Raw genomic sequence first — 64,609 nt, 5'->3', positions numbered from 1 at the left:
TCCAAAAATAAGAAGAAATTGTGAGAGGGTGCACAGTCACTACAAGAATTTGTATCTTTAACGACAACCTAATTACGACGGGTCAAAAATCCTGTCACAAAAGCCCTTTTGCGACGGGCTAACAATCAAACAAAGACGGGAACAACCGTCGCAGATGTCTTTTACGACGGGTTAACGACGGGATTTTCCATTAACGACGGCCCCCTTTTATGACGGGTTCGCGACAGGAAATCCCGTCATTAATCAATGATTGTTGGCCTTTAGCGACGGGATATCCCGTCGTTAATGGTACAATTTTTTGTAGTGAGTACACCCGGGTGTATATAATATGCTCTACACGGTAAGCCTCGTGTTAGAATATACCTTGAATCGGTCAAGTCTTTCACTGTAACGCACCAGTATTATATAAACTATTCAGGTCATAACCAAGTTATATTATGTAATATGTGTATCTCAAGATCAATACTCCGTAAAACTTTCATCTTCTTTGTCTGTGGACGTAAGCATTGTTAATGAACCATGTTAAAGTTATGTGTTATCTATTTACGTTATTTATAATCTTTCTTGCTTCCGTTATAACACCTCATGCTTCAACCCCTATAAATTGTGAACATGTCATATCATTAGTTACACTGAATAGAGTATCTGGAAAAGATTTCATTTTGAATGATTAGCAGACCTTTATATGTGGGCTAGCAATAGATTGATTATTGATACTTGTACTCGTAGCATCCACGAAAAGTAGTTACGTTCACTCGCAAAATGCACCCGAACATAGCCAGTTGTGTGCCACTGCAAAAAAACATTTACTTTGTCAATATATACTCAGCTCATCTCCATGAGTCCAAGATCATATATAGCGTACTTATGTATGCCCCCTTAACCATCTCACATGATACATGAGGCATATGTCAGAATACTAGGGGACATCTAACGATACCATTTCGATATAAAGGGTAATCCACTAACATATCCAACTCAATTCATCACCCTTTTTCACACTTTAATATGTTCGATACATATTTGAAATCAATTATGCAGCAGATTATGTTGTAATATTAGGTCATCTGGAGTAAAACTTATTAGGGTGTTCATCCTTTTTTAAATAGTAAATTTTCTTATTTTCTTTCTTTTAATAAGTTAGAATGTAGTATTTAAAAAAGATTATTCTATTTTTTGTATTTTTCCTACTAAAAGAAGAAAAACTAACATATGCAGCTTATCTGACTGGTTGTTGAATTCTAATGACAATGCTAAATTTAGTTCTTACATTTAAAAAAAAAAAAAAGATCTTACCAACTAACACCTCATAGGTTTGTTCACTCGACTTTATAGGTTAAAATCGTTACAAGTAAGGGGTAATATTGAGAGAATCCTCATTCCCAGAGAGATTCGGAGGAGCTTAATCACCGACCTAGTGACCTTGTTGTCATGCAGCCAAGCTTTTACCACCTTTTTCAGATCTTATAATTACTAATTTTTTGACAAGTACTCCCTCTGTACATAAAATATTTGTCCCATTTGACTTTTCACGTTCTGCAAGACATAACTTTAAATGTACTTCGTAAATATCTTCAAATTTTATACCCACGTAAAAGTTATAAAAAGTTGATATTTTCAAATTAAATCTTACATAATTATATTATTTCTTATAGGTTAGTGATAATTCATTGTCAAACTTTTTCATAGAGAGTAAGATGAAGAGTCCTACTGAGTTGGACCCCTCTCAAATCAACCCGACTCTAATTAGCGGGTTAGACTTTTGTACTAGCTTTTCTTACACATACTCATGTATGTGTAGCCAACATATGTATTCTTACCAATTCTTCTTTTTTTGAAGGTAAGTTGACGTGCCCTACCGGGCGGGAACTCTGCAACGGGGTATAACCCGATCCGGATTAGCAGGCTTGACATTTTGAAAGTAGGGGGATGATAAGGAGAACCCTCCTCAAAGTGTCCCTAGTAGAGATTGAACCCCCAACCTTTTGATTGGAAGGTAAAAGCTTTTCCACTAGGTCATGACATTGCTGGTGTATGTATCCTTACATACTATAGGAAAATTAATTTTTTTTTCAAAAAAAAAAAAAAAACATGTCCGTAAAGGTAAAAACTAATTGGTCGTCAGATCAAAATATTTGGTCAATCCGTCAAACAGAACAAAATCTTTCTTCAATGCCAATAAGTCGATCACAAATTCAGTCCATTAAATTTATCGACAAAATCTATCAATGATCTTACCTCAAAATCCATGGTCCACCACACATGGTATCTAATGTAGTACTCCCTCCGTCCCGAAATACTCGACCCGGTTTGACTGGCACAGAGTTTAAGGGACTTGAATTGACTTATTTAATTTAATAGGTAGTAGTTGATAGTGGGGTATTATTTTAATGTAGTTAGTGGGAAATGTGTAAAGGGGTGGGGTTGGGGGAGAGTAGGGGTTGAATTATTAATTATTTTTTGTATAGAGTAGGGGGTAGGTGGGTTAATAGGGGTGGAGTGAGAAACAATATAATATTGTTAGAATATTTCCATTTTTAGAAACAGGTCAAGTATTAAGGGACGACCCGATAAGGAAAACAGATCAAGTATTCCGGGACAGAGGGAGTAATGTTTAGAAGAAGAGAAATTGAATGCGGTTTAAACAATGTAGTACTCCCTCCGTCCCGGAATACTTGACCTGTTTTCCTTATTGGGCCGTCCCTTAATACTTGACCTGTTTCTAAAAATGAAAATATTCTAACAATATTATATTATTTCTCACTCCACCCCTATTAACCCACCTACCTTATACTCCATACAAAAAATAATTAAAAATTCAACCCCTACTCTCCCCCAACCCCACCTCTTAACCCACCTCCTATTACTACCTATTAAATTAAATAAGTCAATTCAAGTTCCTTAAACTCTGTGTCGGTCAAACCGGGTCGAGTATTCCGGGACGGAGGGAGTAATGTTTAGAAGTATTAGAAAGCTCTTTTTCAAGGAAGATTGGAAGTTATCCAAACTACGGAGTAGTCATTATACATACCAGTATACCACCCAAGTAGCTCTTCGATAGAAATAAGTCAATCACAATTTCAGTCCACATAAATTTATATTGACAACATAAAAAACAACGGACAATTTATTGACAAAATAAAACATCGAGAAACAATGAGAACAAATATGGAGAAATAGAATTTATTAGTAAAATGTCAAGCTCTTTTGATAATATTGTAGTTTTCATGTTAATAGGGTAGGAAATACAATAATTCATCTTGTTGCGAGATGAGATGTATGAAAATTTTCTCCCAAAGTATTAGTACTCTGGGTGGATCGATCTTGATTTTGTAACAATATTTCTGCCGAAAGTTTTACTTGAAAGAAAAATCATTCGAAAATGATAAAGGTTGCAACATGCGACCTTTAAGACGTGTCACAATGATGACATGGCATGTTTACGTGTCATGATTTAAATTGGAAACTGAAATATTTAACTTATATGTAACATATTATATATGTACAGAAAAAGTGAGAAAATCTTAATATGCTAATTTGTTTCCTTTTTTATATCGACTACCTTATTTACATATTTTCATAGTAAAAATATTGCATTGGTAGTAAAAATATTCGGATGACACATAGCCTACGTGACGCCTATATGTACCAATTAAACTGTGACACATAAGATTGCGACAACTAAATGTTGTCGCAACTTGCGACCTTTATCATCACCCAAAATCATTAAACATTTTTTTGTACGAATAGTATTGTAAAAAACGATTAAGAACTGATGTAATATTTTAATACCGACCACATATGTTCTAACTTGAACAATGCAAATAGTACTATAGAATAGGGAATTAAACAAAGTGGAAGAAATATAAACTCAAAATCTCTAGAAGCTCAAAGATCCTTTGTCCTTGATTGGTACTAGTTGCTAAAACTTTTTAGTCATCTATCTATTATTGTCCACTTTGTTAAAACCTTGAATGTGAAGCTAATTTCAAATTAATTAGGTCACTTGAAAGTTGGAAGTGTGAATCACCATTAATTTGATATGCAACTTGTTGACAGTACAACACTATGTATGCTGACATTTGACCATGTCTTTTGCGTTAACTCTTTAAGCCCTAATAAGGAGTACCTTATAATATTATGGCTAGGATTACAACTCATCCTCGATTTTCTTTCAATGCAAGTTAGGTAACACAATTATATGCCAATTGTGCCACATGATATTATTATATTGATCGAAGTGGGGCCGAATTTGCTAGAATTAGCCCAAGTGGCCTAAGGTTTCGCCAACTGTGATTGTACATGTTGCATTGAAAATTACAAGTCGAATTGATCGTGAAAAGGGCCGAATTTGGTAGAATAGTTAGCCCGTGTTAACTTGTTACATCAAATGATCCAAGCCGATCCTGGACCAAACCCTATGCTTAGTTCAACACACACCACTAGTTCATCTGGTATTATTTGTTAAATATTATTATATACGATGTATCTTAACTTAAATCCAACTCGATGTCACTTGTTAGTTATGACAAGGCCTAATAACTAACTATTAATTGACAATTGTAAGCTTGAATGACAGCCAAAGAAAAATACGGCTGCCCATGCAAGCCATGATACGTTACATGAAGAATTTGAAAGGTTTGGTTTTGAGATATTTAAGTTGTGTGAAATAGAAGGTGGGGATAATTCCGACCAAATAAGCTTGTGATGAGAACAACACAACACAAAACAACATATATTCCCTAAGAATTTTTGGCTACACCTTAAATTAAAAATAAAATAAAATATATAGTTTGACTTTCTCAAAGAAGAAGTCAAGGGAGAGAGAAAGAAGGCCATTAAAGGATCCTTGTTGCCTTGTTGGGCTTGTGAGTCCCATTTAAGGCAAGGCTGCAAGGGTAGAGAGTACTAAATTATTATGTGGGCCCACCCTTTGTATAAAATATAAAATTATAAATCATGGTTGGCCATTTTTAAATTTTCCCACTTGTGATTTTCATCATAGATTTTGTGCAAAAGAATCCCACATGAGTTATGAGTTATGACGACTCAAATCTTTTAATTAGTACCTGCGCCAAATTTATGTTATGATGGGGATTTAGGGGGAGGAGATGCGTAAGTTAAAGACAGGGTAAACTTTAAGATTTTAAGATCTCTTTCACCCTACTTAAAATCTAATTCTCCTTGTAAGTTTACCGCATAAAATCTTTTATAATAATGTCAAGTGATAGGGAAAAAAAACGATATCAAACTCGTATATTTAGGACTTTATATTAGGTTTAAATTACACTTTATGAACCTTGATAAAGGCGGGAGTTTATGTTGGCCAAAGTATACTGTGACCTCCCTTAGACTTTGTTCTTTTCACCTTATATTTTTATTTTTTGTTACTTGTTTTTCTTAAAATTGGAAAAGATAGGAAAAATTTAGACCATATCATACACGAAAAAAAAAACACTCACATAAAACATTCAGATCAGACCGGTGACCAAGAAGCAGAATTAGACAATAAACTAGAAAATCGGATCAAATCGGATGAAGAGAAAGAGCCTAAGCCCCTAATATCCCTATAAATGAATGAAATAAAGGTTGTCAAGCTAGGATTAAGTAGATTTATTCTAAAATATCCCCCCCCCCCCCCCCCCCCCCCCTCGACCCCTTTAATAGTCAAGTTTGGCTTCGCCTCTGAACCTTAATACTCCGTAATTGATTGTTTTATATTTTAAAGGCTCCCACTTAATTTGGTAATTAGATAAGATTAAACAATAATGACGAATCACAAATCTAGATACCAATGATACATTTACTTATTTAGCTAGGTGGAAAAGCATGAATCTCACATATTGTTTGAATGATTGAATATACGATGATACTTGAACTTTTAGTCAGATCACATGGTAAAAAAATAATGGGACTAGGAGTAGGCTCCATAGACCCATAATCATATGAGCCTACCTTCATTCAAGCTTGAACCCCACTTTAGAGACTCCCATGCCGATTGTTCCCTTTTGCATGTACGTAGTACTTCGTATGAATCGTATCTGTAGTACTTTTAAGTTTTAAGCTAAGTACTCATGTACATAAGAGTTTCAATTATATTTGCATTCCTCGTCATATGGCTATTCGATCTCGTAACCAAGCGCGAAATGCCTCCGTATAAATTTAGTTGTCATGTTACTAAATTGAAAAGAGATCGAGTGTTTAAATTTATTTATGAATTCAATACTAATGATTGTTTTGGTGGTTATATGTACATTTGTGAAAAGTGATAAATCCAAGGAAAATTTTACTTCTTTCAAGGAAATCTACATTTTTTTTAAAGTTGATTTCCTTAGAAGTTAGAAGAAGTGAAATTCTTTCTTGGATTTATCAATTGCCTACATTTGTACGTTGTATTTATGGAAAAAAAATATATATTAGTTATGAATGAGTAAAATGGAACCTTCCATCCATTTGGTTAAGCGAAATCAACATATACCACCATTTTTTACTCGATATTGAAAATGACGTAATATGTACGGAGTAAATAATTTAGCTCTATACTGGTCTACATTATCTATTTTCCAACTCCATTTAAGAGTTGTAAGGAGATGCGATTTTTCACGTCAACGATTGAATGTCCAATCCGTGGACTATGAACCGTGGTGCACATAGAGCATGGTGCGCCAAAAGAACATATGTGCATAAGGAAAGAACATGACACTACGGCAAAAGAACATGCGATATAATATTTCACTTTTTTTTATAAAAATAATATAGTATTTTACTATTTATTAAAAACCTAAATAAAAAAAAACACTCATGTTCTTTTCTCGTAACCAAATGTTCTTTCAATTATATACTAGTGTTCTTAAGATGCACCATGCTCTATGTGTACCATGGTCCACCTTCTAAATTACGTTGAATGTCTCATATGATCGATACTGTATTTATCTTTTAACGATTTTATTCCAATGTGAAATTAAAATTGCAAATACAAGTATCACTCAATTTCCCCCTTCACTAAGTTAGGCTTATGCGTTTGTTTCAAAAAAAGAAAAGAGTTAGGCGTATGCGTTAAAAAGAATATGACATTGTAACACAAATTATCTTTCGGCATAATTTATTTATATAGTATGTAAAATAAAATAGGAAAAATTACTTTAAATAATCCAACCTTACGGCGATTTTCCGTTAATAATCCAACCTTTGGATTATTATTTAATAATCCAATCTTTATGCCCCATTAACTTTTATTGCACCCAATCGGTCACCAACCTGATACAACAGGTAACCTATACACGTGTCATGCACCTATTCGTTAAATATTTTTTTTAAAAATAATTTCTTTTTCTTTTTCTTTTTCTTTTTTCTTTTCATTCCTTCCTTATGGTTTTATTTGTTTTACGATTGTCTTGGTTTTATTTATTTTATTTCAATTCCTCCTTCCTTCTTCATTATCTTGTAATTTTGAACATCATCTTGTTCATCCTCACCAGCCCTTTTCTATCTCCCCTTTCCCTGTCTCCTTCTTCATCGTCAATTTCAATTCAATTGCTTCCATCTTTCTTCTCTCCATTAATGACGGTAAGAAGAAATCAGCAGTTGGAGATGGAAGATAACAAGATCTTCAACAACAAGATTTCTCGATCTCCTTCTTTTTCTCCTTTGTTATTGTAATTGCCTAATTTTGAAGTTTAATTTCGAAATTTGTGGCGGTTGATTTCAGCAAATTATTTTTGTTTTATTTATTTTGTTTTTGCGGTGCACCAATGGTTCCAATGACGATGTTTCAAGGATTAGGATTTTCCTGGGCATGTGGGTTTCCTTGATTTTCTTTAATTTGTGCTAATTTGAAAAGGTGGTAAAATTTAATTGGGATTTTGTAGTCTCAAATGCAGTAGTAATCATTCGTACCCACTTCAAGCACATCAATAAATTTGTTGTTTTTTAGGAGTATAATTTTGCAAAGAAAAGGTGTTAACTATCGTTAATTGATTCTTAGTGTAAGAGAAAATGTTGGTTGAAGTTTCTTAAACTTGTAGAAAAGGGGAGAACTTATGGAGGAAGAAGAAAGCTTCGAATAAGCTAGATTTGAAGGAAGAGAGAGAAATAAAGGAGAGGTTATAAATTGAACATTAAAAAATAATAATAAAAGATAAATAAAAAAAATTGACCTTCTTGACCGGTTGCCGGTCAGATGGGTGCAATAAAAATTAATGGGGTATAAAATTTTTCCAATAAAATATTCATTTTACATAAACTTTAAAATCACATAATATCTCAAATAATTGAATGATCTTCCTCCGTGTCACATTAATTAGCACAATGCCGTATATGGAAGGACATTTGAAGCAAATGCAAGTGAATTTACCTCAAAAAAAAATGTTAATCACTCGAAAAAATTGAAGGAAAATTTAATTAACAAGTTGGAATTGATTTGAGCAAAAACAAGTATGTGAATTGTGGTCCAAAGGGATATATGATCCACAAGCTAATGATAGGAATTCCCAAATCCCTGAAATGTACATACACATGGTGCATATGCCCACATACATACGCTTCAATTTAGGACCATTATTCCCAATTTGATTGCCTTGAGTTTTTATTTTATTATATTTTTTTAGTTAGAAAAGTGGTCCTTTTTCTCATTGATTTATCATTAACGGTTTGATGGCCCACCTTTTCCTCTTGGGACCAATCATCTTCCTACCCTCAAAAAATTAAAATTTTCAAAAAAATAATTATATAAATATAAATATTGTCGACTATATTTAATTGAGTGGTACGTCAACTGAGTAGAAGGTAGGTGACATAAATAGTAACAAATCGAGTTATTTTACAAGAACTTGTAAACAGTTCTTTACAAGATTTTGTATTAAATTAAAAGAAATTAAAATTATAGGAGAAACAAGTGGGTGAGTTACATGGGAATAATTACGTGCGAGATAAACATTAAAATGAGGCAAACAAATGTTAATTATATTGGTTAGTTGTAATTATATTACAAGAATAAATTATTTTTTCCTCAAAAAAAGTATTGTATTAAATTACTAGAATTGTAAAGATAACATATACTTAAAATGTATATCGCATGCCACTCAAAAGATAAGAACATAAATTATCTTATAAATAGTACTCCGTAATTAAAAAAAAAATTGCATACTATTGAGTACTTATTTTTATTACGATTTAACAGATTATTTTTCCTCGAGAATAAAATTTTATTTTTTTGAGGAAAAGAAACCATTATTTTTAAAAAATATAATCTTACCTCCGTTTCATAAAGATCTTTGCGGTTACTATTTTCTCAAATGTTAATTAGACAAAAATGGAATAGTTGGTTGAATATTCATAGTAATAAAATGTTGATAAAGTAGAGAAATGTGTAAAAAGGTGAATGGATGTAATAAAAAACAAATAAGATAAAGTGGTGAAAATTTACAAAAATATTGTAGATTAAGAAGGGTAAATTAGTAAATTTTCATTATCCAAAATAAATTAAAGTTATGTGTAGATAACATTATGAAACACTAAAATGAAAATCATTATCAAACAGAGTAGTATGCCGTGTAATATTTAAAGAAAATGGAAGATATACTCCGCGTTAGCTAGAAGTTGACTAGAAGAAGTCAACATCAATATTTAGATGATTATTTGTTCAAAGAAATTATTAAATAATCAACAAAATCCAAACTAATGATTGATGCTTGTTCTTATTATTATTACTCAAGGAGTATTATCAAGGAATGTCTGTCACAAAATGATGATCTATGATTAGAGAGAGAAGACAACAAGTGCCAATTTCTTTAACTAGGTAAGAGAAGCAACTATACCTATTTATATTTTATACTTCGAGTACTAATTTACACATCACACTATAGCGTTAGATGTTAGTTTTCTAAATCAACATTTCTTATATGTGAGTAGGAACTTAGTATATATGTAGTATGACGTAATTTGTATCTTTTGTTATAAGTTGGAAGCATTGTCACAACATATTTTTGTTTTATTCATTTTCAAACAGAAAATGTACCATTATTATTAAATTATTTTAAAAGTACCTATGAAAAACCGACACCTGTGAGGACAAAACAAACAACAACTACCTCTGTTGTTCATTAATATTCTTGGTTGTGCTATAAAATAATAGAATTATTATGAAAAGTGTAAAGAACGGCCTGTAAAAGTGTAAAGAACAGAAAGAACGGTATGCAGAAAGAGCGGAAAAAAAAGGATAGGAGGTAGTAAATTTGTTAAATACGGGCCTGGGCCGCACCCGTCATCGAGAGAGAGAGTCCACTTAACAAGTCCAAAGGAGGTTCCACCTTAAAACCATATGGCAATAAGGGGAGTTGCCCCTTGGTTTTATTAAGGGATTAACTCTCTCATCTCTTCTCAATGTGGGACACTCACATGTGTTATTTGGGAAGGCTTTCTTCAATAAAATTCAATCTTAAAAACGGGATATTTTATAAGGGAATTTGAGTAGGGAAAGTATATTTATTGAGAGTCAACTAATGTTGTAACCTCATGGTACACAAGAGGGGTATGATTTTCACAAGAGGTTAAAGTTTCCCCAAGCTCATGGGTAGAAAGTCTAGACTCCTCGAGTTGGGGCAAAATGCTTTATTGCTTACGCATGTTTATGCAATGAGAATGACAACTCAATCATCTTCATCATCATTCTTCGATCATTTATTTTACTTCATCAACTCATTCTACCCCTTACTCTTTTGGGACCGCCATTTATATTTGATTGTTAGATCCTTTTCTTCTTCCTCAATTAACCCATTGCTTTTTTCTTTTTACATTCAAAGATACCCTTCAATTCCCTCTCTTATTGGTTTTTCTTTCTTATTGGCATGATACATATCCTTTCAACAACATGTTTTCAGTCGGGTTTAGTTGTCACACTATCTTATGATGTGTTTTTTCGACTTATCAAATTTGAACTTATATGATCTGATTAGAATTTATTAAACATGGTTATAAGGGAGTAAACTTAAAAGAGTCAATTTGAGAGGGTAAATTTATTGGACATAATTTATTAGATATAACTAGACCTGATCGCAAGAGAGTACATTTAGAAAGTAAACTTATTGGAGTTAAGTGAAACTTATTAGACCTGACTGAAAATTACATATTGAGCCTGATTGAAACTTACTAGACCTTATAAACCTTGTTGACCTAATTAAATACTTGATCTCCCGACTATTATAAATTTCGAACAGAGGTAATTTTGTTGGGAAAAAGTAAGCATAAAAAGATGAATCATGTATCCATCACACATGGGTTCCAACCACTAACTGAAAAACAAACCACTGGAAACAACTAATGACCTGAATTGCATGAACAAGATAATGAAATAAAACGTTAATTGATTGATTGTTAATCAAATTAGAAAAAGAAAATAGAAAAAAGGGTCTTTTGCAAATAATATTGGTGATATGAGTCATTGTCTACTAGATTATCTTTGCTTGTTATGATGTGGGCTATTACTTTGAAAGTGACAAATGATCCAAAGAAGGTTAAACCCTTTTTCTTTTAGTTTGTGAATTGTAGGGCAAAAGAATCTCTCTTAGGTACTACTTGCTATATAAAAGAGCATGTAAAAGTTGTCCATCTGGACTAACCATATAAGCCCTTTAATTTTGTAGAGGTAAAGATATTACTACTTGCTATAACTAGATGCTCTTTGGCCCATTATGATTTATAACGCTCCTTGAGTCCTTTCACAAGAAGATATTAGGTTATGCCGTCTGGAATTAACAGACATGTACTATATGCTACTCTCTCTGTCCTTTAATACTTGACCTGTTTTGACTGGACACGATTTTCAATGCACAACTTTGACCACTAATTTCTTTAACTACATATTATAAAAACTTATAAAAATATTAATGTTTTGAAAATATATATTAAGATGAAGCAAACAATATATTATATACTAACATTCGTTTTCATACACTAGAAATAAAATAGGGTCAAAGTGAATTATGTGAATAGTGCAAAAAGTCAAAACAGGTCGAGTATTAAGGGACGGAGGGAGTATAAGAATGTTCGCAAATAATCGTCATTTTCTCGTATCATTACTTGTTAATTATGATTAGAGTTCTAAGAAATTACATTAAGGGCGTGTTCGGCGGTAGCTTTTGAGGTAGCGGGTAGCGTTTTGACCGAGTCAAGACGCTACTTGTAAAATTTGTAAGTGTTTGGCGAGGTAGCGATTTAGGTAGCGGTTAGCGGTAGAGGTAGCGGTTGAGTAGCTTTTATCAAACGTTAAAATTAGTAGCGTTTAAGGTAGCGGGTAGCGTTTGACAAATTTATAATAAAGTTTTAAATAATATTTCACCTTTTATTTTATTTTATAATATCAACCGCTACTTTTACCGAACACTCATATCAGTTACCCGCTACCTTTGACAGCTAACCGTTACCCGCTACTATTGACCGCTACCCGCTACTCCAACCGTTACCCGCTACTGAACCGCTACCCGCTACCCGCTACCCGCTACCGCTACTTTTGCCGAACAGGGCCTAAGTGTTAAAGAAATAATAGCAATTGCCTGAATATTACAAGGCTTGTTCAGTAAAAGTAGTTGTGATAGAAGATATTAGTTGTTATTTTAGTCGTCACCTATTCAACCAATTATTATATGTTAAAATAAATATTTAACGTTACTTTGGTAAAAGTGTAAATATTTGCTAAAATAGTTGTGGAGTTAATTGAGGTTTTAAAAGATGAAATATCATTATTTCAAAAGCGAGCTACTTTCTTCCTTCAAATTTTCAATGGCATTATTTATAATTCGAGTACTACATTGTCAAACACTGGGTCAACCCACAAAAAGCTTTGAAAGTGTATCACTCAATTTCTATCAAAATCACAAGTATACAATTACACATGTGTCTTTTATAATGTAAAATAAAACTTTTGATAAGTGGTTGTATAAGTGTATCTAAGTCACTAAGTGGACTGAATTGTCATATTTCTTGTGAAAACAATCATGGTAGGAACTAAGAAGTATTCTAGGTACTAACAAGATTTTGAACACTATAACATTCGATACATCTTACATTCATACAAGTTTTAAGAGCATGTACATTGAATTTCTTGAAGTTAGCTCTATCAATATGGAGTAAGAGATCCACTTTATTTATTTGTATGTATATGGAGACACTTACCAATATCTGGTGTTTTTAGGAGAGTTTATCTTGAGGTATATGTATCTTATAGAAAGAGAGTGATACAAATACCATTCACCAATGTACATCCTCTAATGTGTTATATATATGTACTACCTCAAGGCTGAAGTCATGATCAAAGCAAAAGAAACTGAAGTTGTTACTAGCTTGTTGATCTATGAACGCAGCAGCAACGCAAGCACACAGGGAAATAGGGTAACGTTTCAAACGCCCACTAGTTAAAGATGGCTGTGGTAGGGGCCGGCCACAGGTCCGACCCGGCCCGGCACAGGCACAAAACCATGGACAAGCCCAGGCCACATTTTTTTGGAAAAAGAACAACGCACGGCACAGCCTAACCCAACACAACAAAACAAATTAAACTTTAGTATATCATGCTTATGCACGAGGGGACATGGACCAAGGCTAGGCCCTAATTCTGACATTTTCTGCACAGAATGGCATGGCCAGTTCAGGCCACAACCCATGGGTACAACCTAATGAGTAATGCCCAACCCAGATCAGCCCACAGCCATCTTTACCAATAGTGTACCACATAAAATGATAAAACACAGCACTACTTGCCCGCTTGGTCATTGTCGAATTTTGTAGGTAACGGAGTATGAAGGGTACCATGAAAATTTTATACAGGGAATTTAACTTACTACATATAAAAAGGCATACATCTAATCAAAATATTAACTTACTACATATAAAATCATACATCTTATTAAAGTTCGGTGCAACTTTGCTTACTTTCAGTTCCTTCTAACTAAGATACGGTCCCCAACACAGGGGGAGATCAACATTGGCAGTAACTTAAAAGCTTAGAGAAGAACAGAACTCAACTGTATAATTACCCACTCACCGCAGATCTGCAACATCTCAGACCAAACTTCAGCATGTTATAACTCACTTCGAACATTCAACTGACAGGCAGTAAATATAGGAGAAGGTTAATAATGCATCATACAATCACAAATCTTTGTAGCAAAAGACCCGAGGATAATACTTTAGTTTGAGGTATGATGTCATTTAGCTAAACAACTGAAAACTTTCCCAGAATTGTGAACATTTCATTCCTAATACAAATTCTGCAGTTAATACAAAATTGGCTAATCCCACGCTTTAATGGAAAACTACAACTAAAGATAAAAATGTCCGCCCAAAAAAATTTCAACGACTCCAAATTAAGAGGCATCTGTGGCGTGCTTCCTTGGAGCTGCTTGAGTACCTGGTGTGGAAAATAGATAAGTAAGCCACTGGGGAGGAGCATCAATACAAACATTGTATCCTAGGAAAATAGAGAGGCTAAGGGCATGTTTGGTATACACTTAGGAAAGGAAAGGAAAGGGAAGAGAAACAAAGGGAAAAGGGTAGTGTTAGCTATTACCAATATTAGTTGTTTGGTATACCTTAGGAGAGGAAAGGAACCACTTGTAACAAATTGGGGATTGAGGAGGGTAATAATGTTGTTATCATAGGGTTAGAGAGGTAACAAATGATGGTAACGGATACCCATAGGAAATGGAGTGTATTGCCACTCATCTCATACCAAACATTAGGTAATGGAAATAGTTAATTGATTTCATTTACTTTCACTTAAAAAGTCTGTACCAAACATGGTCTAAGATGAAAGCAATACCTTCTCTGAAACCGGTCTTGAACCGCCTGGGAACATTACGTAGGTACCTCATTCTACCTGTTCCGGTTGTCTTCCTCCTGATTGCCTTCTCACTCCAATTATCTGAAATTCAATGCAACAATAGAGAAAGTTGAGAAAACTTTGCATAACAGAAGGTTAATGTTGAGCAATCAAATTTGATCACTAGTTGCGATAAAAAGATCTAGAAGATGTTACTACAGATGACTGAGTCTCCTTTAACATGCAAATTACGAGCAAATGGTTTCAAGTTCCTCAAAATGTCCCAGTTAGACTGTATAATTATATCCAAGTCTAGTAACCATACGTTCATAACAATTCATTGGGAGAACATGATTGTTATCGGGATAATCCATTCAAAACCGGCTAAGGGATTCGCTACATGGGCCGGTGAATAAGAGAACATGATCATTTAATCTCTTAGCCATGGTGCAATGTCATAATGTTCCAAATTCCTCAAAATGTCCCAAGTTATACTGTAAAACTATATACAAATCTAGTACCATAGGTTCATAACACTTCATTAGGAAAACATCATTGCTATGGGATAATACATTCCAAACCGGCTAGGGAAACTTCTACTGAGTCCCGTGAATTAGAGAGCATGATCATTCAATCTACAGGTCTATTATCCCTTCTGCTTCAAATTTACGCCTCTAATTCCAAATTAAGATGCACAATTATCACTTGTTGTTATTACAGATTAGAGCAAACATCCACTTTCCCACTCAACTATTCTGTGTTCAATAAATTTCATTCAGACGCTAATTTTCTCCTCAATTTACCTCAAAAGAACCTCAAATCGTCCCAAAACACGCAATTTCTCAAAATCAAGCTACCTAAAATATTTCACTTCATGATCAATCATACATCTATAACAAAAACATCATACAATTCACGTAATCATGCCAAAATGTACATAATTGGATAAAAGATCATACAAAACAAAGCTAAAAAATGATTCAAAAATGGCGGCAAAAAAATCACAAAGAGAGTGAAATTGAGAGAGGTAGAGAGACTAACACTTCCTCTTGCGAGCAGCAGGAAATCCACAGCCAGAGCACCGGCTCTTCTGAAGGTGGAAACTGCGGCGGCCACACCTCACACACAAAGTGTGGGTCTTGTTCCTCCTCTTACCGAAACTCCCTGTTCCCTTCCCCTACAAATTCAAAATTAAACAAACCATTTTCATCAATTGTCTAAAAATTCTTCAATCCGCCATTGATGAGGTAAGAGAGAGAAAATAAGTTACCATTTTTCGTGTTCGGCGAAAACCCTAGACCTCTGGTGAAGAGAAGATGACTGCAAATATGGTTATCGATTAAATATGGGCATAGAGTTAGGGTTTAGAGTAATATTGGGCTTCTTTTTTTTGGCGGGATATTAGGCTTTTTTTTTGACGAGATATTGGGCTTCGTAAGTTTCTTAAACAGGGCTATAATTTTGTGTGATTATTTGCGGGCTTGGACGGATAGCGGGTTGGATTTAGACTTTTGTTTTTATTCAACGAGTCTAGAATGGAAAAGCCTAGCTCTTTTTGCGGGATTGATTTCGGGATGGAGGAGGGAGTATAATTTATTTATTTTAGATTTTTGTTTGTTTTGAAGTGAAAGAAAGGTTTTATTAGCAGCACAAGTCAGTGCAAGTCCCGCAATTAAATGGGCCTGGTGTGAGTTTTGTTCCTATTTACGTAGGCTTATAGTATACTAGATTTTAGCACGTGTGATGCACGAATTCTATTAAATTGCTAAGTTAAAATAAAACTCCTATGTAAGGAGTATATCAACTGCTATGTTTTATATACTTCCTCTGTTCCGGAAATATTGCACCATTTGTTTTTTACACTATTCACACTACGTCTTTGGACATTTTTTGTGATTCGTACGTAAGGAAATTTTAGTCAAGTGGAGTCATGTTAGATTCGTGTCGATATATATTCTCTAAATATTAACTTTTATAATTTTTACTTGCATGCAATTTGAGATATTAAGAGTCAAAGTAACGGTTAGACATGGAAAAATCAACCATGGTGCAATATTTTTGGAAAGGAGGAAGTATTAGATTAGATTAGTTTTTGATTTTGGATTAAATTTTATTTTATATTTATTTTTTAATTATTAGAGTGTTTGATTTTGGATGAAGTTGTATATGCGTAATATTAGTAATCTAATCTAATATATATATAAAGGAGGCATATTTGCTGAAATATTAGAGCGCCACCTAGGATTAAAATTGGTTTCGGCCAATGAAAAATAAGATATATAATTTATTTTTGAATTAAAAAAATCAAGTGTCACGTAGATAATTAATTAGGTGCCACGTAGATATTTTAGATAATTAATAAATAATATGTACAACTCCATCCAAAATCAAGCACTCTAATAATATAATTAAAAAATAAATCTAAAATAAAATTCATCCAAAATCAAATACTAAAATAAAATAAAATAAAACACTAATCCAAATATCCAATATTAGAGCGTCACGTGGAAAATCTAATGGTTTCGGCCAATCAAAAATAAGATTTCAAACTTCATTTTGAATTAAAAAAAAGTAGAGTGCCACGTAGATAAATAATTAAGTGCCACGTTTAATTTTTAATATTACGCATATACAATTTCATCCAAAAATAAACACTCTTATAATTAAAAAAAAAATCTAAAATGAAATTCAATGCAAAATAAAAAAAACTAATCTAATCTAATATATAAAATTGGTATATACATAGGAGCTTTATTTAAATATAACAATTTAATAGAATTCGTGCATCGCACGGGCTAAAATCTAGTTAATTAATAAACGGGAAGTGATAAATCCATGAAAATTTTTACTTCTTCCAATGAAATCCACATTTTTTTAAAGTTGATTTTCTTGGATGAAGTAAAATTCTTCCTTGGATTTATCATTTCCCTTAATAAACATATCTACATGTCACCTAATTATTTATCTACGTGACACTCGACCTTTTTAATTCAAAAATAATTCCGAAAACTTATTTTTCATTGGCCGAAACCATTAGATTTTCTACGTGGCGCTCTAATATTGGATTCGTGTTTGATTTTGGATTGAATTTTAATGTTTGATTTTAATTGGATGAATTTTATTTTAGATTTATTTTTTAATTATTAGAGTGTTTGATTTTGGATAGAGTTGTATATATTAGTAATTAATTAATTAAAATATCTATGTAACACCTAATTAATTATCTACGTGGCACTTAATTTTTTTAATTCAAAAATAAATTAGAAATTTTATTTTTCATTGGCCGAAACCATTAGTATTCCTACGTGGTGCTCTAATAATTCAGCAAATATGCCTCATTTATATATGTATATTAGATTTCTAGTTTTACGAGGTAAGGTATAGTTTAGGGTGTTCACTTTTCAAACTTTTTTTCTTTTTATGGGGAAGAACAATATCATTAATACTCAGCCATATGACATCTATAATGATACAAAAGATCTGCATACCACATATTCAAAGAAAATACATAACTGTTACAATCAAAACAATTATCATTTTGCATCTTAAAGCACATCTCGCACTCCACCGCTTCAGTGATGTTCGATGATTTCACATTTTTTCAAGTAGAGTTGTTCGCAATCTGTGCACGGATTGTTCTAATCAACACGTTGATGATAAACCCTAAACTTGTATGAATCCAAATCTCCTTAAAAAATTCTCATCCATGGATGTGAAACCCTAAAAAAAAATTCATTCATGGATGAGAGTCGAGAACCTAGAAAAACTCTAGGAAAAACCTAAGAACAAATTGGAAACAAATCAACAGAAAAGAAACCAAAATAAGACAAAACATAAAGAGAAAACAATGAAAGCAAGAAGAAGGGTGGAAAATAGTCTAATTTCCAAAAAAAATTAGACTACTTCCGATCTAAACGGCCAAGAAAATTAAAACCCTAAAAGATGAGAGAGGAGAGAAAAAAGTTTTAAGGTCGGCTCTAAGGAGACCTACTTTTTAAACTCTTTCACTGTGTTCGGTAGAACGATTTTAACAAAGAAATGTGAGTAAATTTGTGTAATATGAAATGTGAGTAAATTGGTGTAAATATGAGGATTCCATAATTTTATTTTGTTAGGTTGTCAAAATTGAAAATTGTGGAAAAGAAAATATGTGAAAATCTAGTTGTTTTTGTCAACCTTGTTGAAAAGTGATGGGAAACTATGGAGTATGGAAAACTGATGAAATTGAAATTTAAATCATAAACTACTTTTTCGGAAATGATTTTTCAATTTTTCTTTGTTTGTTTCGTTAAGGGTGTTTTGTTTGTTTCGTTAAGGGTGTTTCGTTAAGGGTGAAAATCAATTTTTCAAATGTGAAAAACAACTTTCTAGAGCGAAAATCAATTTTTACTTTGAAAAGAATAAATGCCATATTTTCTCAAAGGTGGAAAACAAAGTCCATATGAGAAACAAAACCCTAACTCTTCGAGTTTATCTTGTGGAAGATTGAAGGATGACCGAGTACCTATAAACTTTTGTCAGCAGCATCGGTGACAATAGTTTTGCGTCGTTGGAGTTTACGAGAGCTAGGGTGGTGTACGAGAGAGAATGAGGTTAAAAAAGACTGAACTCTTCTACTCGCTTATTTCTTAGACAATTTGAGCCCTTTCTTTTTCGCCTAAAAACATAACCGTGCTTGTTAGACAATTTGAACCCTTTCTTTTTCGCCGAAAAATACCATGGTACGTCAAAACAATACGATAAGCGAACAAGATAACTACCTGGTATAATGTTAATATTGAAAAGGTTACCAATTGTCCCTCTATGTTCTATTCACCTTATTTCAGAAAAAATAAGTTTAGAAATTCAATTAAGTTCAGATAAGATAAGTTCATGAAAAAGAAAGGTTGACCAAGTACAATTTATAACTAAAATAAGTTTTGATGATTTCTAATAAGTCCAGTTAAGTTCAGGAAAAATAAATGAAAATCAAATGAATAGAACGCACCATAAAAGCAAGAATGAAAAATTAGTATGTAGTGGAGTAGCCTAACAAAACTTGGTAAGAGTACGGTACATGTACAATATTGATCAAGAAGTTAGAAGTGATGACAATGCTAGAAAGAAAAAAGAAAGTACAAGCCTGGAGCATTATTAGCCTTGTCTATTGAACTGGCATGGTACCGGAGTTGCTCCTTTGTAACCTACTGTAATAATTGGTGGAAGATGGTTGCTCATGCAATATAAAGGCGAGGAAGCAGCTGCGTCCAGCATCTTCAATTGAAAGCACTAATAAGCTCAAGTTCTGGGTAAGTTTTGATTCCTTCATATCCAGTCCATATACTGATAAGTTACCTAGAAAATATTTCAAAGGTTCAACCATCACGGATCCAATTCATTGAGGAATGATGATGATGCATCTTCAATCGTTTAATGCTTCAACCAATAATTCCGTAATTGTGCCATGTGCAACAATATTTCATCTCGGCCTTGATTGGTCACACTGCTCGTCATAATCCAAGGAGGTGCTGCTTCAAAGAATTCACGTATCAATTCCTGAAAATCTTGCACATTTTCTTCAGGCCTTTTACCCCCATTCTTCTTCTTTTTCCTCTTGTCGCATTTTGTGAACACCAATGTCATTGGAATCTACAAATGGAAGAACGAAAACACTGTAAATTATCTGATATCCGACCAAGCCTAACCATGTAATGTTCCTTAATTTCTTTATTGAAGGAATTGTAATGATATTTACGGAAACTTCGAAGAAAGATGAAAGGAAATAACACAGTCAAGCATAAAAGAAAAGGATGGAAATGGTCAGACTCATACTGCCCTAAGCTGGACCATTAAACATGCAAAGACTTTTCTTGAAAAATGATTACAAGTATTCTTCATAAGAGTTCAATAAAGAATTGTCCTTATGTTTCTTCTAATTCCAAGTAGGAGATTGGATGACCAACCTTATTTTGACCCAACCAACTTGCATACTCAAGATCAATCTTTTTGGCAGGAATTGTTGCATCTATGAGAAGAAATACTGAAACCAAGGTTGATCTCTTTAGAAAGTAGTTCTTGGTGAACTTGTCCCATTCAATTCTGACCTCCCCTGGTGCAGCTGCAAACCTGTTCAAAGTACAAATCATCAGCAAAATAACCAGCATTTAAAACTGCCATTATTCGTAATAAAAAGAGATGAGAGGCAATACAAGAACAATGTAATGTTCTATTTTATGATTTTTTTTTTTGAACTTATGTTCATAGCTTTTGATTTGATTTGAAACCTTCATGTTAGTGATGTTTTTTATAGTATGACTTTTGAGAGATTAATAACCAGACTTAGTGTAGGAAACAAAGATATATGATCATCAACATAAAAGAAGCATACAAACTCAACAATACAAAGAGAGCACAACATGGAAACTTATGATCAACATAGGTGGTGGCAACAGAGGGCAACATTTTGAAGGCAAGTCACAACAGAACGCCACCACACTAGTAGCACTGGAAATATGATCGTTAAATTGGAATTCATAGGAAAGAGAGTGAACATGGGGGAAGGGGGATAAAGGAAGAAACTGATAGCTTATGAGTGGCAGTTGACGGTAAATACAGATGATATTGGATCAACTGAAGTTAGACAAATATGAAGCAATATATAGCAGGAACGAAAGTGAACGGACAAGCGGTAGTATAGCCACCAACAGATGAAGTTATCAAGAGTACTGAGATGGGGCTGGGAACAATCAGTTGTTGAAATATGAAAGTCACAGTGAAGGCACAAACAGGTTTAAGTTGTCTAGAGTTATCAGTCATATAAGATCTTTCATTAATGCTTTACAAAAGTTCAGTGGAATTTCATAACTTCTACTAATAGATTAACAATAGTAACAACTTCAGAAAGGATTATAGATTTCTTTTGGTCAGTCATGCAGACAGTACAAGTTGTCCAAGAATCAAGGGGGAACGAGTAGAAAGTTAGTCAGTTTAAATGTTAATGACTAAATAAAGCAGTTCTCAGCCCCCAATTATTTCCGCCTCACATCGTATCAATACATCCCTTCCAATTATATTATACCATCTTGGTTGACAGACAATTCATCATACAGGTGGAATCCACATCTTAGTTTGATGGGATATCATTTTCAGAATTAAACAAGATAAAACACAATGCATACCCATATCCAGGCAAATCCACCAAATACCAGCTATCATTAATTCGGAAATGGTTGATCAATTGAGTCTTACCTGCAGAGAATGAAGATCAAGACATTAGTATCACATCATTTTTCAACGTCTAAGAAGACAAATGATGAAAACATTCGAAATGTAAATTTTACTTATGTGGAACAGACCTAGGCATACAAGTGAATCCTGGCACATGCCATTCGAGTTGTGTTAGTTAGGGTGCAAATTTTGTTCCATCCTAAAAAGGGGGGGGGGGGGGGGGGGGGGGGTGGGTAAATAATGTATAGCAAACGGTACTTTGAACAAGAAGTCCTAACTCGGTTAACTGACAGAGCTTTGACAAGAAAATCCTGGTGTACAACTCATACTTAAGTTCTATCTCAACCCAATAGAAATAGAAACCCCCTACAACAATAACAAGCTCGGGATCATGTTGCTGGCTGAACATTTGGGCTCACTGATCACAGGAATGTTTTATCCATCAAATAAGCACAAAAGGAGGCAATAAACCTTCAGAGTACGGTACACTACTTTTCAAATGCATTGAACTATTGACAAAAGTAGCTATAGGCAACAAAGATGTGCACATGATTGAAATTAGGTTTCATCAGATTAAGCTTGCTCAAGAAATTTCAGCATCAACAAATCTATATGTCACTGATATCTCCAGGCAACAATAGCCACATTGATATTTCTCTCAGCAACCATATTCTGTAGACTTTTTCTTTATCAAAACCCGGTCCAACAATAGACTTTTTCCAAGCACCAATTGTAACCAAATATTCAAAGTTACCCCATCCATAGGTGGTAGGTACACAAGTAATAAGGTGATTGGCAATGTAAAACAAGACTTCCTCAGCCAGCAAGTAAACTGACAAGGTAAGAACTTCATAGAAATGGCTAGATAAAATTCAAGTGAAGTCACCCAAATTTGACACAACCCTAAAGCTAACTTCTCACTCCAACAACAATCTAACCATCATCATTTCTTCACAAAATCAAATGCAAAACAAATAATCCAACTAGTAATATAAAAAGCAATAGCAAACATCAAATTATGTAATAAAAGAGTACCAATGCGATAACATTTGTAACAAAATTCTAACTTTAGGCATAGACTGAATACAATCTGAGGTTCCGAGACTTTAACCAACTAAGTTAGCTCACATCCACACCAAATTCTTAATCAGTGTGCAATAAATTAACAAAGAATCAACTAACCAGGCTTCTTTGAAGTAAGGGCAAGCTTCTTCCTCCGAACAAGTGAATTAAGAAGTGAAGATTTACCCACATTAGACCTACCAACAAGGGCAAACTCAGGTAACCCATCAACAGGGCACTCCTCAGTTTTCGAACTACTCTTGACAAACTCAGCATTAATCACTTGAGAATTACTAGCATACTTGCTAAGCACAATGTTAGACCCCTTTAGAATCCGAGCACTCGAACTCGAAACTGAACCCGAACCCGAAGCCAATGAAGAAATGTCAGTTTCTGGGGGAACAAACAGCTTTTCTATTGAAATCTCAATGTGGGGTTGTTCTTCATCTTCATCATCGTTGATTGATTGTCGTTGGGGTAAAGTTGGGGAATTAGGGTTTAGGGTAGGGAGAGTTGGGGATAAGGAGGAGAAGAGAGAGAAAATTGGGAAGTGGCGAAATGAAGGGAGGATAGATGGGTTAAAATTGAGGTTTGGGGTTTTGGGTTTTAGAGGGAGGAGGAATTTGGTTTGGAGTTTGGGAAGGTGGGAAAGAATCATCCTTTTTCTGAGTTCTTGCTATGTTCTTTACTGGGTTTTCTCTTTGGTTTTCAGTGGGGGAGATGAAGATGAGGAAAATGGAGAGAGATTGAGGGATTAGGGGTGGTGTACTGGTGTAGACTGGAAGATAACAGAACGGTTTGAGCATTCAACTGAGTTTGGTACTTTCGCTGTTTGGCACCCTATCTAAGTGATGGTGCCCTGGTGGTGAATGGTGAATAGAGGAATACAGGGACATCCCACATCCAGGTTAATCTTGGATAGTGTTAAAAGATTGAAGTTTTTATAGTTTTTATGTGTATGTGTGCTCGAATCCTTCTTGAATAATATTTGGGTTATTATAGTACAAAGATTAAATTTAAATGGATATATATTATGATATATTCATTAGATTGAGTTTATTCAAGTTAGAGGTGAAAGTTAGGTTCAATAGCTTTTCAACGTATGGTCATAAACTCATTTTTGAATGAGAAACGAGGGAGTTATGACTGTTTTATGAAAAGATGCCTGAAGCAGGGGATGTTTGATCAAACCCGTTTGAGGATCTACGAAACCTACTGGAAGTTCGACTTAACCCTTTGATGGTTAAACCGGACCCAACTGAGAAGAAAAGAGGCAGTAGGTAGGGATGGGAATGGGTCCAGGTCTGGGTCCAGGACTTGGTCCAGACCCGGTTGGACCAGATCCATTTTTAAGGGTCTGGGTCTAATTATTTGAGACCCAATGGATCTGGGGGGATCTGGATCCATGTGTTTAAAAATGGGTCTGGGTCTTGGACCCAGACTCGGTCCAGATCCAGTCCATGGACTCAGTCAATTATTAAAAATTAGGAATAGTATAATTTGATACATGACTACATTAGTATTTTGGCACTTATTTTGCGAATTGTGATATTTTATGTATCGAATGTGAATATGTGATGGTAAATGACGGTTAAATTAATGGCGAAGGAAAATTTTCTACGACAAAAATGTTAAAAATAAAAAAATAACACTAGACCCATTTTTGACCCATTAGACCCATTGGATCTTGGTATTGGTCTGAATTTTTCAGACCTTATGGATTTGGGGGCGGGTCTGGGTCCGCCTAAACAATATGGGTCCGGGTCTTACCAGATCCGGCCCATGCCCATCCCTAGCAGTAGGTTCATGGTTTTGAAGGTTCGGCCGGACCATAAATAGGTTCGACCAAATGTGATATTGGTTCGATCGAACAGTCCAGGCAAGCTGTTTTTCTTCTCCGCAAGCTTCAATCGACGTGGTATTTTCTTGTACCTTTGATTGTATTGATGTGTGACACTATAAATACCCAATATAATGAATTTTTCATTAAGAGATAAAAGTGTGAGTGAAACACAAGTGAGGTTGAAACTCTATATCTAAGCACACTAAATATATCCTCTTCTTTACCTTTGATAATCTTTGTAATTCTTTCTCCATTGAAGAGTAATACAAGCTCCAAACCCTCCCCGGGGGGATGTAGCTCATTTAAGAGTGAACCGCTTTAAATCGTTTTGTGTGTTTTAATTCTTCATTTACTGCTTCTCATTTATTACAACAATAAATTGTCATACAAATCAACATTTTTAAAGTCCGAAAGGTCATTCATTTATAACAGTATGCATAATTGATTACATCTTCGAATCCTTCCTCTAATATTTATAATATCGTAGTCGCTCATTCAGACAAAAATATTAAGCTTAGGCACAAAGGTTCAACCCGAACAGATACGAGTGCGCGTGGACTTTAACCATCTTTTGGCCTCCTAAAAAGAAAATTCATCACAGGCCGGACCTAACACAAAGAAATGGTCTTACCGTGAGCCAAATCTATTCAAGCCTATACACATGGTGCCAAATCTATTCAAGCCTATACACATGGTGTCATGGCCGCAAGCCTTGTGCGGAAAATGAATATCAAGGCTCGGGATACGAGCGGGTGCTTGCTTTAGAATGGGCTCTTCTATTGGCGACAAGAGCGAGGGTAGATTGGGGCGCTTGTGTGCGCACAACAAACACAAGCGGGATCGACGACAAGAATGTATATGTTTTGCGGGAGACTTTGCTAAGTCTTGGAAAGCTTAAAAGCATGCGACAACACAATAACAACAACGCAAGTGATTAAGCACAATAACATAATAATTCTCTCTAAAGCCTAGAAAACTGTTAGAAATATTCTAAAAAACAATAAAAAAGAGAAATGCAAGTAAAGAAATTTTAGATTCTAACCCATGGGCTCGACCCGAAGCACGAACCAACCCTGCACACAACCAAACCAACCCTGCACACAACCATCCTTACTTTCCCCCTAAAAAAATATACTTTTGGCTCTCCTTTGGCTCTCCCCCCACCGTCGCCCCGCCGACATCTCCTCCTCTCACCCCGCCACTCCCTCAACTTCTCTCGCCGGGGATCCTCCATCCGGCCACCGGTATCCCCACTCCAGGCACAGGTTCCTAATTTAGTTAATTGTCGTGTATTAACTTAGTTCTATCAATCCCAAACCATTTTACTTTATATTATGAGTTATTAATACTCGCATTTTGCGTTAATTAGTTTAGAAATCAGATTATTTATCATGAAATTATTTTGTTGCAGAACTTTTTTGATTGTATATTCCAGGAAATTTAATTTAGTATCCATGTTCCAAGTTTCCAACTACTTATAATTTCTTCAATTCCAGTAGAACTTATACTGTGATTGCACGAAGCCACGCAGAAGAGCTTATTCCATATACTATAGATTTTAGTTCTTTTAGAATGATCAAATTGGTTTATGTAGTTCCAGTATGGTACATGTCAATTTCTTTAGAATGTACTATGTCTTAGACATGTAATTACTCTGTCCATATTTTGCAGGTAACTAGTATTTGCAAAGGAAGCTTTTACTGATGGATTGGAGTATGTTAGGGATTGATTAGTATATGTATATGGATTAACTTGTCGTATTAAGAATCTCTTTAAGCTTCTATACACTAATCAGTAGAATCTAATTCCTTAGAGGGCACGATGATCTAGCATCTTCCTTGTGTTTTCGTTGGCTTCTTAGAACAAATTGAAGCTTTTCAACTCCATTCACTCACTACCTATGGTGAAAAACTGCAATATTGGCATTGAGGAACTAGAAACATTATGGGAGGAAGTTAGAGAGTTAAGCTTCGGTACCTCTACCGAGGTGGAACGACTTCATTCTCCTCCTTCGCCAGTTGAATTTCTTAGAAATTATGTGATGCCTAATAAGCCTTGCATCATATCCAATGCTCTTGAACACTGGCCTGCCCTCTCATTATGGTCTTCTGATGAGTATCTTTGCCAAGCCCTTGGGTCAGCTAAGGTGTCTGTTCATCTAACTCCAAATGGTCGTGCTGATTCTGTAGTCCCTAATCCGGTAGACCCTTCCTCTTTGTGCTTTGCTTCTGCACATGTGGAAAACATGTCCTTTCCTGATGCTTATCGCCTCATCTCTGATTCTGAAAAGCGTGGAAATTTTGTTGCATATGCTCAGCAACAAAATGATTGTTTTCGGACTGAATATGCAGTTTTAGGTTCCGATTGTGATGCACATATTGATTGGGCCTCTGAAGCTTTAGGTTGTCTTCCTGAGGCTGTTAACCTTTGGATTGGTAACAATCAGTCTGAGACTTCCTTCCATAAAGACCATTATGAAAATCTTTATGCGGTTGTTTCAGGTGAGAAACATTTCCTTCTATTGCCACCTACTGATGTTCATCGCCTGTATATTCGTCCTTACCCAGCTGCAAATTACTCCTATTCTCAGGTGTATGTCTTTTAATTCTTAAAGTTTTCTCGTTTATCATTCATCAATTTACGAAGTACTTCAAGGCGTGAAATTTGGTTCTTTTTTTGCAGGATACAGGAGAGTTCAATTTGGAGCTTGAAGATCCAGTTAGACATGTTCCTTGGTGCAGTGTAAATCCTTATCCGTCTGAAGGGAGAGAGGAGAAGGAACGCAGTGAATTTCCTTTATATTTTAACGGGCCCAAGCCATTTGAGTGTACAGTTAAGGCTGGGGAGATGCTATACCTGTAAGTTTTACAGACAATCTAATGTTTCTATGTGTTACCGTGCAATGATATTTTCTTACGATGGGTACAAAATAGATATAGATATACCTAACTACTTTAGCATACTTCCCGATTGCTAGATGAGCCCTGAACTAATCTGGACTTGCTGTAGTTGTGAATTGAACTTGGGTAGCCTACTAGCCCTTATTGGCCATGAACGATAACTTATTTGAACTTACTGATCCTGAACTTATACGTCCTGAGTTTATTTGTCTTGAATTAAGTGAAAGTAAGGTGAGAAGAACAAATCATAATTCTCCCCATTAGGAACTCATTGCTTACAGATTTACATGTAATCTTGATCAAGACCAAAAGGAAACATCCTAATTGAAACCATTTTGATGACCACCCTTAATCTTTATGTACTATGAAGGACATTTTTTAACTAATTTTTGGCAAAGTTCTCTCTTTTTCTTAGACCTAATTGGAACCCATGACAGTCAGAACCCCAATCCCAATCCCAAGTCGTATGAGCTATTGATGTCTGCAACCCATGCTTCAGCAAATAGACCTTGTGGTGGAATATACCTATTAGTTTCTGTTATGCTTGTAGTTGCTACATCTTGATCTAACTTATTAAGTCTTTTAGAAAAGAGAGGAAATGAGAGGAGAGGTCTGTCAAATGGCTAATTGTGTAATGTTCCATTTGTAGTGAATCCGTCTTATAGCTTTATTTTATTGCTGTTGTTGGTTAACATCAAGTTAACAGAAAGTACAATGTAGAACCTGATATCTGATGTGAACCGATTGTTGAAAGGAGTGGAGCTAAGCGCTTAGAGGATGTTATGGATAGCGATACTTTGAACATTTGTGTACCTTGTACTTTTTGTAAATGTTGGGATGTAGTGTAGAACTTGCTTCACACATCACATTGCTAATCATACCGAGTCATTTACAAATTTTGCAGGCCTAGTATGTGGTTTCATTACGTGAAGCAAAGCCCACACACTATTGCAGTCAATTATTGTAAGAAACACTTAGATAACGTAGTTTCATCAATCCTTAGATTCCAAGTATCAGATTCTTATAGATTTCAAATGCTTAAGCTTCATCTATTTCTTGCAGGGTATGATATGCAGTTCGATATCAAATACGCTTACTTCAACTTTTTGCAGTCGATTAATCCTACTGCCTGAAGGGAATGTTACAAGAATTTGTTATTTGATGCTTCTACTCGCATCATGAGCGATTCAATTTTGGTATATGCGAAATGGCAAAGTGCCGTAATGTGTTGTATCAATTTCAATTGATTAAAGATACTTGAATTAGTAGGTATTTTTCTTGCTATTGCTTTTTAGGGCAGTTATTGGTTTTACTTGTAGAGAGCAACTTTTTTCGTTCCCCCTTTTTCGTTTCTTTGTATTTTAGATTAAGGACCCGTTTGGTCTCACTGTTAGTTTTGGTCTCATAATTTTGAAGGTCTAGTATGGTTTTGATTGAATCAGGAACTAGAAAACTGTAACACCCCTACCTCTAATTCACTTAATTAAGCATACTAGCAGCGGAATTAACCTAATTCGGTCGGGACATTACCCGCCGTAACTCCCTCTTGGGAATTACAAGGCAACTATCAATCATAAGCTATTAAACTCCAAAATTCACATAATCATCCTTCTCAATTCCTTAATAAAAGTACGAAACTTAATCAAGAATCTTTACTTAAACTTGTTACAACTTAACATTAACTTAGGTGAACTTGGTAATAGTCAAATCCTCGCCACTACTCGTTTCCGTGGTCCCCAACAGTACAACGGAAAACAAAACGGTGAGCCGAAGACTCAGTAACAAGTTACCCTAGCATCGTAACATCATTTCAATTCATTTTATTTAATAAACAGGGAGAATAGAATATAGTAAAACATTTAATAAATCAATATTTCAGAAACATCATTTCAAAAACATCATTTCAGGAACATTAATTTCAGGAACGTCATTTCATTAATCCTTTTCCTTTTAACAGTATTTATTCTGGTCGTCATGACTTTACAGGAAAACATGGTAGGACGTCTCCTACGAACAGGGGAAGCCAGTGCTTCATAACAGGGGGAGTCAATGCTCCATAACAGGGGAAGCCAGTGCTTCATTTCAGGGGGAACCTTGGTTCCATATCAGGGGAAGCCAGTGCTTCTTATCAGGGGGAGCCTGGGCTCCATATCAGGGGAACTTGACCAGTTCTTACACTTTTATTTATCATGTTTACATTTCTTTTAATCGAACATTAATCAGGAAAATCTCAATCATTCAGGGTGGTTCAATAAACCATTAAATCTCGTTATTTCATAAAATCATTTCTTTCAGGAATAATAATTCATTAAATCAATACTTTGCATAAAGCTGCATTATCGTAAAACAATTCAATCAAATCATACTTGTAATCCCGCAATTCATAAAACATCATTATGAAACATCAATCATTCATAACAACATTCATAAATACATTTCGAAGGGAATGCGGGTACTAGCAATAACCGTTACCTCAACCGTAGTTTTTATACTCCCTGTCTGATGGATCGTCCTTCCTGAGCCCCGAGTCTGATTTCTTTCAAAATATCGAATTTATTGAATTAGTATTAAATCGATAAATAATTTAAAACTAATATTTTATAAATAATAAATTTATAAATAGTGAATTTTGAAATGATTAAATTTAATAAAAATATAATCTTTGAAAATATAATTAAACGTTATTTCAATCAAAATATATATTGCATAATTTACATTATTTAAATTTCATAAATTAACGAAAATATTATTATTTACATCAAAATTTCGGTCACAATATAAATCTGAAATTATTATTTAATATTCTTATTAAAATAAATAACAATTGATTAACATGAGTATTTTAGAAAGAATGAAGCTTACTTTGGGATATTGGGCCAAAACAAAAGTTGGGCTTAATTTTGAGAAATAAAATACCAAAGTTCCAATTACTGGAACTTGTCTCTCCCCTTTTCTTTTTTTTCTTTTTTTTTTCTTTTTGAAGTTGGGTACGAAGAACAGGAAAGCAGGGGGGAGGGCAGAGCCACAGCACGACAGAGGAGAGAGGAAGGGAAGAAGGAAGAAGGGACGGCGGTGGCTGAAGCCTGGGCTGCACGGCGGCGCGAAGGTGCGCCGGTGATGGTGGTTGGCCTTTCGGCGACGGAATCGCAAGAAAAGAGCAAGGGGGGGGGGGGGGTCGCGCAATACAGGGGAAAAACAGGGGAGGGGATTGAAGCAACGGAAAGGAAGAAGGAAAGGGAACGGCGGTTGGGCGGTGGCCGGCGGCGAGGTGCGACGCGATGCTGGGCAAGGAGGTGGAAGCACGCCAGAAGGGTGGTTCTGGTGGCTGGACTGCTGCTCGAACGCGGAGGAGAGAGGGAGGCAGGGCAGTTGAATGAGAGAGACGGCGAGGGTGTAAGGCGTGGCGGTGGTGGATTTTAGAGGAGGGTGCAGAAGCTCGGTGGTGAGGTTGTTTGTTGTGTGGTGGTTTGCGGCCCTAGTGGCACGTCGAAGAAGAGAGAAAGGGGAGCAGGCGAGGGTGGGTTGCGAGGAAGGGGGAGAAATAAGGGAGGTGTTGCGGTGGTGGTGCTGGGTGGTAGGTGAGGCGGGTAATGGTGGTGGTGGTTTCTGTGGAAGGCAGCCACTGATGGTGGTGGTTCGAATAAGGCAGGAAGCAAGGGAGATGATTTCAGTTTAATCCATTGGTTTTGGTTGAGAAATAAAATGGCAATTTGTGTCTGACTATAACACTAAGAAGAGTGAAGAAGAAGATTCAACCCTTGGGGATCAAGCAATGCACCAAGACTGATTTGTGGAAAGGGGAGTGAAAAACATACGTGGAGAGGAGGAAGAGAAGGGAAATGGAATTTTGCTCTTCAAGGGCATTTTTGTAATTTCACTAAGTTAGGCATAATTTCTGAAAATTGGTTTCTAATTTAGGAATTGATAAAAATAAAAGTGTTTATTTAGAACTAAGTTTTTAAATAATTCTTTATAAAAATATCGTTAACGAAAAAAATAAATTTAGTTTCCGAATAAAATAAGAACGTTTCGAAATTATCATAAATCCGAAAATAATTAAGATTTAAAAAGGTCGTTAAGCTCGTAAATATAAAAATTAAATTATAAAATCCGAAAAGTAAATCGTGTAACAAATCTTAGAATTTCAAGAGAAATAAAACTTCGTAATTAAAAATAAAGTTCGAAATTAGGATTTAAAACGATTTTAGGCTAAATAAAAATAATTAAGCCTAATTAACCGAGTTTTAAAAATTCAGGTATTACAAAACAATCGTACGTAAGTAATTATATTGATTTTTAAAATCTTTGCTAACAGCAGAAAACTTGAAACAAAAAACAACACAAATGTAGGAAGTTAAAGCTTAAATCAAGTTTCTGCATTTTTTTTTTGACATGAAGTTTCTGCATATTTTCAATGTGCAAAGAATATCATAAACAATACGACCATAGAAAGTTAAAGCTAAAATCAAATTTCTCCATATTTTTAATGTGCAAAGTATATTAAATATTTTTGGATGACGAAGTATGATAAATTTGTTACTGTGCAATTTTTTTTTAGAATTTTGATTTTTTCGAATTAGGGAATAAAACATAAATGAAAAAGAAAATCTGGCAAGCGTGGAAAAAACATGGCAGTGGCATAACATTACTGTCTGTGCTAGATCGGCGGTGGCCTAAAGCTATGGTTGTTCGTTATGGTCTATATATGGCTAGAAGATTGGGTTATCAAAATGTGTGGGTTGAGAGCGATGCAATAAATGTGATCCAAGCAGTAAAAGGTTCCAATAATGATCTCCCCTCTATCCGTAATAAGTTACGAGAGCAGTATAAATTATAAATAGGGGTGGGGGATTCAAACCTAAGACCTAATAAGCCATCAGTTTTAACCACTAGATCAAAATCTCATTGGCAAGGTGATATACTCGTGGTTGTTCAAATTACCTTATTGACACTTTTCTCCAAAGTATTACAACTTTGACAAAAATTGATTTAAATTAATAAAACGTTATGTATCTCCTTCAAATAAAAAAATACTCGGTAGCTATTCGTGCTAAAATGCTAGATCTTATAACAAAGGACAACAAAATAAGTGAAACTTGTTCTAACCTGGTGATCTAGACACGACTTAAAATACCCATTTAAGATTGGGTCCAATCCTTAGTCACTCGGATTTGACACGAGACACACACTACATGGTTAAGACTTAAGAGCCGTCTTCAAAGACAACACGATTACAAAGTACAAACTCCTTACTAGTCCAAGACCAAAAGACTCGAGCGCACACACGAGTACAGTCTACAGAGTACATGACACATACCAACTCGTTCCTTGTTACGTTCATAATCATTCAACATCATCAGATCGGAAAACCCCCCAACAAACAGCAGATCTCCAATTCTTCATTCTCACGTTCTCTCAAATAATCGGTCGTCGGAAAGCCCTAATACTCTCCGACGCCGGCGAATCAAGATCGTCGCCGACGCTGGCGAATCAAGATCGTCGCCGACGCCATGGCTCCGCCTGCATATCAATCCCAACGATCTTCTTCTTCCCCTTCTCAACCTTCCGGGTAATCTCTCTTTCTTTTTTATATCAATTATCTTAATTTTCATTTTGATCACTGCAATTTCTCGGAATTATCACCATTGCTGCACTAATTTTGGCGATTCATCCAATTTTTATGTATTGCATTAACTTTTCTGAGTTAGAGCTAGTAATCTCTTTCAGATAGTGCTGGTATTCATTAATCTAGTTGCTTTTAGCTAATTGTTGTGGTAACATGTTCATGTTGGAGCGTGATGGCGTGAATAGACTTTGTTCTTCAAGTACTAAATGATCATTGAGGAATTTGGTTTTAACTTAGTATGTGGAGTGATTTGGTTCCATAATGCTTGTCGATTTATGAAGTACAATATGGTGCAATTTTGTTTGCCCATTGGGTTTTAGTGCAATGACTAACAAATTCTTGTTTCTAGTGCATTGAAAGGGGTTATGGTTAGCAATGGATGGTTTGTTGGAGATTTTATGTTTATAACATAATTACTGTCTTACTTTGGTGAAAATGTTGCTTCTTTTAGAGGGTGGAGTTGATTGGTTGTCTGGCGCAGGGGTTGTTTATAGCTCTCAACTGATGGCATTGGTAGTTTTGGGTTGATTGATTTGGTTTGGTGGTTGCTATTGAGGTGTGACCCTAATGACCTGTTTTCTATGGGGGAATGGATTTTGTGGGAACGTATTTGAAAACTGGAATCTCCTAGAAGAATGTTTACCCTGAGAACTTAGTATATGTTAGTAAGTACATATTGATGAAGCGGATTGCATTCTCATATGTCTGGTTAACATTTAATCTGTAGAGGCTTCAGGCTTGTATCTTTCCCCAAATGGAAAAGAATATGAAATTTTCGTGCTTGTTACTTGAAAATGTTTTCTTCCGTTTCAGTTTTTACAATTCATTTCATGGTATTGTTATTGGTGTTTCATTAACTGGTTCCAATAATCTATTTTACCAAGAAATTAAACAAGCCATAAGTTCAAAAAGTAAGAGAGTTGGACGATCTGTATCTGCAGGAAAAGCGAAGTTTCAGATTTAAGATTACAGCTACGGCAACTTGCGGGAAGTCGTGCGCCTGGAGTTGATGATTCTAAGCGCGAGCTCTACAAGAAAGTGATCTCCTACATGACAATTGGCATTGATGTTTCGTCGGTTTTTAGTGAAATGGTCATGTGCTCTGCCACATCAGACATAGTTCTAAAGAAAATGTGTTATCTGTATGTGGGAAATTATGCCAAGTCCAATCCTGATATTGCGCTTCTCACTATCAACTTTCTTCAAAGGGATTGCAAGGATCAGGATCCAATGATTCGTGGTCTTGCCTTGAGGAGTCTTTGTTCGTTGCGTGTTCCGAATTTGGTTGAGTATTTGGTTGGGCCTTTGGGCTCTGGGTTGAAAGATGGTAGCAGTTACGTGAGAATGGTTGCTGTCATGGGAATCTTGAAACTATATCATATTTCTGCTAATACTTGCATTGATGCTGATTTCCCTGCAACACTCAAGCACTTGATGCTCAATGATCCTGAAACCCAGGTGTGGATCATTAATACTTTTTAACTTATTGCCGAATAACTGGACAACATTAGATGGAGCTTTAGTACTCCTGCACTTTCTATTCTTTACGTATTCCGTTTTGGACGTCTTTTTTTAATCTATACGTTTGGAATATTTCATTTTATATTGTAACATAAATGCTCCTAATATTCTGTCAAAAATCGTGCCAATTGATTGTTTTAATCAATCAAATTCATTGAGAAATTAAATCTCTCATATTTTCCCATTAGGGGCATTAAATCTCTCTCACTTTCCCAATGTCAGATTTTTATAAAAGTGGAAACATTATTAATAAACGTAATTTGCATTGTTTAAGTAAAAAAAAAGATTTTTTATCCACTTTAATTATTTGTTAAATCGCGTGCATGATGCCAAACGTAAAGATTAAAACAGGGGGAAGGGAGTAGCTTTCATCGATTTGCTTGATTTTTAGATTTTGATCCTTTTGGCTACTCATTCCATGATTATTTTGCCAATCTCTTTGGAACGAAAACTTGTTTCGTTTTCATGTAAATCAAAATCCTGATTTTTAGAAGAAGATATCATGAAGGCGACATACTTCTCGCTTCCTGGACAACAAACATTTAATTTCTGTATGTACTTCAAAGGCTCTGAGGCAGCTACTTGATCTTAACAATGGTCCAAATATTCTGAGAGCTGATGATCACCTAAAATATTCTTTTCATGATTTTTATTTGGAGTTGTCCTCCTACTTTGTTCTAAAATTTTGCGTTGACAACCTTAGGCTTTGGTGATTTCTCTTGCCTTCTATGATTTCTGGATGACGTGGTACAAAGTCTTACTTGATATATTTCTGTCAGGTTGTTGCTAATTGTTTATTAGCCCTGCAAGAAATATGGAGTGGGGAGGCAAGTTCCTCTGAAGAAGCATCCAGGGAGAGAGATTCTTTGCTTAGGAAGCCACTTATATATTACTTTTTGAATCGGTAAATTACAGATTCTTTTTTCCTCTTCGATTGTGAAATTTGTTTGACATTACATTGGCCTTCATAAAATGATTCTACGTGGTTTATATTCAGCAGCTCTTTTGGAGCATCGTGTCTAGTAGAGCTATTGTCCAAAGAAAATTTATACTTATATTTAAATAGTGTCAAGAGCGTTGAATAGGATTGTGCATTGTGGGGATATAACTGTTTCATATGCCTTTCACTCCTCTGTATGCTGCTTTAACAAAAGCAAGGTAGCATGTATTGATTCTTTATAATGTATGAGATCTATACACTTGAGAGTAATAATTAGGGGGAATATGGAGTTGGACGAAGGCTCAGATTTTGGACTTGTTCAAGATCTTCTTTCAATGTAACTCAATAACCCACAAGTTTCTCTCTTGAACTTGCCGAATTGAGGCTCTCTTTGTGCCTGAACTGCATGGTATTTGGTTTAGTAGCACCAGGTTTATTTAGCAGAACCCTGTCTTTAGCAGAAATCTAGTTAAGCTTGCATCAATTTTAGCAGGTTTATTTAGCAGAACCCTGTCTTTCGTTTGGCGAAGAAATTTTAGTAATATCCATAACCTTGACATAATGGCCACGGATCTAACCTCCTCAATGCCTAAAAGTATATGCTCCTTTAATATGTATCATTGTACTTAATGTTGCATTCATTCTTTTCCTTGACCTAGCTTGAAATGTTCTTTCTAATTTCCAAATATCAACTGTTCACAATCAGGATCAGAGAATTTGGTGAATTTGCTCAATGTCTTGTGCTCGAGTTGGTTGCCAAATATGTGCCATCTGATAACAGTGAAGTATTTGACATCATGAATCTTCTTGAGGATAGGCTTCAGCATGCTAATGGTGCAGTTGTTTTAGCCACCATCAAGGTGTTTATGCAGTTAACCTTGTCCATGACGGATGTTCATCAACAGGTACATTATACATGGATTTAATAGCCTTTGTTAGGATGCTTATTTGTAATTAATAGCTGTAGGTGTTATACTTATACGCGCAACAATGGTTATATCCACTTAGTCATGCGAAGTAATTTATATGTGATGCTTTAAAAGCAGTTTTGCTGTTTTCACTTCTTATGTGTCCAAGCTTCTTACTTATTTTGGAGAGTTGATATTTCTCTTTATGTGTGTGTGTGTGTGTGAAAAGACTACCCTGAATCGTGTTTGAAACTACTATTTACTGTGAAGTTGTTCTTGCTTGTCTATCAGATTACTTTTGAAAATGTGATCCCATATTCCTTTATGGGTGTTTATTGACCCGTAATGGAAATTTCTCAGTCTCTTCTACTCCCTCTGTCCCTCTATTAGGCCACATTCCTGTTTTGGAATGTCCCAAAAAATAGGCTACATTTCATATCTAGCAAGTTAAATTTATTAAGTTTCCAATATAATTTTTTCTATTTTTTGGGTTTGATTTCAAGCCAATTCCTTGAGAATGATTATAACCAAATGTAGCCTATTAAGGTGAGATGGAAGAGTGAGTAATATTCAGTTTATTTGTGTGGTATATTCATTTGTCGAAGCGAGCAATTTTCTGGCTGTCATCTTGCTATCTATTTCTCTAGGTTTTAGGGGACATTCGAGTCTGAATTGCGAAAGCTTTCTTTCTAAAATGTGTCTTCATGAGTCGTTTTATGGTTATTTGATACGTAATTTTGCATTGTAGATTTTAACAAGGTCCTAAAGAAGATTATACATCAATTTCCTACTCTCCGTCAGTATTTTCTTCCTATGTTTCTTTTAATTTTGATTACAGTACTCGATTTATGTTGTAAGTTGTGTTACTCCGACTCTTCATTTCATGTCAAGTACCCGTGTCGTATAGTCGACATCCGGATATTGGTATGACACTTAGACACTTCATTTTGGGCTAAAATTTCATAAAATCGTGTGCCTGACTCTGCTAGCTGAGTCTGAGGGACATAGGCCGTAAGCATCAGTGCATAAAAAGGCTCGCCTAGACGCAATGCAACATGGGTTCAGCGCCTTTGTTTGTTTAGGGAGGCGATTTCAACGAGGCACACTTAAAGGTGCACAGTTTTTTTCACAATTTGTTTTTTAAAATTGTGTGCCTCACTTTAAGAGTTTAAGGTTTGCTGAGGCGCAGAAAGGTGCTGAAGGATCCCTAATCCCTGTTTCAGTGCGCCTTGAGACTTTTTGTACACTGGTAGCCAATTTTGAAAAGCTTGATGTCTGTGAATGAGATTTAACAAAGTGACCTTATGTTATATATAAATAATATCAAAATTTAGGGTAAGATTTTGTTTTTGAGTTACCCAATAAATGGTTCTCTGTATATTCTTCTCAGGTGTATGAACGTATCAAAGCCCCACTTATTACTCTTGCCAACACAGGGAGTCATGAACAGTCTTATGCAGTGTTAAGCCATCTTCATTTGTTGGTGATGCGTGCACCAATGCTGTTTTCTTCTGATTACAAACATTTCTATTGCCATTATAATGAACCATCTTATGTCAAAAAGTTGAAGCTTGAAATGTTGACTGCAGTTGCGAATGAGGATAATACTTACGAAATTGGTAAGGACGACTCTAGATTCTTACAGAGTCTTGGGAACTTCTGTGCCTAGGAAATAATTTTTGTACAAGATTGTTGATAAATTTAAATATGTCATTTACGAGCGATTTTCTTGAGTTATTTCAGTGACAGAATTATGTGAATATGTTGCCAATGTTGACATCCCAATTGCACGTGAATCTATCCGAGCTGTTGGGAAGATAGCTCTTCAGCAGTACGATGTAAATGCAATTGTTGACAGGCTACTTCAGTTTCTAGAAATGGAGAAGGACTACGTGACAGCTGAGACTCTTGTGAGTTCAACTATTTCCTGCAAATATTCCTTATTTCTATTTTTTGGTTGAAAGATGTGAGAGGATGCGAACATAAATATGCTTGAAGCCATTAAAATTTTGTTATTTATTGCAAGATATGTTTCAATTGCATGGACATCCTTCAACTGAGAATACCGAACAAACTAGCCATACTCATAGACTCATAGTTCAATAGTGGTACACTCGAAATGTAGGAATCCTTGCTAGCTTTGGTCTGTATGTATGACTGTTAGAGTTGCTACCCTTCTTGATATATGACCACTGTAAAAGTTAGTTGACCGTGCAGCTGGATCTAGTCTGGGAAATCACTCAAGTTTGGTATGTGCAGGTCCTTATCAAAGATTTGCTGCGTAAATATCCCCAATGGAGCCATGATTGCATTGCTGTTGTTGGAAGCATCAGTAGCAACAATGTTCAAGAACCAAAAGCTAAGGCAGCTCTTATTTGGATGCTTGGGGAGTATGCACAAGATGTGGCAGATGCTCCCTATATTTTGGAAAGTATGATTGAGAACTGGGAAGAAGAAGATTCTGCTGAGGTGAGGATGCTGTTTCATAAAAATTATCATGTATTCATGCAATACAACATGGTCTTGATGGGCATGGTATCTCAAAATACTTTTTGTTTCTAGGTTCTAGTTGCAAAATGAGGTTGCCATTTTGTTTTTTCATGCAAATGTAAATCGAAATAGTTAGGATTCAAATTGTAATTCCCAGTTTCTAGTTCAAAAACACACATATTTTGCTTACTTCCACTGTCTTTTTGAGCTGAACATTCTGTTGCTACTACATAGGTTCGTTTGCACCTTCTAACAGCATCAATGAAATGCTTCTTTAGAAGACCGCCTGAAACTCAAAAGGCACTGGGAACTGTATTGGCAGCTGGAATTGCTGATTTTCACCAGGTTTGTGTCGTTATAGGCCACAAAATCACAAATGCGTAGGAATATACAGTGTAGATTTTAAGTTTGTGCACTTTCAATTAAACATACAGTTATCTGCAGGATGTCCATGACAGAGCCTTAATGTACTATAGGCTTCTTCAACAAAGTCCGTCTATAGCTGAGAAGGTGGTAAATCCTCCAAAGCAAGACGTGTCAGTCTTTGCTGATACTCAGAGCAATGAAATCAAAGATCGCATATTTGATGAGTTCAACAGTCTATCTGTTGTATATCAGAAGGTAGCTCAGATTCTTTTTGTGCAACTATTATTTCATTGTAGCTTCCTGTTTGAGAATTTTTCTGTCAATTTTCAGCTGCATTTTATACATAATATTGTTGTCAAAAAATTGTGGATTTAATAGAGATATCTAAAGTCTGTCTTGAATGTCCATTTCTGATGGAGCCAAAGATTCATTTGTTCTTTTGGTTGTGGGATGTAATGGACTAAATCAAAATGGCTCTTAAAACCTCTTCGCTTCCTTTCCATGAAGTAGAAGATGGTCTTCCCGTTGTCGTCCCGTTATCGCTTTTGGGTCAATTGGAAACAATCTCTCTACAATTGCAGGGGTAAGGTTGCGTACACTCGACCCCCCCTTACCCCGCTTCTTGCGGGAGCCTATTTGAGGCAATGGGGTAATGATAATGATGAATGATCTAAAGTCTGTCTTGAAAAGGCAAGAGGTTCATTACATTCTTGTAAGTTGGTTGATTGTGCCACTTGTGACATGTGCATAGCTCTGAAGGTCTGGGCCGTCACGTTTTCTTTGTTTTGGGTCGAGGGAGGATGATAAGTAAAGATAAGGTGTTGTTCCTAATTCCAGGGCTTGATATTTTAGAAAAAAAAGCAGTGAATAATGGTTCTATGAGTTCCACAGGAAATGCTTGGGCTTCAAAGTGGTGTCACAAATAAGTGAATAACTAGTGTTTTAATTATTTTCCTGGAAAAATGAATTTTCATAAGGTAAACTTTTACCCTCTTGTTCCTAGATCCCTATTTTTTGATGGCAATGAGTTCACCAAGTTGTGTGTAAATGAAGATTTTGTGTCCGTAAAAATATTTATGTGTTTTAAAGTTCTTTTGATACTTCTGCTTGTCTGTAGTCCATTGATCTTTTAACAACATTTCTTGTACCAATGAACATGAACATTCTTCCAGTTTCTAGCTTCCATCTTATCAATTGCCAGAGTTTGTTTTCCAACTTTCTTCAGTAATCGTCCGTATGCATGCATTATCTACACCCGCAGTTATTTTTGTATCAACTATCAGATATAGTGGTTAGCACTTAGCAACAGTATGACAGTGAAGTTATTCCAAGAGAATTTGGTATTTTATGATTGTTGGTTCAATTGTAAAAATTAATGAATTGATGGAGAAGTGGTTTTCCTTCTGCAGCCGTCCTTCATGTTTACTGACAAGGAACACCGTGGGCCATTTGAGTTTTCTGATGAACTTGGTAATTTATCGATTGGATCAGAATCTGCCAACAGTGTGGTTCCTGCTCAGATAGTTGATGCTAATGACAAGGATCTTCTTCTCAGCACAACAGAAAAGGAAGATAGTAGAGCTTCCAGTAATAACGGGGATGGTTACGGTGCCTCTCTTATTGATGCATCTTCAGGACCTCTGGTTGCTGTAGATACACAGCCAGCAGTACAAGCTGCACAGGCGAGCATGGCTATTGATGATTTACTTGGCTTAGGTATCACTGCACCTGCTCCTCTTCCACCTTCGCTGAAACTTAATGCAAAGGCTGTTATAGATCCAGGGACTTTCCAGCAAAAATGGCGGCAGTTACCCGTATGTTTAACTCAGGTTTGTGAATCACTAATGCTTTACTTTATTCTCATTTTTATATAAGGGTCGAGGAATCTATTTAGTGTTGTTCCAGAGGAAATGAGACGCTTAAACAACCAAATTTGTCAAATAACAGAAATATGCTCCTTTCTGCCTTGTGCAAATTAAATTTCCTTTATTGCCATATGAAGGTAAAGGAAATCAATTTATTTAGTGTTGTTCCAAGAGAAAATAAGCTGCTTAAGGGAAAAAGGCCTATTATTCCTTGATTTCCGTATAAAAACTAAGTACGATTTCGATGATACTCTTTTTTTTTTACCATTATAGTTCTTGATGTCCCTAGTACTTGACAATATCCTTTCTTTTCTTACTCCCTTTGGACCTCTTTTATTAGTTTCTTGTGCTATGCTGCATATGTCCTTGAGAATCAGTAACTGATTTCTTACTCTGGGTGCACTTGGCATATATTTACATGGACCAGGAAGTTGTTGGAATATTGCAATATGTTTGGTTTAGTGACACTTTAGTTAAGCCAAATGACAGTTGATTGTTAATGTTCCCAATTCCGAGTTACATGGACTTTGAAAATAGTCTTAAAGTTGAGTTTAATAAGCTTGATTAACCCCTATTTGAATCATATTGTCAACTCAGCACGTCTATTCATTTTAGTTAAGCCAGCAGATTCACCCCATTTTGCATGTTGCATTTTGCATTTTGCATTTTGCATTTTGCATTTTGCATTTTGCTGCAGGGGACACTGGACAGTGGTAATGTTGATAGTTGCCAGTTGCCAGTTGCCCGTTTATGCATTTATAATTCCTGTTACAAGATTAAGATACAAGGAGTTTGTTATCTGTGAATTTGTGCAGGAAATCCAGATGACTTCCCAAGGTGTTGCGGCATTAACCACACCCCAACCCCTTATCCAGCACATGCAAGGGAACTCCATACACTGCATTGCCTCAGGTGGTCAATCACCAAATTTCAAATTATTTTTCTTTGCTCAGAAAGCGGAGGACACATCCACATTTTTGGTAGAGTGTGTTATTAACAAATCATCAAGTAAAGCTCAAATAAAGATCAAAGCCGATGATCAAAGTACATCGAATGCCTTCTCAGAATCATTTCAGTCAGTTTTCTCCAAATTTGGCATGTCCTGATTCACCACCCATGTTTTATTTTCTGCTGCTTATGGGCAAATCTGTGGAGTCCGTCTCAGTTTTCCCTCTCTTTATTCTTCTTTGCTCGTCTGCCTCTTTTCATAGCAACTCTTTGTAGATGTAGATTGTTGTACAATGTGTAACATAAGAACCTGTCATCAAGTTTAGTGTTACTTCCAGCTTCAATATACGGTACTCGTAAGTAGTTTGAGCTTTTAGAGGAAGATTTTTGCTTTTGATGTTGGATACATTTGTAAAATCGAGTATAACTCGTAATTACTTGTCAATATTTTCTAAGGTTGGAGATAAGAAAGCCCTGTGGTGATTCTAGTTCCCTGTTTTGTACTATTCGTGACTTTATAAGTTTATATGTATGGACTGAGGATATTTTTGACAAGTAAAATCAGTAAAATCAAGTCATTGATAAAAAGTCAAATTAAAATTTACAAGAGAAATATATGGGATTATGGGATATTGTAATCAATGGTCGACTACAAGCTATAAAACCTTTTTGACAACTTCATGTACAATTATTTGAGTTCAGGAATCTGACCAAGGATCAACTATAAATCAGTAAAATCACTATAACTTTAAATAGTAGTCACCATAATTTTGTTACTTGTATACAAGGTAATGTCATAAGTAATACTACTCCGTAGCAATCGGCAATTTTGATTATAAAATTCCGAATTCTGTCCGTGTCTTGTAAGGTACAATCAAGGTTATTTCTTTTTCTTTATTTGCTCACTTAACTTTCAAATGAATGCAACACAAAATAGCCAATACTGGAGCATATATGACCATTTATATTCTACTCCAAACCTTGGAGATTAAAAAAAGTCAATTACTTTTTGTATGAATATGGTGATAATTTTTAGATGTGAACATAATTATAGTGATACTTTAAATGGTTATGGTGAATTGGTGATACATTTTAAACGTGAACATAATTATAGTGATACTTTAAATGGTTATGGTGATATTTTCTAAATATGTTATAAATTCTTGCCTTAATTCTACTATGAGTAATCATTATTTTGTTAGCGTAATGCACATGGATAATTGGTGCTGAAATTGACAATTTCTTCAATAAGGCTCTGTTTGGTTCAATGTTAGTAAAGGAAATGAAGGGAAGGGAAGGGAAAGGAAGGGAAGGGAAAAGAAAGGAAAAGAAATAAATTATATTTTCCCATGTTTGGTTTGGTGAAAGTAATTGATAGGAATCCCTTATTTGGTACAATATTAGTAAAGGAAGGAAAGAAAAAAGGGAAAAAAGAAAAAAAGAAAAAAAACGCACATATTTTTGGTTCATACTCTCTGCTTCCCACCGTGTTTGCTAGCAGCTAGTTCATATAAGGTAACTTATGCTAACTTTATTTCCTTTCGTAAATGCATCAAAACTAGTGATCACACATTTAAGAAAGCCAAATCTTAGAAATTTATGATGTAAGCATATAAGCCAAAACTAGTGAAGATTAGGATAAATTTAGTAAGCGTACAATCTTTATTTAATAAAAAATGAATACCAGAATTACTTACGCGAGCCTATTTGGTATAACATGGTACAAGTATCGAACGAAAATGGAGCTAGTAATTATAGACAAGCAAAGATCTTTGTAACAGTACTACTTTACAACTAGAAAACACAACTAAAAACAAACCAAGTGTAAGAGCAAACTTCAACTAGAAAACTAGAAGTACTTTACAACTAAAAACAAACCAAAAGCCTTTCAAGTAACACAAAAGTAGCAGCAAAATCCAAGTATAATAAAGACTTAAGTGTTCTGATTACGAGAATAAAGAAAATGAAGTTTGTCATGTCACTTGGAAGAATCATCCTCCTCCATCATTTGATCAAGAAAAGCTCTTCGAATTCTTTGAGGACAACCAAAAAATTCTCTCACTCTTGTATCCTTAGCATTTAAAAACCTATAAGCTTTAAATTGCTTGTTGTCTTCAACTCCCAATTTTACAATTTCATCAAATATTTCATCACTTGAGTAAATACGTGGACGAATTTGCTTTAAAATAGAATTACCTTCTCTTATAGCGTCAGCGACACTATCAAGTCCTTCTTTCAAAACTTGGACCTCATAGTCACCTTCTGAACTCCCTTTTCTTTTTTTACTTTTAGATGAACTCTCGACTTTGATCTCACTTTTTGAAAAACTTGAAGATGCTAATGTTGGTAGTCTATAAGTATCGGAACCAAAATTCTCTAATGTTATTTTGTTTAGGCCTACTAGTTCATCAATGACTTCAATATTGCTTGGAGGGGAATCTTTTTCGGCGTTGCTCCTTTGACGTGCTAAACCAAAAGGCCGTCAAAACTAAACCAAAAGGCAAATGCAGGGGACATGAGCTTTGTACGTAGGGTTTTAGCTTCAACTAGGAAGGGTTTATGCTTAACCCCTCAAATTCCAATCAATCTCCCAAATTCACAACTGCCCTTTTGCAATTATCACTCAATTCCCAGCAATTTGTTGCAAAAATTGATAAATGAGCCAAAATCACGCATCAAAATCACTCTTGATTCGGAAGAAAATTCGACCCTCAAGAACATTGGTTTTTCCTGGGATTCCCTTCTCTGTGCTCTTAATTCTTCTTCTACATCCAAGGCAAACCTGGTAAATTTCTCATAAACTTATCTAGAAGTTTGAATTAAATTGGTTGCTTGAAAATTTCAATACCATTTGCAATAAAAGTCGTTTGAATTTTATTTGATTTTTTGGGGTTCTTTTTCCTAATTATATGAGTGGGAATTCAACATGTAAATTTGATTTTGATTTTGATTAATTAATTTGAAATCACTAGTTTTGGTCTTCTTATTCCCCCCTCAAGATTTTTGCTGTGGACTTTAATTTATGTTGTGTATGGATCACCAGTTAGCCACTCTAACTTTTTCAGCAAAAATCATAGCCTTTTTAGGAAGTTATGTCATGTAGATTTCTAGACTTCTGGTGCATTTAGCTTATGTTTATGGCTAATTACAGGCTTTGGAATGGAGATTAGAGAAACTGTTGAAGCACAATGAGAGAAACCAGGAGTTGTATACTGAACTAATTTCTCTTTGTGGAGAAACTCGCAATCTCGAGTTAGCTATGAGGATATTTATGGCAATGGAATCTGTTGGGTTAAAACCGACATCTGACGTCTTTAATTCGTTGATATCGACTTCTTTGTGTGTGGGAAATGAAATGACTGCACTCAGCTTGTTTGAGGTAATGGAGAGGTCAGATGACTGTAAACCAAATTCTAAAACTTATAATGCTTTCGTTTTAGTGTATGCTAAGTGGGGTAAGGTTAAGGTTATGCAAGCATGGGCCTCAGCTAAGAGAGATGCTGGTTTTCCTGCTGATTTGCAGTCATATGAATCTCTAATTTCAGGCTGTGTTAAAGCAAGAATGTATGATAATGCCGAAAGATTTTATGAAGAAATGGTATCATCAGGTTTTATACCTAACACACACATTTTGGACAGAATGGTTGATGGTTTTTGTGAACAGAAGGATCTTAGTAGAGCTAAAGAGTTTTTGCTCAACATGATTGATAATGGGTGGGAAATTAGTGCACATATAGCAGACAGGCTTTCAGGATTGTATTCAGGACTAGGGATGATGGAGGGAATTGAGGAGCTTCTCCAAACCCTAATAGCAACGAATGAAAGTCAAGAAGTTCTGTTGCGAGTTCATTGTGGAATCATTGGTATGCATGCAAAGGCGGATAGATTAGATGACATGGAATATGCTGTTGGGAGGATGTTGAAACAAGGGATATCATTCAAATCAGCTAATGATGTCAAGGTCATTATCCGATCTTACTTCAGGCGGGAAGCATATGATAGGCTAGAGTTGTTTTTGGAGCATATAAAAGGCTCTTACCAGTTCACAAAATCAACTTATGATGTATTGGTCACTGGTTATAATGAAGCTGGGTTATCCGAGAAATTGGATGTTTTGCTGAAGGAGCTGGGTTTGTGTGAAACTTCATGAGCCAGGAGCCTTCAAGGTCAAACCTGAGTACCTGACCATGGAAGTAGTGAATACAGGTGTTCTTGTAATAAGAAGCTGCTCAGAACCAAAATCAGTTCTACTTCTCAGCTTATTAACTCAATCGAGCAACATATTTTACAAACAGCATATGGTCTGGTTTCTATTTCATTCTTTTGTAGAAGGCATGGTGGTTTTATCCATCCAGTGTTCAATCAAAGCTGTTATTTGATGCTGAGGTCGACCAAGCTGAAAAGCTGTTTGCTTAAGCAACTATATAATGATGAAAGCCTTTTCTGCTACATACAATTTGGTAAGTGGCACTGTTTTATTTGCTTCAAGCTCAGATTGAAATTTAAATGTTTGTTCAATTTTTTTTTCTTGATAGAGTCAATCATGCTTAGTTATTTTTGGCATGATAGGAACCATCTTATGGTTTGAAAAATGTAACATGGGAAATTGTGTATACTCATGGCTAGACCTGTCAAAAATCGACCCGAACCCGACCCGAAAATAATGGGTCCTGAACAAGATTTTGTGACCCGTAACCCGATTTTATCCGAACCCGAGCAACCCGAAATGTAATGGGTCAAAACCCGACCGAACCCGTTTAGGACCCGACCGATTGAAAATCATTGTATTTATACTAAAAAATGAGATTATTAGAAAATTAAAGCATAATAAACAGGTTGTTTTTACTATTGTTGTGTGTAATATAATTTTAATTTGAATTATACGCCATTATATGGTTGAATTTGACAAAATATAAACTTGTGTAGGAAAATTTGTTAATTTTTGCTCATATTTTGTATATTTATTACCTAAATTAATGAAAATATAATGCGCGTTTTAAAATCTCTCAACCCGTTGGGTCGACCCGAACCCGAAAGTTCTGGGTCTTGAACAAGCATTTATAAACCCGAACCCGAAAGTGACCGACCCGATTCAACCCGAACCCGAAAATAATTTTTTACAACCCGACCCGACCGACCCGTTTGACAGGTCTACTCATGGCGCTTTGCCAGACTGAAGAAATTTCAAATGACTGATTTTACAATACTCTTATTATCTTGGTTCAAATAGGTAGAAGATCTTCATGGTAGTTTAGTTTTTATCCCTTTAGTAATAGAATATAATCAACCTGATGCACAGGAGTGACAGGACATCCACCTTTTGGGGAATAGGATAAACCATGAACAGAGAGGGACTCTTGAGTCCATGTCCATGTTGTCCATCTCACCCTACATTTTCCCCTCGCCCATATGATTGGAAAAATACCCAATTACCTAATATAGTTAGAGAAACACCAATGTGCATAAACATTGAAGACTGTTAGAGAAATGTCCATATGCTGGACTCAGAGTCCCCAATCGCCTGTGTATGGTGTATGATCCCTCTAGCAATTACAAAGACTATTTTGTTATAACATTGATTTAGAAATTCAATGGCTGCTGCTTCAACATAGAAAGAAGTATTGAGACATGAATTAGTCCATTACAATTGAAAGCAGAGCTAAATGCTTTTTTGGATTCAGAATCATGTAACAGAATTGCATAAACTATCTTTTGGGAGTAATAAGACATTGCAACTTTGCAAGGGTCTGATTTTTTTTTCTTTTTTATGGATGGTAATGAAACAAGTATGGCCTAGAACACTATTGCAGGGAGTTTATCGAAGGAACCTATGTGAATTAACACCAAAAGAAAGAAAAATTCTTCGTTTGCATTATCCTTTCTCGGCCAAATGGATCGGGACATTTGGGTTGTCCAGTCCTATATCAACTGTAACGAAAGCTACCCCAATTTTGGCATTCTAGGTCCCGTTTCAAGGGATGAAAATGGAAACGACGGCCATAGGGACAGGGCATAGAAACTGAATATGATGGGTTCACAAAGTTTCAAATTCCTCTCTGGCCTTTTTGTTCAGTATTCAGTAGACATTAGGTTTATTGAGCTGGCTCACCACTTGGACAAAAAAGACAACCACAAAACATTCATAGTTTCACACACAAGAAAATTCACTATATACTTGTATATAGTAGTATATAGGAACGGAGGAAGTATTTGCAAATTAACACCTTTTTTATTTTATTTTATGGCGTCATAAAATAATAAGTTAATTTTTAAATTTAGTTAGTTAAATATTGTACGTCGTCAATATTATTCTTAATGATACACTTAATTATAAATTTCGAAAGAAGATATTGGCATAGTGGTATGGTAGAGATGTAAAAAGTTAATAATATATAATACATTTATGTTCGTAAAGTGTCTACTTGTTTTCCGCCAGGTCATGCGTTCGTTCCCTGAAAATAACCTCTTTATGAAAATAAGAATAAGGTTGTGTACATTTAGACCTTTTCCAGTTTCCATAGTGAATTAGTGATAGCCTTGTAAAAAATGATCCTGAATCAAATGTATTTTTGTATGAAATGTTAGTTCATACCAATCATTAATTTAGATAATCTTTCATAAAAATATTTTATATAATGTGAAATCTGGAAACACAATGATGTTTTCTTGAGAGTAGGTGATTATTTTTTTATGAAAAAGCAGAAAAGACAGAAGGTAAAGTTCATATGACTGTTAAACCTAATTAGGGAAATTCCAACCCCAGAAGAAGCCATATGCTTAACCTTGTATAATGAAATGTAAAAATGGTTATAATAAACAACTAAACACTTTGTCTTAAAGCTAAGTGTTCAATTTTTCTTGTAGTGGTACCATTTATAATGGGTGCATGTGAGTGTTGTAGGTCCATATAATTGACCACATAATTATTTAAAATATGCAGTGCTAGCTAAAGCACTCACCCCATGCTTCATCCCACTCAAGATAATGTGGGAATTACTTTGTGCATTTCTTGCACTGTCCTATGATAATCAAGAACAAAAAATATACTACTCGAAAAAAGTCGTCACATCAGTAGTAATTTATGATTGATTTTACTGATGCGGAATTACTTAATTATTGACGTAATTTATCTTAAATAGTATGTTTTATTTTTAAAATATAAGAAGTTGAGACAATGTGACAACTAATTCTGTCGAATATAAGCCTTAGAAACCTTGTTTACAATAGTAGATGTTTATGAATTATGAGTATCATTATTCCTGAACTTCTCTAAGATCAGGAATCCACAATCATTGCTTCTAATTGGGATTAATTGACTTAATTATGATCCCAATTACAGGTGACTTGCCTTAATTCATGAATGTTGTGAATAATATAAAGATCCGAAATCATGATATTTATAATTAATGTATGATTAGGATTAAAGCACCTCAACTAATTTGGTAATGCACTAATTATTTCTCCTATCTTGTTAATCACAGCCACACAGGAGTAATTCCTTTTTTCACCCTCTCAAGGGAGATATGTGGGCCCACACCAGCATCCAATTTTCAATCACATAGATTGAGGACAAACATAACATACTGGCCATAGGAGGAGCATCAAAACTCGTCAATCACGGACCTTTTTTGACAAAATTTTGTTCCATTCTCCATACACACTTAAAGGGGTAAAAAGATCATACCCAATATACAAGGCTCTCGCTATTTAGCGCACTTAAAAAGGTTGAAAAAGTCTAAAATATCATGCACAGTATACAAGGCTCCCGCTATTTAGCGCATAGTAGGTCTGGGAAAGGTCTAAAATGATCATATACAGTCCACAAGACCCGCTATTTAGCGCATGGTGAGCCTGTAAATGTCTAAAAAAATTATACACGGTACACAAGGCTGCCGGTATTTAGCGCATGGTGGGTCTAAGAGAGGTCTAAAAAGATCAGTACACAAGGCTCTCGCTATTTGACGCATGCTGAGTGTGAGAAAGGTCTAAATGTACACTCAAAAGGGTAACAACTCTAACAAGACAACATAACATTTAGTTTTTTAATTTTTTTTAAATTTTGATAACAGAACATTTAGTTAGTAGTTCTACTGACTGTTGATTCTGTAAGCACAAAGTCTCACAATTGCTGTTAATTCTAACAAACTCTTTCCACATTATCCAAATCCAAGAGCTATGTCTTCTCCGGCACCGGCCGCGAATGCCGGATCTTTAACATTACCGCCGGAACTACCCACGCCATCACCCGGAAATGACGAAGTTACCCCTCCTCCAGCACCAGCTATCACATTACCAATATCAGTTCCTTCACTTCCACCAGTGGCTGCACCACCACTACCACTTATAGTAGGAGGAGGAGGAATAACACCTTCTCCAACTTCTCCCATTCTTTCCCCTCCTCCTCTTCCTACACCAACATTATCTCCGACATCTCAACCACAACCACAACCACAACCACAACTACCGCCAGAACTGCAGCCACAACCACAATCGCCACCACAGCTGCAGCCACAACCACAATTGCCACCACAGCTGCAGCCACAACCACAATTGCCACCACAACTGCAACCACAACCGCAACCGCAACCGCAGCCACAGCCACAACCACCTGTCACTTCACCAGTACCTACAACTAAAAACATTCCACCACCGGAAAGAATAAACCCGCCAAATATTATTTCTCCTCCACTTGGTAAACCAATTAATATAAAACCACCACAAAAACAAACACCACCCAAAAAAGAAACATCACCACCAAATATTATTTCTCCTACACTTAGTAAACCAATTAACATTAAACCACCATCACCTACTAGTAATCCAACCCTTACTCCGTCACCACCATCGACACCAGTATCATCCCGGCGACATATTACCCGGCCCACCACTCAGCCAAGCCCATCTCAAACAAGCCCAATAAGGACTAAAACAACTCCTACAACACCACTACCACCATCACCCCTTCCTACTTCCGCCGTTCTTCCTTCTTCACCACCTGTTGCTCTTCCAGTCCCACAGTCGCCGGGTGGTGGGGCATGGATTCCCTTCTCGACAGAATCTCCAACGCCGCTTCCTTTACTTCCCGGCGCATCACCTGGGACGTTAAGTTCCCCTGCAGTTCATGGTAGTAACAATGGCGGCGTAGCATCGTCATCGTCGTCGTCATCAAGTGATCATCAGAACATTCAGGCTGCTGCTGTTGAACCTAATAAGGGGTCTAATAATGGAGCTAATGGGTTTGTTGTGGGATTGGCTGTTGGTGGGGTTTTGCTTCTGATTCTTGGAGTAGCCATTGGTATTCTGCTTGTCTTCTGTAAGAGGAGAGAGAAGAAAAATAAGTTGGGTGGTAATGGATCAGGAAGAAAGTATTCAACATCATTCATTGGATATCAAGGTAATTCAGTTAGATTTTCTCCATTCAACAATATCAATATTCTCAATTTTTTGTCCTCTTCTCACTGTTATGCAATTTGCTACATAATTTGCTAAATTAGACTCAAAATGTACAGTTTTTATGTTATAATTTGCCTTTTCGGTTTGCTCCGTTCGTGGGGTGATTAGGGAATTAGGTAAAACTGCTTCTCATTGAACTACCAAGTGCTTAACATAAATGAAATTGATATCAGAAAATCAACAACAAAATGATGTAAATTTAGCTCAAGGATTATGGAGTTGAATATTAATTCTTAGTAACACATATAAACATATTTGCAGCATTATTTTGATAGTCCCCTTCTCAATGAATTACAGAAGTATCTAATAACAATGTTAAGAAAGTATTAAAAAAATGATTATGGATTCAATTTTCGGGGCATATAAATGCTGATCTTTTCTTTTTATTGATTTGGTTGGTTCATTGATCAGAAAAAAGTTCACTACCCCAGTACACAAAGCAGGGTTCTAATAACACCAATGGGTTTCAAAGTATGATGAATGTTAAGGGACCAAGCATGGATAACAGTGGGACCCCTCCGGTGCTTACGGGTTCAAATCCCGGGAGTGGGCACGGCCTATCAAGCGGAACTTTCACTTACGAAGAGTTAACGAGGGCCACGAATGGTTTCTCGAAGCAGATGATGCTCGGACAAGGCGGTTTTGGGTACGTGTTCAAAGGGGTCCTTCCTAATGGTAAGGAAGTTGCAGTTAAACAGCTGAAGATGGGAGGCCCTCAAGGTGAAAGAGAGTTCAGTGCCGAGATTGAGACAATTAGTCAAGTTCATCATAAGCACCTTGTTTCCTTGGTTGGGTATTGCATTTCTGGTGCTGAGAGACTGCTTGTTTATGAGTTTGTGTCTAACAATACAATGGATTTCCACTTACATGGTAAGCTTATCAATGTCAACAATCAGTTCTTTCTGGAAATTCAAGTAATTTTTTCTGAAATATGATCAACATTGCAGGAGAAGGGCAACCTGTTATGGACTGGCCTACTAGATTGAAGATCGCGATAGGTTCTGGAAAAGGATTAGCATATCTACATGAAGATTGTGAGTGTTCTTTTGCCTAAATAGATTCATAAGTATTGCCTTTTCACTTAGTTATATTAATGTGGAAGGTTTACTTCTTGTTTCAGGTAGTCCTTCTATCATTCATCGGGATATCAAAGCAGCTAATATCCTTATTGACATTAACTTTGAGGCAAAGGTGAGAGTATACCCTTATTCGTATGTGTAAATGTGTAATACTTCATTTATGTTTGTTTGAAACAATCCTGTTCTGAAATAAGGTATTTTCTTCAGGTTTCTGACTTCGGACTGGCAAAGATTTTCTCAAGTAGTAATTCTTCTGTAACCCACATGACAACTCGAGTTGTAGGAACTTTTGGGTAAGCATCTTTCCAGGATTATTACATACATATGTCATATTCTCTCAAGTAGTAATTCTATCATGCATATTTGCAGGTATTTAGCTCCAGAATACGCATCAAGCGGTAAAGTTACTGATAAATCAGACATATATTCATATGGGGTTATGCTCCTTGAACTTATAACTGGCCGCCCACCTATCAGCAATTTTGGATCTGCTACTTGTGGAAGCTTGGTTAATTGGGTAAATTTTATTCCGAATTCATCCATGTGCTGCCTTGTATATTGCAAAGTTCTAAGGTGAAAACTGAAATTTTTGTATATTGATGTTACTATATATATGTTATATAGGCTCGGCCCTTGTTGGCACAAGCTATTGGAGATGGAAAATTTGACAGTCTTGCAGATCCAAAGTTAGAAAACAATTATGATGTCGATGAGATGGCTAGTATGGTGGCCTGTGCTGCTGCATGTGTTCGTCTTTCTGCAGGGCGTAGACCAAGAATGAGCCAGGTAAATCTAATCCCTCATTCATTCTCGGACTAAGGCTCCGTTTGGTAGGGTGCAAAACGTTTTTATGGAAAATCATTTTGCATTGAAAACGTTTTACACCAAACCAAACGGGGACTAAAGAAAAGAACAATTAACATTTCTCCTTTAAGGTTGACATGCAGACTGGAAAGAAACTGTTTGCTGTCAAAACAGTGGAGAATTTGTGTAAAAACTTGTTTAAGCCTAGAGTTGTTGGAAAAGTTCTCAGATAAATTGAATACGAATGCAGGTGGTACGTTCCTTGGAGGGAAACTTGTCGGCATCAGAGCTTGATGATGGAATCAGACCAGGACAAAGCGAGATACATTTTCCCTACGAAAGCTTAGATTCGGATGCACGAAACTACATGGAAGATATGAAGAGAATGGCATTGACGAACAATAATAGTTATACAACTACTACCACCAGTAGGTACAGCCAGAACACTAGTGAATATGGTCTTCACCCCTCTGCCTCAAGCACTGATACTTCCCAACTCAATAAGTCAAGAGGCTGATCTCTTTTAGCTTATGCTAGCTACGTAAATATGGATAAGTGTAAGGAACAGGGAACCATAAGCTAAAAGAGTAACAAAACGCGGTGATTTAGGATTAGTTTGATTTTCTATCAAATACTGATAGATATTTCCTTTATATTCTTCGTTTTGTTTGGAGATGAGGAAAGATTTGTTTGCTGTGAAAACTAGGATTAGTTGGATTTTCTAGTAAATATTCATTTACCAAAAATGCAAGTTCCTCTTAGGAGTGATCGATCGACATGAACAAATTAATGAAAGGAAATAGATTTCAATTTGCAAATTAAGCATGATGATATGTGTTTTGGTTTCTTGCCATCCTGAATCTTAATCTTGATTGATCAAATAGTTGTTACTTGCGTTGTACGTGTTTTATTTTCCCAGTATATAAGGAGTCATAGAGGGAAATGACATTGATGAACTTGGGATTAGTTTGTATCACACCGTTGTTAACCATGGCCAAACAAAATTTGCCCATCCCTCTCTTATTCACCAACATTGCTTTGTTTTTTACTTTTTGTTACGGCTTGCGCTTGTCATTTTTGCAAACGATTCAACATGCTAGTTGCTAAGGCTTTGTTTGGTAGAAAATAAAAATTATGGTTTCCCGTATTTGGTTCCAAAAATTAGATGTGATTTGATGGGAAAGGAAGAGAAATGGAAGGAAATCATCATTAATAAGTTTTTCCTTTCATTTCCTTCTAAAAGTGGAGGAATTTGGAAGAAAAAAGAAAATTAAAAACCGCCAATTATTTTCTTTTTTTTTCCCCTCACTTCCTTCTATCAAGCCAAACAACGAAAAGTATGATGCAACCCACTATAATATATAACACTTTTCAAGAGTTGGCTTGACATAGAAATAATAATTGAATTTAAACCAAGTTATTGAGGAAATTTCAATGCCTATAAAATAAGTAATACAAGTAATTTAAATCTATAAAATAAGTAATACAAGTTTTTTTGAGGTGGTATCTAAGATTTGGGATCAAATTTCATGTACACTCTTTGTCGGCTTGTGGCCTTGCCTTTAATGATCTCTAACTAAGTTTTTTTTTTTTTTTTTTTCATTTTACAGTTTGTCAAAGTTTAATAAAAATTTGTAAAAAACGGATTCATTTATTGGCCCTGTTTGGCAAAACTAGCGGTAACTTAGCGGTTAAATAGCGGGTAGCTGTTGAAATTGCGGGTAACGATTAGCTGTCAAAGTAGCGGATACTCCGTAACTAGTAAGAATGTTTGGTAAAAGTAGCGGTTAAGATTGTATAATACAATAAAAGATATATATTTTTTTTAAACTTTATTATAATTTTATAGAAGGCCACTTGCTACTTTCAAAAGCTATTATTTTTAACATTTATCAAAAGCTACTCAACTGCTACCTTACCCGCTACTGGGGGTGAGCAAAAAGTCAGGGTACCCTGAACCGAAACCGGAACCTGTAGGAACCTGCGATTCCGGGTAACAAATTTGGGAACATGTTGCAATAGGTTCCAATTCTCAATTTTTTGAAACGGGTACCCTGTTGGGTACCTTGAACACATTAATTCCAACATGGAGTACCTAAAATAATGAACCGGGCCATATACAAATGTTTCATATGCCCAAAATATAAAACAATCCAAGCTAATTTTTGAAAAACATAAATATAGAACTACAATTTAAGACAAAACTATAAAACAATGAAAGCTCAAACCATAAAATAGAAAGTTTTTCAATAAAATATCAATGATTTATTTAAAACAATAAAATAAAATAAAATAACATGTACCCTGAATCGGAACCTGTTGTAACAGATTCCAGTTCCGATTCCGAAAATTTTAACAGAGTACCCTCTTATGTTCATCCCTGCCGGCTACCACACCAGACACTTACCCATTTACAAGTTACATTTACATAGATCGAAAAGTTATCTACTACCTCAAAAGCTACCGCTGAACACGCCAAAACAAAACACAAAACTAGTCGAGCCTGCCTCGTACCCGAGTTGTTTTTCAAGAGTTCCGGCTCATTTGTGCCCGAACTCCGCATTTTAAATCTCCAATGCAATTTTTCTTCCCCGGTTCTCCACCTCCGTTTTTTCCATCTTCCTCCTATGCATATCCTGCGATTTCGGCAACACCACCTTAGTGATACAGTGAAAGAGTAGAGATTGATCATCAAAAGTTGAATGGAAGGAAACACGAATTTGCAGGCATCAACTTTCGGTTTATTGTGGTGGCATTTGCTGTGTAGCTCCGGTATACCAACCGCTTTCTGGGTTGCCCATCGTTTCCAATCTGTTAATCTCATCTCTACTCCTCATCGTACTCTTCTTGTACTTTGGGTATGTCAATTTCCCCACTTTCCCATATCCAACTCAACCTTAATTCACCCGAACTGCATTTGATTGCTTTGATTTTTGTTGTTGCAGGTGATTCAATGTCCATTTGTAATTTTACTTTCCAGTTTTTTCAGGATAAATCCACGGGATTGCTCGGTACTGTTTCCCTTTTCTTTGATTTTGACAAAGTAATTCCCTATTTTTGGAACTCATGACTTCTTGCTTATGTTGTTTGTTCTGGTCTTCTTGTGGGTTTTTCATCAGTACTTGAAGGCTGTAGGACGAGGCGTACTTGGGCTTTTTGCAGGTTAGAGATTTCTTGATTTTTCTATTTTCACTTAATAGGGTAATTGGGTTTTGACCGATGGGTTTTGGCACTTAGCATTTGTTGAATTTAGTTTTACTCTGTGGTGCAGTGGGATATTTAGTTTGGGAATGAATTTTATTGATTAAACTACTGTATAGTCATAGGGTAATTGGGTTTTAGCCGATTGATTTCAGCAAAGCCTTTGTTGAATTTAGTTCCACTCTTTCTGATGCAGTGGAGTATTTAGTTTGAGAATGGTTATAAATGATTTGATGTTTAGGCATGCTTTAGTTCTTATTGCTTATTGTTTGAGGGTTGTGTTGAGAATTGGTTTTGAGAAACCAGGGTTCAAAGGACAAAGGCATGAATCGTGTGGAATATTATCAGGAAGGTCCTTGGTATCATAGTGTTGTTTGAGGCTACTTAATGTACTCAAATGAGAGAGTCTCATGCTGGAGGTTCAGTTATAAAGTTCTCATTTAGAAGGTAAAAATTAAGTCAATAATGCCTATCTCTTGTTTGCTGCAGGGGCCTTGGTCTTTGCTCTTGGAGCTATTAGCTTGGGTGCTCCAGTTGGCTCAACGTATGTGAAATAAGGGTCATTCTTAATTTTGTCAATAGAAATCTGTAATGAATGAATGAATAAATTGACCCCAAAATAAGAATTGGTTTTGGTTCCAAAGTAAAACAATGACTCATGTTGTATCTTTCTTTTTATGGTCAGGTATATGCTGGGCACAATTAACTGGTCTCTGCTGATGTCATTGCTTACAGTTAAGTGAATGCTCTCTATTTCTCCCTCACGCGCTTAAAGGTGTGCCGTGTGCACACTTGAATGGACGCATTGGTTCATTGCCATTTTGTTTATTCTATCTCTTGTGGTTTTGGTTACAATCTCTTGCATTCAATGTCTTCTCCACTATAATTTTTCACGTAGAAAAAAGAATCAATCTTGGAATAAATCAAGATGGCTCTTAAAACCTCTTCGCTTCCTTTCCATGAAGTAGAAGATAGTCGTTCGGTTGTCGTCCCATTATCGCTTTTAGGTCAATTGGAAACAACCTCTCTGCAATTGCAGGGGTAAGGTTGCGTACGTCCGACCCCCCCTTACCCTGCTTCTTACGGGAGCCTCTTTTTGAGGCAATGGGGTAATCATAATGATGAAAGAAGAATCAATCTTACTTCTATTTAGTATTAGAAAGTTTGACAAGAACACAACCCTTAGACTTTAAGAGTTAGCTAGCTTCTAGCAAAACTAAATGATAAAATAAGAGAAAAGAAAGCTCACCACCTATGTATCCCGGAGGTTGCTTGTAATATGAGAATTCCTAGGGGTAAGTGGGTAAGAAGTTAAGGATTACTTGTCCATGACTAAGAGTGTGTTCTCTTTACTTGAAATGATCTTATATGAGAACTTAATGTACAAAGTAGTTGTCGATTGAACTTTTGTAACCCTTGTCGAAATTTACTATTTTAACTGGACATACTAAAAAGTGTACATTAACATTTTAAACAAACGATTCGTTAGAAAAAGAACCCTTTTCACGATTTTTTCCCGAGTATGAGGGTTGGCTATTTTTCTCCAAGGATCCAAATATATATCGACTTGAACCATGTAAAAATTTAAAACTCTTTGATTGACTTTGCAAAAGTATGGCGGCGTTCCCGTCTCGAAGACGATTTTTGGATACAAAAAGTGAAACCTCTTCAACATGGGATGTTATGAAAGAAGAGAACATAGAGATTGCTCCTCGGGTAAGCACTATGAAATTGTTGATTGCTGAACACAAGGAACCGGTGGATGGTTTGACGTATTGCAAAGTTAGGACTTCCTCTGTTTATTTTACTTCCACCATTTGGGTTGGGCAAATCATTATCATTATCCCATTGCCTTAAAGAAAGTATTTAGTGTGTGAACACACAAAAAACATGTGAAAGTATAAAGTAGTATTTAGTGTGTGAACACAAAAAAAACATGTGAAAGTATACCATAAAAGGAAACGGTGCAACTAATATGCAACTTCCATAAAAGAGGAAAATAGAGCAAGGAAAAAAAACGGAAGAAGTATTAATGGAAACAAAATGTCGGCTATGGTTTATAGTCTTGATACAGTGCAACCCAAAACTTCATCAAAGGAGAGATGGAGAGAATGGGGTTGCAAGTTCGACCATTTATTTCGTTCAATTGATCAACAAGTAATTGAATCGAATCTCGTACACTATTCACGAGGATATCACCATCACCACTCGTTCCCAAATACACTTCAATACGTTAAATCCTAGCCTTGTTATCTTACGTTATTTTTGGAGTCATCTTTCTTTCGGGTTCTCTCTTTGACACATTAGCCAATCTAATGGGGCTGATGGTTGCCACTGTAAACTTGGTTGTTGATACGGCCGAGATTCACCTTGTAACATCAATAATCCGGATATCAGAAATCAAAGGCTTCCTCCAACATATTAGCGGTGTCGAATGAAATTTTCCCTATGCTTCTTTTTCTTTTATTGCTTCTCTTGACGAATATGGGGTGCAGGAGGAAGAAAAACTTTCTTAAATTTCAACTTTGATGGAGACATAACTTCGCAGCGAAAAGTGGTAAAGCCGATGTTTTAGCTGTCTCTGGGTTATGGCCGTGTGGGTTTTCCCCAGATGTCCTCATATGTGCACTACCAAATTCCCTATCTACTCTTTTAGTTTTTGGGACTTTTGGTTCTTCTTTGTAACTCCCCCCTCCCTATCTTGCCCGCTTATCTCTACCTAAAAAGTACAATTCTTTTGATGTTTTTCTAATACACTTCCATATTACTTAAGTACTTAACAAACCATATTTCTTACCCAGGACGGACATGGGACTACATAAATTAGGGCTGACCAATTTGGAACTTCTTGCAGCTTGACAAATCACTACATGTCAAGTTCTCAAATAATTTAAGTTGATGTGGTCATTAACAATTTCACTAATATGAAATTAGAATCTAAAAGGCCTGGTAGTCAAAAATCTTGTAAACGCCTTTCTTGCAACTTAAGGATCTAGCTTTAAGGTGCTTTTTGTATTGTCTGTGTGAGCAAACAAGGGCCTACATGATTGTGCTTGAAATGAAAGGCAGGCGACCTGTAACATCTAGTAGGTATTGTGTCTTTCATCGTATTGTCTAAGATTTTATTTGCATCTCTAGGCAAGGAGTAATGGAGATACCGACATAGAAGTGCTTTCTTTCAAGACAATAAAGCAATAATGGTGTCTAGTCTGTTCTGTAATCAAATTATATTTACTTAGCCCATGATCTGTAGTTCTTGAAGTTTTTCATGGTACTAAATTGATACTCTGGCAGGTCTCACCAGCTGCTGCTATCTTTGGTTCATCTTGGGTAGACTGGAAGCGCATATTTGCACATACTAGGTAAGTTTTCAGATTTTCTTTCCCTTTCCCATAAAAATGTATTATACTTCGTATAATTTTTCAAACTTCAAAAAGTTTTGCTTGTCCTTACACTGTTCTGAATTGGCTTTCTAAAGGTTTGTATATCCAAATCCATGTATGGACGTGACAATAAGACCTGGATATAGACTTATGGCTTACAACTTTTAACCTTGTAAGGGCCTGGTGCATTGGCCACCTTTTAGGCTTTCGAGTTATTGAAAACATTCCTTTTCTTTGGGCAGACTAGTAACTGGTAGGGGAGTGGAATTAATATTTTTGGGGGTGAGGGGATCATTCAGACTTCAGATTGCAGAAACAAGAGGTCGATTACATTAATGTAAGGTCTCGTTAGTCATTAGGCCCTGCAGTGTAATCTGAGATAGTAAAGGAGTTCCATTATTTTTACTAACTAAAAAGAAAAGAAGACATTCCTTTTCCTCATTTTGCCAAATTTGAAGTTTGGATGACATGTTAGGGTTATTCAATATGGATCCTGCTGGGGTTTGTGGATGGTGACTGGAGTTTTGTGGTGGTTTGGTAATTTAACGGTGGTGATAGGGCGGTGATGGTAGTTTCATAAGGGTAGCGGTGATAGGGAGATGTCGGTGAGGGTGACATCGGTGGTGAATGTGGGCAATGAGTGTAGGTGGTCAAAGGGAATTGGCCCTTTCAGTCTCTTTGCCTTTCCTGAATACCCCATACCAAACACCCCCTTATTCTTTAGATAGAAGCAGAAACAGGAAGTGAATTTTTGTGAAAGAAGCTAGTTATGAGAGTGAGAGATTGTAAATAGGGGAGAGGGAGAGAGGGAGGGATATCAACTTCCGTTTTCTATTTTTATTTTCTATCACGTCCTTCCTTGACTCTGAATCTCTGTTCACTTCTTCTCTTCTAATATCTCTCTGTTATCCAGTTAAGACCAACTTGCTAAGAACTGGCATGATATCAACTTTGTTGTCGTCTTCCTACAGAATAATTAATTTTGTCTGGTCTTGCTTCACCCCAGCCGACTATAAGGGCTTTTTGTTATCTTTTACTCCACCAAAACTTCTTTATTTTGTAATGAATAATTTGCAGTTACCATCTGTCGGAGTATTGCATGTAAATTTGCTTAATTTTCACTTTCAGGCCGGCAGGATCTGTTGATTTTATGGTTTGCCTTCCGGCGCATGGTTCTATTGTTGGGGCATGGTTTGGGGCCTGGCCAATGCCACTTGATTGGGAGAGGCCATGGCAGGTAATTATGTAATAATATATGTACACTTAATTTCTATCTCATACCATTTTTTCAAGAAAGGTTATCAAAGTAAGAGGTTTTTTCCCAACTATATTAAGTTGGCATGTTTTCTCTTATCGCACATGAATGAGTATAAATGCCACTGGAAAAAATGGAGGAGCATCTCAAAACTCATGACAATAAACAAGACCATGAGATTATTGGTGGAATGAGAATACTTAATTTGTGTACTTTGAAATGAATTGCAGGAATGGCCCATATGTGTGACATATGGTGCGCTGGTCGGTTATTTGATCGGCATGGTGGCATCTTTGGTGTTAGGTTTTTTTAGCCGTCGGAAGCCTTACATCAAAGCAGATTAGGGTATTCTGTAATTCTCTCCTAAATCTCACTGTTATTCTAATCTTACAGAAATTTTGTATCAAAAGAACAGAAAGTAGACAAGACACTTAACTGGTTTCGTGAATGGACGAGGTTGAGGCGAGGCGAGGCGAGGCTTGGATTAGGAGGTTGTATACTTGTTGTTATTAACTTGGAAATATGTTTATATCTGATATTTGATGTAATCATCGCTTTAAATGCTCTTTTAAGTGACAGATTGGTGTGTACTTGAGTCCGCTGAGCAAGTTGTTTGAAGTAGTCACCATGTTTATCTTGCCAAGGAAAATGATATCCTTGAATCTTGATACATCGACAAAACTTATTCAGGGGCCAAAAGAATTGGCGCAAGTTTAATTATGAGATTAGTTTCTATGCTACTCCAATATTTACGAGATTATGACCCAGTGATTTTGCCTTGTATTCATAAATTTATTACTACTGCGGAGTACAATTTTAAAAATATATATTATGCGTTTTTTTTGACAACTCTAAGAAATATATAATTATCCTATTAATATTAGTACCACTAAAAAACTAAAGAAACATTAGAAAATACTTCATTACACACATAGACTCGAGTTGAATCTTATAAGATCTAATTAAGAGAACGATCTAAAAAAACGCTTATACATGTCAATATCTCCAAAATATGCCCTTTCCGCCGAAATTCTCAATCATTATTCATGTCATCAATTGCCTTAAGAAAAACCCAAATTCTTATACGAGACTGTCCTCATCATCAACTGATGGTGAAACCAGTTCACACTTGTGAATTTAGGTATGTTACTTCTATAGTTTAGACATGTTACTTTTTTTATACTCCGTATAATTTTAGAGGAGATACTTTTTTTAGTTTAGGTATGTTACTTCTATAGTTTATACATGTTACTTTTTTTATACGGAGTAGTTTTATGGGAGAACCTTCTTAGTTTAGGTATGTTACTTCTATAGTTTTTATGCCACGCTATTCGACGCCCACTTTTACACATGTCGCCCATTTTTTAATGGTGAAAACCCAAAATTACTCTTATAAAAAAATCAAACCCCCCACCCCCACCCCAACCCCATACATCACTTTCTCTCTCTTTAATTAACCCACCCCTTTCCCAATTTAGGCAGCCACCACCGCCATCCACCACCGACACCATCACTCCCACCTAACTTGTTTTTTTCTCCGCCACCCACCACCACCCCCACCTAACTGGTTTGTTTTCCGCCACCCACTGCTGGAGAATTCATCGCCATTCATCAAAATACCAACCGGCGCATGCACCACCATCAACAAAGCTACTCGTATTCAATTAATTAAAAAAATAATTAAATGTACTCGTGGTACTTAACGATACACGTCGTTTAAAAATTTAGTGATAAAAAGTGCTACAATTACTAATTAGTGTGTTTCACCTATTTCATATCGACTCAAAATAAAAAATAAAAAATTATTACCACCTAGCTTAAGCGTTAACCAACAAACAAATATTAGTCTTATTCTTGTCAATTATTTAGTTTTTGACTAATAATAACCGTAAACTACCCTAACAAGACAATAAATATTCAAAGAATAAATTTAATTATGTGATTACCTAGAATAGGGTTAAGAGCTCAATTCCTACCCTAGGCCGAAATAGGGATGTGAACCCTATTCCCTCCCTAGGCATGAATAGGGATCTCAACCCTATTCCCTCCCTCCATGTGAAAAAATAGGGAGCTCAGCCCTATTCCCAACCTATGCAGGAATAGGGATCTCAGCCCCATTCCATGATTTGTTTGTTTATTTCAAGATTTGTCGCTTTGCTGTTGTTAACATGGAATAGGGCTCATACCCCAATTCTTGTCCTAGGACATGATTGGGATCTCAGCCCTATTCCGTGTTTATCATTTTTGTACCATTACAACACGGAATAGGGCTACAACTCCAATTCCCTCCTGGGACAAGATAGGGATCTCAACCCTATCCCGTGTGCTTTTGTCGCCTATACAAACCACAGAATAGGGCTCCTATTCCCATTCCCACCCTAGGACAAGATAGGGATTTCAGTCCTATTCCGTGTTTTTTCTATTTTGTCTCCATTACAAAACACGGAATAGGGTTCCCAACCCAATTCCAACCCTAGGACAAGATAGGGATCTCAACCCTATTCCATGTTTTTTTCCCTTTTGTCGCCATTACAATACACGGAATAGGGCTCCCATTCCAATTTTCTCCCTAGGACAAGATAGGGATTTCAACCTTATTCCGTGTTTTTTCATTTTTGTTATTACGTGTTTTTCCTCAACTAATTCTTCGTCGAATTTATTACATTTTTATTATTATTTAGTTAATATTTTTATTATGTTTTTAATAATGCATTATTAAGGTTTTTTTAGGGTCATTTATTAATTATAATGTCAATAAATAATTTTTTCAAATGAACACAAGTGAACATTTTTTCCTTAAATAATTATTAACTTAATTATAGTCAACAAATAAACAAGCAAACTTAATTATAGTCAACAAATAAACAAACATAATAAAAATTCATTTACGTTCTCGGCCAAAATTTCACTTCAGTCACGATGATGACGTGGTGGTCGGGCCAATGAT

The 64,609-nt window shown here is 35.8% G+C and overlaps 7 protein-coding genes across 8 annotated transcripts; 5 read left to right on the top strand and 2 right to left on the bottom strand.

Annotated features, from left to right (window-relative positions):
* Positions 1-14,052: 14,052 nt before the first annotated feature.
* Positions 14,053-16,238, bottom strand: LOC110774954 (60S ribosomal protein L37-3). Its single transcript, XM_021979558.2, has 4 exons — positions 16,083-16,238; positions 15,854-15,989; positions 14,813-14,914; positions 14,053-14,401 (listed from the first exon to the last, which is right to left on the bottom strand). Exons 1-4 carry the CDS (start codon positions 16,083-16,085, stop codon positions 14,358-14,360), a joined length of 285 nt encoding a protein of 94 aa, XP_021835250.1. The 5' UTR covers positions 16,086-16,238; the 3' UTR covers positions 14,053-14,357.
* Positions 16,239-19,803: 3,565 nt separating this feature from the next.
* Positions 19,804-24,039, bottom strand: LOC110774966 (GTP-binding protein At2g22870). The gene is made up of 4 exons (XM_021979565.2): positions 23,201-24,039; positions 21,970-22,039; positions 20,755-20,917; positions 19,804-20,440 (listed from the first exon to the last, which is right to left on the bottom strand). The coding sequence occupies exons 1-4, from the start codon at positions 23,736-23,738 to the stop codon at positions 20,222-20,224; spliced, it is 990 nt and encodes a 329-aa protein (XP_021835257.1). The 5' UTR covers positions 23,739-24,039; the 3' UTR covers positions 19,804-20,221.
* A 1,995-nt stretch (positions 24,040-26,034) lies between these two features.
* Positions 26,035-29,210, top strand: LOC110774973 (lysine-specific demethylase JMJ32). Of its 2 annotated transcripts, none has more exons than XM_056843239.1 (5): positions 26,035-26,188; positions 26,595-27,513; positions 27,606-27,781; positions 28,728-28,786; positions 28,886-29,210. In XM_056843239.1, the coding sequence occupies exons 2-5, from the start codon at positions 26,824-26,826 to the stop codon at positions 28,954-28,956; spliced, it is 996 nt and encodes a 331-aa protein (XP_056699217.1). In that variant the 5' UTR covers positions 26,035-26,188; positions 26,595-26,823; the 3' UTR covers positions 28,957-29,210. The 2 variants fall into 2 exon arrangements, with proteins under 2 accessions (XP_056699217.1, XP_021835271.2); XM_021979579.2 differs by having other exon boundaries at positions 26,054-26,182.
* Positions 29,211-33,101: 3,891 nt separating this feature from the next.
* LOC110774985 (beta-adaptin-like protein A) lies at positions 33,102-42,979 on the top strand. Its single transcript, XM_021979596.2, has 11 exons — positions 33,102-33,392; positions 34,391-34,907; positions 35,750-35,874; positions 36,617-36,815; positions 38,209-38,437; positions 38,562-38,728; positions 39,078-39,287; positions 39,543-39,653; positions 39,753-39,929; positions 41,084-41,503; positions 42,355-42,979. Exons 1-11 carry the CDS (start codon positions 33,334-33,336, stop codon positions 42,643-42,645), a joined length of 2,505 nt encoding a protein of 834 aa, XP_021835288.1. The 5' UTR covers positions 33,102-33,333; the 3' UTR covers positions 42,646-42,979.
* A 1,823-nt stretch (positions 42,980-44,802) lies between these two features.
* On the top strand, positions 44,803-46,947 carry LOC110775005 (pentatricopeptide repeat-containing protein At1g63130, mitochondrial). Its single transcript, XM_056843230.1, has 2 exons — positions 44,803-45,272; positions 45,639-46,947. The coding sequence occupies exons 1-2, from the start codon at positions 45,003-45,005 to the stop codon at positions 46,635-46,637; spliced, it is 1,269 nt and encodes a 422-aa protein (XP_056699208.1). The 5' UTR covers positions 44,803-45,002; the 3' UTR covers positions 46,638-46,947.
* Positions 46,948-50,521: 3,574 nt separating this feature from the next.
* On the top strand, positions 50,522-54,641 carry LOC110774994 (proline-rich receptor-like protein kinase PERK3). Its single transcript, XM_021979606.2, has 8 exons — positions 50,522-51,881; positions 52,352-52,810; positions 52,888-52,974; positions 53,061-53,131; positions 53,227-53,312; positions 53,389-53,536; positions 53,644-53,805; positions 54,074-54,641. Exons 1-8 carry the CDS (start codon positions 50,663-50,665, stop codon positions 54,338-54,340), a joined length of 2,499 nt encoding a protein of 832 aa, XP_021835298.2. The 5' UTR covers positions 50,522-50,662; the 3' UTR covers positions 54,341-54,641.
* A 1,698-nt stretch (positions 54,642-56,339) lies between these two features.
* On the top strand, positions 56,340-62,402 carry LOC110775015 (uncharacterized). The gene is made up of 8 exons (XM_021979622.2): positions 56,340-56,681; positions 56,769-56,834; positions 56,943-56,985; positions 57,514-57,568; positions 57,710-57,758; positions 60,319-60,386; positions 61,536-61,644; positions 61,893-62,402. The coding sequence occupies exons 1-8, from the start codon at positions 56,526-56,528 to the stop codon at positions 62,004-62,006; spliced, it is 660 nt and encodes a 219-aa protein (XP_021835314.1). The 5' UTR covers positions 56,340-56,525; the 3' UTR covers positions 62,007-62,402.
* Positions 62,403-64,609: the final 2,207 nt, after the last annotated feature.

The sequence above is a fragment of the Spinacia oleracea genome, chromosome 1 (assembly GCF_020520425.1).
Source record: "Spinacia oleracea cultivar Varoflay chromosome 1, BTI_SOV_V1, whole genome shotgun sequence".
NCBI classification, from domain to species: domain Eukaryota; kingdom Viridiplantae; phylum Streptophyta; class Magnoliopsida; order Caryophyllales; family Amaranthaceae; genus Spinacia; species Spinacia oleracea.
This window is presented reverse-complemented; position numbering and strand designations above follow the sequence as displayed.

Coding starts and splice junctions, on each gene's coding strand:
- LOC110775005 (XM_056843230.1), top strand. CDS start 45,003: ATGAGCTTTGTACGTAGGGTTTTAGCTTCAACTAGGAAGGGTTTATGC. Junction 45,273..45,638: donor CTACATCCAAGGCAAACCTG/GTAAATTTCTCA, acceptor GGCTAATTACAG/GCTTTGGAATGGAGATTAGA.
- LOC110774966 (XM_021979565.2), bottom strand. CDS start 23,738: ATGATTCTTTCCCACCTTCCCAAACTCCAAACCAAATTCCTCCTCCCT. Junction 22,040..23,200: donor CCTTACTTCAAAGAAGCCTG/GTTAGTTGATTC, acceptor CATTCTCTGCAG/GTAAGACTCAATTGATCAAC. Junction 20,918..21,969: donor GTGGATTTGCCTGGATATGG/GTATGCATTGTG, acceptor TACTTTGAACAG/GTTTGCAGCTGCACCAGGGG.
- LOC110774994 (XM_021979606.2), top strand. CDS start 50,663: ATGTCTTCTCCGGCACCGGCCGCGAATGCCGGATCTTTAACATTACCG. Junction 52,811..52,887: donor AATGGATTTCCACTTACATG/GTAAGCTTATCA, acceptor TCAACATTGCAG/GAGAAGGGCAACCTGTTATG. Junction 53,806..54,073: donor GTAGACCAAGAATGAGCCAG/GTAAATCTAATC, acceptor ATACGAATGCAG/GTGGTACGTTCCTTGGAGGG.
- LOC110774985 (XM_021979596.2), top strand. CDS start 33,334: ATGGCTCCGCCTGCATATCAATCCCAACGATCTTCTTCTTCCCCTTCT. Junction 35,875..36,616: donor ATATATTACTTTTTGAATCG/GTAAATTACAGA, acceptor GTTCACAATCAG/GATCAGAGAATTTGGTGAAT. Junction 38,438..38,561: donor GGATAATACTTACGAAATTG/GTAAGGACGACT, acceptor GAGTTATTTCAG/TGACAGAATTATGTGAATAT.
- LOC110774973 (XM_056843239.1), top strand. CDS start 26,824: ATGGTGAAAAACTGCAATATTGGCATTGAGGAACTAGAAACATTATGG. Junction 27,514..27,605: donor CAAATTACTCCTATTCTCAG/GTGTATGTCTTT, acceptor CTTTTTTTGCAG/GATACAGGAGAGTTCAATTT. Junction 28,787..28,885: donor CACTATTGCAGTCAATTATT/GTAAGAAACACT, acceptor TATTTCTTGCAG/GGTATGATATGCAGTTCGAT.
- LOC110774954 (XM_021979558.2), bottom strand. Junction 14,915..15,853: donor TGCTGCTCGCAAGAGGAAGT/GTTAGTCTCTCT, acceptor ATTGAATTTCAG/ATAATTGGAGTGAGAAGGCA. Junction 14,402..14,812: donor CAAGACCGGTTTCAGAGAAG/GTATTGCTTTCA, acceptor TTTCCACACCAG/GTACTCAAGCAGCTCCAAGG.
- LOC110775015 (XM_021979622.2), top strand. CDS start 56,526: ATGGAAGGAAACACGAATTTGCAGGCATCAACTTTCGGTTTATTGTGG. Junction 56,835..56,942: donor TAAATCCACGGGATTGCTCG/GTACTGTTTCCC, acceptor GTTTTTCATCAG/TACTTGAAGGCTGTAGGACG. Junction 60,387..61,535: donor CGCATATTTGCACATACTAG/GTAAGTTTTCAG, acceptor TTTCACTTTCAG/GCCGGCAGGATCTGTTGATT.